The following is a 72089-nucleotide window of genomic DNA, read 5'->3' on the forward strand; positions in this document are numbered from 1 at the left end:
TTGTATGTTGATGACTTGATCATCATTGCTGGAGAAAGACTCATTAAGGGTTGCAAGAGAGATCTTGCTTCAGAGTTTGAGATGAAGGATATCGGCTTGATGCATTATTTTCTGGGATTGGAGGAGGGGCATTTCTTCCTGGGACAAGGGAAGTACATTGTGGATATTCTTAGCAGATTCACATCGAGGACTGCAAACCCATGTCTACACCTATGATCACTAACTGGAAGAGGCTTCATGCTTCTGATTCCGAGTTGGTGGATCCTACTCTATACAGACAGTTGATTGGTTGTTTGATGTATTTGGTCAACACTCGACCATATATATGTTTTGCAGTTAACACTATGAGTCAGTTCATGTGTGAGCTCATGAGAGTGCACTGGGTGGTTGCAAAACACATTCTTCGTTACTAGTAGGGGAATGCAGATTTTGGTCTGGGTTATAGATAGGGTGATGGAGTGAGACTAGCAGGGTACCCAGATTCAGATTGTTCAGGTTGTGCTTCAGATAGGAAGAGTACTTCAGGGTGCTGTTTTGGGTTGGGTTCGATAGTTGTGTCATGGATCAGCTGGAAACAACAGTTAGTTGCATTGAGCTTAGCTGAGACAGAGTATATGGCTGCTAGTTTGGCTAGTTGTGAGGCCATATGGCTTCGCAAGATGTTGTTTGGTCTATTTGGTCAGGCATTGAGACCTTTAGTAATTTACTATGATAATCAGAGTTGCATAGAATCCAGTTTTTCATGACAGGTCAAAGAATATTGAGATCAAGTATCACTTCAGTAGAGACTATGTCCAAAAGGGAGCTGTCACGCTTGAGTACATTTCCACAAATGAGTAGGTAGTGGACATTTTCACCAAAGCATTACCACAGGGCAAGCATGTCTACTTTAGAGACAAGATGGGAGTGGTGAGGAACACTTTCCTCGGTAAGAGAGAGTGTTAAAATTTGTGTACCAGAGGACAAGTGGTTCCCTAAGGCTTTGATCTTTGGCCTAGGGAAAAGTGTCCAAATTTATTTGTACTTTTCTCCTAAAGTGACTTTATAAGTGGTAAAGTCAATTTAATTTAAAAGTGACTTTATAAGTGTTAAAGTTACATTCTAATTTAAAAGTGACTTTATAAGTGGTAAAGTTACATTCTAATTTAAAGGTGACTTTATTAAAGTCAATGAAGAATTGGAAAGTGAAAAAGTGACTATGGAAATAAAATGCTAAGTGGGTCTTTATTTAAGTGGTTGAGTTAAAAAAATAGAAAGTGAGAATTAAATGCACATTTATTCTCATCCCTAGATCTAAATGAATCTCAGCCATTAGATCTTAGGGTAACCCAAGAGGTCATTTAGAGAGTAAAAGGAGAAGAGAAGAGGGAAAATATCATTTATTCTTTCATGAGCATTTGAGAGAAAGAGAAGAGAGAGCAAGGAGAAAATTTTTGAGCAGTGAGGAAGTGAAGGAGAGCAGCAAGAATACATTTCAGCAAATCTGGGCAGCAACATTTATTGGCATGCATCCCAAGGCAAAACTGTACATCAACAGAAAGACACAAATATCGAGGAAGAGGGACAACAATAAGGGGATGAATTTCGAGGTAGTTATACTATTGAAATCCGTATGATCAGTACAACCCGTACAACAAGTTCTGGGAAGGTTTTTCAAGGCAGGCCGTACAACATTTAATGTTGTTTTATTGCTGGAAAATTTTCTATTTTGGCTGTTTGCTGATTGGCATGATTTTCAAGGTGGAGTTCAAGCACGAAAATCGAGATAAGTTGTAATTTGTGGTTGCTGGAATTTTTACTGTATATTTTAGTTTCTCTATAAAAGAATTTTTAGAAATAAAGAAGAGCTCTCAAACTAGTTTTCCCCAAGAGTTGTAGGGGGTTTTTCCAGGGTCACATTGACCAAAACTCATTGTGTTATTTTCTGTGTGTGGCTGTCATAATTTTGCTGTGTTTTACTTCTGCAATTTCAGCAGTCGTGAAATCTCTAAATTTTTGTTTTCAAAAAATATTGTCATTTCTAGATTTTAGAATTTTTATTATGCTTGGATTTAAAACTAAATGCGTGGGGTGATAAGGAAAACTGATAACCAAAGTGGGGATTGAAATTTCTTTAGATTTAGGACCTTGTCTTCTACCAACACTTTTTGGAATTTGATAAAATTTGTTTTCTTCTTTTTGTTTCACTTAACATGAGTTGCAAATGCTTCTACACTTTGATATTCAATGTCTCCTCTAGAATAGAGTCTTGACTCTTCTAGAGTACATGCTGCCCATAACTTATCAGAAGTTGGAGCATTCTCTCTTGCACTAATCCCTGAAGAAAATGAGTCCCAAGATCGAGGGAGACCACCAAAGCAACAACTACCAATTCCTTATCAGACACTTTTTCATCAATGGCTTTGTGCTGGTCTCTAATTTGAGATATTTTGACAAAATATGATGCCAATGCCATTCTTTGTCATCTTGATGTTACGAAGCTGACCACTTAGATTGATGGATTGATTTGCATTATTAATGTTGTATAACCCAATGATGGTATCAGACATAGCCTTAACGGTCTTATGTTCAACAATATAGGGAATCAAATGATCCCTAATAGAATCCAATAGAATGCTTCTTGCCAAAATGTTGTCTTCATGATACTTCTCCTTTCTTGTTTGATTAGATGGTTCAGTGACTTTGCTTGTGACAATTCCTAAGACTTTGTTCCTTTCAAGAATGGTCTCAACCCTAACCTTCCAAGCCTTGTAGTTAGTGGTTCCTTCATTTTTGCTTTCAGTCTTCTTGAATGAAGAATTCATGGTGAAAATGTACGACAAAACCAAAAAAAATTTCAAATGCTCTTCAAGATGTTCTTCAGGGTGATCTTCAAGTGCTTCTGAAGATGATCTCTATGCTCTTTTCCTTCACTAAAGCTTTGTTACCATGTTGAAATTCTAGTGATGCAAAGACTACAATAGTTTTTCACAATTTGATAACTACATCTATAGATATACATAGTTACTTCTTTATCCTTTCATCAAAATTCAACCAATGACTCTTCAACAAGAGTAGTAAATAGAAATCACAGTAGACAATGAACAATAGACAAGAGACACCAGGATTAGGCTCACAGTTAGGGCAAAGCCCATGCAAGGGAAAACCAAAAATTCTTTCATTATGTGAGTGATTTTGTCCATCAATAGTACATAAAAAATGTTTCAACAATTCCAAAATGATTATCAATAAGGTACCTATCTAAGTCTATTCATATAATGAGAGAGATGTAACTTATGTTCAACAAGAAGGTCTAAATAAGAAGGCTGATTTGTAGCCCTGAAGTGACTGTAAAAGAAGGCCAAAGACACCACTATAATTACCAATGAATAGCACAGAGTATATACCCAAATAAAGCTTAGTCAACTTTAGAAATAAGTCAAAACACAGAGCGCATCACCCTACAATTTTTCGGCCGCAAGAGCATCGACAAAACATAGATGGAAACTGATCCCAAGTCACTGTGTCAACAAACCCTTGAAGAAGGTCAAACTACAGTAAAAAAATCCCTTGAAAAACTTCTTCGCACATGTGAGTAAGCTTGTAATAGAAGTTCAAATTCTCTTGTAATTGCAAATCGAATCGTTGAGCTTGATGATGGACGAAATGATGCCAATGATCACTTATTAATAAGCGTCAAATGAGGGCTAATTAGCCCTAGTAGGGCCAACATGATGACCTTTTATGGAGCCAACTTGTAGAGGTGATTGAGCCGACTTGTAGGTGATTTCTTCTCCATGTTTTTTAATGAAAAATGTTGACCATAAGTACGTTATACTTTTAACATAAGGATTCTCCATAATCAATGTATCTTATGTTCCTACCTACTGAGCTTGCCATGCAAGCTATCAGTGAGTAATCTTTCTCAAACTGAGAAGAGAACACATCTACCTTAGCTAATGTAGCCACATGGTCCTTATTGGACCCCTTATTTCGATTAGGACACTTAGTAGCATAGTGCTTGAACTGAGGCATTGGAAGCATTTGATCTTGCTCATATATTTCTTCTTCTTATCACCCTTTTGATTGGAATTGACCTTTCCTTGGCCCTTCTGACCCTTGACTTTGCTACCTTTGCCTTCCAAGGAAAAATTCTCCTCGTTCTCTATCTTTGCTGATCTTCCAGCTCTCGTTCCTCTCTTGGTTTCTTCTTAGACGCAGTCTGACCACAACCTTTCATAGCTGGGAAGATTCTCTTTGCCATTGACTGCATCCTGGAAATTCTACCAAGACTTATGAAGTCTGAGTAGTGCAAGACACACAAGGCCATTGTCTGCCACAATCTCGCCCACTCTAGCTATTAAATTTTCATGAAGCTCTGCAACTACTTAGATGAATGATTGAAAACAAGGCAACTAAATATTGAAACCAAATTTACTTTCACCAAGATACAAAGTTTCTTAACAAGAAGTAGCAGAATAAAACACTAGAGATAAAAACACAATCACACAAATTGACACACTTGTTTACTCAGGAAACTCAACAGGGAAAACTTGCTTCCTTGGTTGTGGTATTTTATTGATTGTTCTTGAGCAATTGGATCTATTACAAAGCAATTTGTCTTTGAGAGAGCATTTTGCTTCTCATAATTCTCAACTGATACAATTGATCTTGGCTTGCCTTGATAACTGCTCCCTATTAACTCTCTAGCACGCAGCTATTCCTCTGCCTCCTCCTTGACTTGCTTTGCAAACCCTACTCTCTTCTCCTTGATCTTTGTGCACTAGAAGCCTCCTAAATCCTTGTGCACTAGGTCCCTATTTCTTAGTGCACATGAGGCCCCTAAATCCTAGCACAAATTTGCTCCTATTTCCTTGCGCATATTTGGCTCCTATCTTGTAGCACAATTCCTCCTTTTATATTGTGCACTTGTGACTTCCTACTCTTTAGGACACAAGCTCTGCACACAATCTCCTAAATACTTGCGCAATTGTGATCTCCTATTCCTTAGGACACAAGCTCTTTGTGCTCTCCACAATCAAGGATAATCTCACAAACCTTGTGAACAAAACCTATGATTTCCAGTGCCTTTGTCCTCCTCTTTATAGACCTAATTCGAGTATGCAAGGGGCCTAGCTCAATTTAGAAACTCAAGTTTTGATTGACGAGTTAATTGAGAGTCTAACCGATTCCCTCTCCAATCCACACTTGGAGTATTAACTCGTTTTTCCTTCAATCAAGATTGAAGACTGACTCGCTCTATTTGAACTTGTAACTGCCACCTTGTTCTGTAGTCAAACTGATGAAGACTCCACTTAATTGAAGCTCCAACTCTATGCATGCCATATTGATGATTATTCCAGTAAACTGGACATCAACTCATTGTAACTAAAGTCTAACTCATGAGCTCGCACTCATACTGAGAGAAAGACAAATCAAGGTGATCACTATTTAAGACACAAGCCAAAAGACCTTTACTCGCTACATTTTCAACACCCCCCCAGCAAGGGAAGGTACTTCTGGAAGAACATCCTCCACTTGGATCCGTCTCCAACACCACCAAGTTATCTGCTACTATAGCTACTCCCTCTGAACTAAAAGACTTTCTGGCTTCTTGCTGAAGACCTGTTCCTTCCAATCATGCTCCTAGGATTTTGATTCTAAGCATCTAATAATGTCATATTAGACTATTTGAGGCTCCTGGAAGCACTTGAAGAATTATTCTGCCTTGCCAGTTGCTCTCTCTCAACAACTGACATTGTTCTTGAATCCAAGGCATTGGTCTTGTACTTCTCCATACTTTCATCAACTCCATGCTTCACCTTGTACACCCTATCTGAGCGTGGTGCTGATTTTCCCTTTGGGTGTGGCACAATCTCCCAGACATCTTTCTTCATGATGGAGGAAGCTTCCTCCACCATGGCATCTTGCCAATATTGTTGAGAGGCTACGTTCTCAAAACAAGAAGACTTTGAGTTTATCAACTCAATCATCAGTGCCATATACCCGATGTACCTTTGTGGCTGCTTACCTTGTCTAAATGTGGTATCGGGAGGTCCAACTCTCTCTTGATCCTCCCTAAGCAACTTGTCTGCCCACCTAGCTTGAACTCTCCTTGTACTGGGAGTCACTGGCTAAGTGGTTGCCTCCACTTGCCCTGATCTCTTCTCCTCATCATCTTGCTGGTCAACCCACTTGTCAACTAGCCGAGACTCAAATTATGATATTGGCTGAGGTTCCTTCCTGGGAGCTCTAACTTTCTCTTGCTCTAAGGACTCCCTTGGAGCTCTGCTCTCGTCAACCCTCATTTCTCTACTATGCGCACTTCTTGCTCTGCTGCTCAAGGCTGCGCATGTCTCAACATGTAGCAGCTACAAATACTTTATCCTCACACCTATGTGCTTCTTACAACCATAAGCTAAATGCTTGAGGTAAGCCTTACCTCTGCTGAAGATTACATCATAACCCTCGTCCTTGAGGGTAGCTAGTGAAACAATGTTTTGCTTCAGGCTTGGAACATAGAGGACATCTACGAGATGGAGAGTACTACCTGACTCCCTCTCAAAACTGACAGTACCAATATCCTTAGTTGGTCACTTGACATCTTCTCCTAGCTCAATATGAAACTAGATGACCTTCTCCTTCAGGTGGTTGAAATACTCCTTATTGTCGTTCATGTGGAAATATGCTCTTGAATAAATATACATACATTGCTCTCTGCCATGCAAGCTATCAATGAAAACTCTTTCTCAAATTAAGAAATCTACCTTAGTTGATGCAACCACATGTTCCTTACATGACTCTTTCTTCCAATTAGGACACTTATGGCATAGTGCCCAAATTCATGGCAATGGAAGCACTTGATCTTACTTATATCTTTCTTCTTCTTCTCGCCCTTCTGATTAGACTCAACCTCTCCTTAGCCCTTCTTGCCCTTGGCTTTGCTACCTTGCTTGTGAGGGCAAAGTTCCTACTCCTGTGTTGGAGTTGATCTCCTAGCTCTCGTCCCTCTCTAGATTTCTTCTTGGACACAATTTGATCACAACCTTTCCTTTATGGGAATATGCTCTTTGCCACTAATTGCATCCTGAAAATTCTCCCAAGACTTATGAAGTTCCATAAGTGCAAAACTCACAAGGTCACTGTCTACTATAGTCACGCCCACTCCACCTAGCTCATCTTGAACTTGAGTGAACTTTGAAAGATATGTGATGATTTACTCTCCTTTGCTCATCAGGATACTTATCTTCTCCTTGAGAGCAAGCTTTATGGCATCATTGGAACATTGATATAGCTCTAAGATGGCCTTAAACATCTCATACGCTGTCATGTCCAAATTTTTATTTTCCTCTATAGTACAACCAAGATTGGTTTCCAGGGTATGTGATGGCCAGGCTGCAGGAGCAAGATTACATCATCAAGGGTCTTTGAGGAGTTTTGAGGAGTTTTTATGGGATCCGATGGCATTCGCTTGGAATATTCCATCCGTTGCACAAATTTCCTTTCATTCTGTTGCATTTCGACAACTTTTAAGAAAATAACATTATTATGGGGCCTAAATTAATTATGCTCAAGGTGGCGTTCTAGGAAGATTATTTGATGGAACACTTCAGTGTCATAGCTCGTTGGAACCAGAACGAGAAGATCTACATTATGGGATGTTGAGAAGTAACTTCCAGTGGCTGAAGAGAGTATGGCGGGTGATTTACCATTTTCCTTAATTAAAAATGACTTTAATTAGTCATTTAATTAAGGAAAAATAATTAATTGGGGGAAAAAACCCAGAAGTAGGTGAAGTGAAATAAAATAAAATTTAAAAGTCACTTAAGATAATGTTAATGGAGGAGCTTCTAGAATTATAATAAAATAAGATGCTTCTAGAGGCTTGGAGATCTATCGATCAGATCTATAAAAGAGGTTGAGGAGGTCATTTGGAAACATCTTAATTTGAGCATTTGTCTTTGGTGTGGAGTGGAGAATCTAGTTTTCTACCTTAGTAGCCCCAGGACGAAATCCCTCAGGTGATTTAGTGAGAGTGGGTGAGAGAACCCATCTCTTCCCTTGGTGGATCCATTCACAATTCACTGGTTGTACTCTTTAGTTGCAGTTATTGTGGGAGGCTGACATCAATTTGTAGCAGAATATTTGGAGGTCTTCTAGGCTATCGTCTCAACTATTGAGTTAACGTATAACTCTGTTATTATATTATGATAAATAAAGCTGAGATTTCCTTCATGTATTTATTGCATATTATGAGATTGCAGTTTATATATTTACAGTTTGCCGTCAATTTTGTGGATTGATTTGTGAAATTTGTTTAAGAAATTTGCAGTGTTAATTTTTGAAGCAATTTTTTGCAAATTTATAATTTGGAACATTACAGTGGTATCATAGCATGATTTTGGCTAGTTGTGGGTTAAAATCAAATTTGCCTTAGTACTATATTATTCCTTAAGAATAAGAGAGCCAAGTCTGTGTATTAAATTTTTTAATCTATTTGTCGGAGGATAATTGTTGTAGGTGTGTCAAAAAAAAATTGTTGGACTAGATTTATTGTAGGGCTAAAAGTATTCTACTAGGCTTAAATTATTTTGCTAGGCCGAATTAATCTTACCGGGCCGAAATTATTTTGTTGGGCCAAAATTTTTTGTTGGGCTGAATTTATCTTTCTAGATTGAGATTATTTGCTGGGCCAAATTTATTTTGTTGGGTCAAAATTATTTTACTGAGCCAAATGTCCCCTGATGGGCCAAAATTATTCTGTCGGGCTGACTATATCTTCTTGTGCCAAATTTCTCTTGTTGGGTCGAATTATTTTGCAGTAGTTGAATTTATTGTGGGTTTGCAAGACTAAAGAGTTGGAGCATTGTGGTACAAATTTATCTTATTTGGAGCAATGTGTAGAGTTGGGTAGATAGGGGAATTTGCACTAATTGGGGCTTTCCAGGTCAGCTAGAATTTGCCCAAGATTTTTCTGGGTTTTGTGAGAGGAGACTGTGGTTAAAATTTCAGAATTTTTTGGGCAGTATTCAGGTTGTAAATCAACATTTCTTCAACAGTTTGTTTTATTGGTAAATTGTGTAATTCACACCACTTGGTGGGCTTGATCTTGGCTTGGAGTTAAGCCAAACCATTTTTGGGTTTTATGGTTATGGTGTGAGGAGCTCCAGGTTAAATTTTTAGAATTTTTTGAGCAGTTTTGAGGGCAAAAACTCCAATTCTTCTTCAGTAGCAACAACAATATTTTCTGGGTAGCACGTGCTACCTGTTTGGGTCATTTCCAACACTTGGTCTACTTCGTTTCACCTTGGTTTTGCATGCATGTAGTGTGGTATCATATTTATTTATGTTACAAGTGTTTCCACTTTATCTGCAAAGTGTTTGACAAAAGTATTGCTTGCTAACTATTTGATGAAATTTCTCAAAGAAAGTTTTTAATATTTGCTGAGTTAGTGAGAGAGTATGGTGAGTCTACATTAGGTGTTCATATTATATTTGGACCTCTATGTAATTGTTGAGTGTGACTTGTGAGGGATGAGTATGTCTTGATGTGAGAGGTCTATGTATTGAGTCAACTTGTCACTATTGTGTACTTCTTGATGTACTTGTCATTATTTAGCTAAAACATGGATCAAACCTTCATAAATTCCCTTAATAAACTAGCAGCAGAAATCAATAGATCCTTTTCCAAGGGGATACTTTCTATGCTATAGCAAGAGCAGCCACATAAAGAACATGAGTTGGGATACAAAATCTATGCACTTGGGACATATTTGAGATTCATGGGGTTTACAGTAAAAACCCTTCTCAAACTAGAAGAACTTGCTTCACTCCTCTCCAAGGTGGATTAGTCAGATGGGAAGAGCTTGATTTGGGCTCTGAAACCAACGATCCTTGCATTAGTACAACACAAGTATTTGGAGCACCCTTGCATAGGAGTCAAACTTCCAGTTGCCTCTTGTCTTAGTGGTATCATGATGTTGACCACACCTATGCCCCCTTTAAGTAATGCCATTATGAGGAGAGTTTTCAAACTGATAGTGGAGACCTTTCAAGATTTGGATAATAGTGAGTGCCCTACCTTTGGGAAGAGGCTAGAGATTCTAGAATTCATGGCCCAAGTTAGATCTCATGACCTCATGTTTGAGCTGGAGTGTGACGATTTGATCCTTCAGATGTTTCAATGCTTCTTCAGCATTAGGAAACATCATCCTGACATGGTCATAGCACACATGTAGTCCATTTTGTCTTCATGCATGGGAGAACGTGATGCCGTTTGCAGAGAGCTACAATCTAGATTGTTGGCCGTTTGGAGGGAGGAATAGTTGGTTTCACCTACTGCTTATGAACTAGCTGAAAGGTTAGTTGATCAAAACATTGGGCTATCGAGGAGACAACTGACCCCGGTGGAGTTGCAGTGGAATTGTGGTGACCAACCATGAAACAAGAATGAACTGAGGAGGAAGGGTCTTTTCTTCATCTGCAAGGAACCTTGGGGACCTGACCACTCATGCTTGAGTGATGTGGAGGAGATGGAAGAGGTAGAGCAGGAGGAGATTCCTTTTGAATTTCAGGATGAGGATTCTTCTTTGTATGAGTCCATGGGGTCATACAAGGATGCCCCTGGGGAGCATCAATAGTCATGTGGAGTTGTTGAAAGCAGGCTAGATTTATATTCTGGTGTGTATAGTGAATAATCAGTGGACCCTATGGGAGACATTCAGGGTGATGAGTCACCAGTAGCAGTTGAATGTGAGCAACATATGGTGGAGTATGAGTCAACTGAGGATGATGATATGCACAGTATGCATGATGAGCCTTTTGTGGAGAGCCAGTTGGAGGTTCATGTTGAGCCCATGACAGAGGAGGATGAGAAACCATCTTTTGAACCAGGCATTAATGAGGAGCAGATAGATGCACAAACATCTAGTAGGGTTGTAGTACTTGCAGACACTTGTTGTCAAGGGGTGTTGGAGTCTAACAAGATAGTTTTGCAGGAGGTTGGTAGACTGGAGGAGCATGGAGATCCCTGTCAGATGAGGGAGATGGTGGTGCATCCATCTTTAGGTCTACCCATTGATGAGGTGCAAACAGATGCAGTGATAGGCAACAAAGCTGCAACATTTTTTAGGCAGCAACCCTCTCCAAGAGTACATAGATAGGGCTTGCAACACAACTTGCCCACTTTGACCCATTATAGGAAGAGGGGTTGGACTTCTTGGACATATTTTGTTGATGGACCAGACAGAGCAACATGGGTTGAGCATGGACCAACGACAACAAAATAGATTTGTTCCCTACATAGGTGTCCATACATTGATTCTTTCCACAAGATATATTGGCGAGAGATGATGAGTTGGTATCCTAGAGTGTCATTCTTAATCAAGAGCATGGTCTAGCAGGAGCCCTTAGAGATAGGGGACATGACATGCCCAAGTTGGCAGCAGGGCATAGGTTGGGTGTCCATCAACATTTCTTCACAACATCGACATAGTGGGGTTGAATTTGGTCTACGCTAAGGGTTGGACTAGAGAGAGGTGGTGAGCTGGTATTCTACTAATGGAGTAGCATCTATGGCTAGAGACAGAGCATAGTTAGGGCCATGGGATTTGGGCGATTATTGGCCATAGCATTGGGATCCAGGTGGATCTACTGGTAGCCGGATAAGTCAAAGATGGACTTGGGATCCAGGTATTAAGGAATCTAGTCATGTTTGGATTGCTTGGAGGTATGATGTGGATCGGTGGTTCATATGGAATCCTAGTATCAGTTTGCAGATGCTTCTATAGTGGACATTTGTGGATTGCTTGAAGGCAACCAATCTTGGGGCAGGAGGATTTTTCATGTCCCCATTTTTATTTTCCTCTATAGTACAACCAAGATGGGTTTCTAGGGTATGTGATGGCTAGGCTGCAGGAGCAGGATTACATCATCAGGGGTCTCGGGGGAATTTTGAGGAGTTTTTATGGGATATGATGGCATTCACTTGGCATATTCCATCATCCGCACAACTTGCATTTCGTTCTGTTGCATTTTGACAACTTTAAAGAATATAACATTATCATGGGGCCTAATTTAATTAATTATGCTCGAGGTGGCGTTCTGGGAAGATTAATTGATGGAACACCTCAGTGTAATAGCTTGTTGGAACCAAAACAAGAATATCTACAAGATTGGATGTTAAGAAGTGACTTCCAGTGTCGAATAGAGTATGGTGGGCTATTTACAATTTTCCTTAATTAAAAATGACTTTAATTAGTCATTTAATTAAGGAAAAATAATTAATTGGAGGAAAAGACCCAAAAGTGACTTACGTGAAATAAAATAAAATTAAAAAGTCACTTGAGATAAAGTCAATCGAGGAGCTTCTAGAATAATAATAAAATAATAAAATAAGATGCTTCTAGAGGCTTGGAGATCTATCCATCAGATCTATAAAAGAGGAGGAGGAGGTCATTTGGAGACATTTTGATTTGAGCATTTGTCATTGGTGTGGAGTGGAGAATCCAGTTCTCTACCTTAGTAGCCCCAGGATGAAATCCCTCAGGTGATTTAGTGAGAGTCGGCGATAACCCATCTCTTCGCTTGGTGGATCCATTCAGGATTCACAGGTTGTACTCTTCAGTTGCAGTTATTGTGGGAGGCTGACATCAGTTTGTAGCAAAATATTTGGAGGTCTAATTGACTCTCTCTCCAATCAACACTTGGAGTATTAACTCATTCTCTCTTCAATCAAGACTAAAGACTAACTCGCTCTAATTAAACTTGTAATTGCCACCTCGTTTTGTAGTCAAATTGATGAAGACTTTACTTAACTAAAGCTCCAACTCTACGCATGCCATATTGATGATTATTCCAATAAACTAGAAATCAAATTATTGTAACTGAAGTCTAACTCATGAGCTCACACTCATCATGAGAGAAAGACAAATTGAGCACTTCACTTGCTAAGGCGCAAGCCAGAAGACCTTTACTCGCTACATTTTCAACACCAACTAGCTCATTGCGAACCTAAATGAGATTAGAAAGGTATGCAATGATGGGATCACCTTTGCTCATTGGGATATTTCTTTGCTTGTTCTTCAATGCAAGCTTCCTAGCATCACTGGAACCTTGTTACAAATCCAAGATGATTTTCTACCTCTCATATGCAGTGTTCTTCCCATGGAGATGAGGGATAATATGGTCTTTAACCCCCTCAAGAATGATCCTCTTGGCCTTGGTGTCATTCTTGTTATGTTGGATCAACTGTTGGGGATCTATGGGTGGAACTATTTGATTCCCCACAAAGTCTAGCACCTCGTTATCTTCCAACACCACTGAGATTTGTCCCCTCTATCAGCAAAAGTTAGAGGCTCCCTCTAAATATTGACCTGCCCTTAGTCCTTGGAATGGCATATGACTTATCCAAAAATAGCTCTTCAAAATTCCAGCACAAGCTTGCTAATTGCACTGTGCCCTTCATTGACCGAACAATTTCAGTGTTGGTCTTTATGTAGAACTCTGCTTTGATTCCATTTTAATTTTCTTGAATCTCTGCAACTACTTAGATGAATTACTAAAACAATGCAATTGAAAATTGAAACCAAATTTACTTTCACCAAGATTTAGAGTCTTTTAATAGTCTATAAGCAACAGAAAAACACTAGAGATAAAAATACATGCACACAAAATTGATACTCTTGTTTGACCCGGGAAACCCAAAAGTGAAAATCTGCTTTCTTTGTTGTGGTATATATTGATTGTTCTTGAGCAAATGGATCTATTACAATTCATGCTGCCGTCAACATTCTGTCTCTGATAAAGCGCTAGTCTTCTCCTCGCTAATCTCAGCTTCTACAATTGATTTCGGCCTACCTTAATCACTGCTTAATCTAAGCCCTATACACAATTGTTACCCTTTTCAATAGCCTTTACCTACGTTGCAAATCCCGATCTCCTTAGCTCCACAATCCTTGTGGGCTAGGCTCCTAAATCCTTGTGCACAAGCTCCTATTTACTAGCGCACTTGGGCTCCTATTTCCTTGTGCACTTAGCCCTATTTCCTTATGCACACTCTTCTATTTCCTAGAGCACAATTGCTCCTCAATTATCCATAGTCCACACACAAAGAATCATCTATGAATGTGTCTTCATCATTCTCTTTACAGATAGAATTCGAACCATGAAAGGAGGCTTTGTTCGATTAGTAGTTTACTTGAGTTTCCTTCATTTGTGATTACGAGTTAACTGAGAATTCAACTTGTTCTCTCTCCATTAAACACTGAAGTCTTAAATTGTTCTCTTTCCAATCAACACTGAAGTCTTAACTCGTTCTAACTGAACTTGTCATTGTCACCTCGTCTTGTAGTCTAACTGAAGAAGACTCCACTTAATTGAAGCTGCAACACTACACATGAAAACATGATGGCCAATCTAGTAAACTGGAAATCAACTCATCGTAACGAAAGTCACACTCATGTTAGAGAAAGACAAATTCATGGTCTTCACTGGCTAAGGCACAAGCGAAAAGACCTTCCATCGCTACATTTTCAACAAGGTTTTGGTCCAATTCACATTTTTGAGCTTTGCTGGCTAAATGAATGGTTTAGTTCTAATCATAATTTCCGCTATGTCAAATTAGGAAGTTTAGATAGCTAGAAATTACAAACCATAAAAAACATAGATGGCAAAAAATCAAATCTGCAATTTACACAACTATTGAATAATTGAGGTCTTCATTAATATGCGTAAGATGAAGTAGTTCTATTACTACATACCATAGACTTATTGCAAGGCTATTGCAATCCACTAGCTCTCTAACACCCTAGCTGGTGAAGATAAAAACCTCTAGCTCAACCAAACAACTCCAACATCCATTAAGCACTCAAACAAGCCCTCCAAGGCGAGACATCTTTTCCTTCTCTTCTTCTTCACTAGATACACCTTTAGGGTCTAATCTCAGAACTCTAATCTCAATACTCCAAGGGTTGAAACCCTAATTGTAGACTTCAAGATGTTGTGAGAAGATCAAGAAACCCTAACAACTCCATGAGAGAGTGAAACTAGATATAAATGAAGATATAAGAGAGAGAATGAGTAGTGTGCTCCTCTTAGTCACATCTCTAACCTAAGTTGTAGGAAACACATCCCCTCATACTAGTAAGGCTTCTTTATTGAAACACTGAAACACGACTAAAGTGTGTTTGAAATAGTTTTCAATCCATATCAAATGCATTTCATGCGTGAAAATGTGTTTCATGTAGATTGAAACATGTTTCTAGAAAAAAATTGTTAGACTTCGCCGCAATTTGATTGTTGGGACCCACTTTTTTGGTTTTAATGCTTCATTAAAGGTTAGTTATGAATTGATGAGACATTTAGAAGCATCTAAGACTAGAAAATCTTCTTTAAAAGATGGTTTCACTCTCAATCTGCACCAAAAATACGGGTAATTAATGGTAATGTGGAGAAAGTAGAATTTCATATCCCATTCAAAATTCAACATACTTAACAATTTTCAGGATTTCAGGATTGGTATAATTGCAACATTTTCATTAGATTCTATCATGTATAAGGGCATGTGATTGACATTTAATTAAGAGCAACAACCACTTTATATACCTTGATGTTGGTGATATTGATCTGTTGGCTTCTCTATTGTGGCTCAAACCAAAATTATCGATTCGGTATGTTAAGCTTTTTATATCATATTTTAAAGGTTGGATTAGGTAGTTTCATCAAAATTGCTTGGTGTTGATTAATATGCCTCAAGGATTAAGGTATGGACATTGCTTGTCATTTAGGTGTTCTTGCTCGTTTATTCATAATGCTTTCTTTTCAAGTTTCAATATAATGTGCTATTTATAAAATCAGATGTTATATATATATATATATATATATATATATATAGATATATATATATACATACATATACATATACATATACATATACATATACACATGGTTAAGAACATGTTTCCTCCTAGGAGGTCACAAGTTCAAATCTAGAGGGGGATAAAACATGCACACCTTATTAGACTTTGCACAATCAAATTGTTGCATGGATGTAGGTCGCTCATGCCACAAATAAAGGTGTCTCATACACCAATTTGGTGTTTGGTTGATTTTTTTCATTCTTTGTGTGTGTGTGTCTATATATATATAGATATATAGATATATATATATATATATCTATATATATATATCTATCTATATATATATATATATATATATATATATATTATGTTTCCTCATTTCCAAATTTTTGTGGGTTCACATTTTCAATGTGTTTCCATTTTGAAAATGTGTTTGTTTCCCAACATTATGCTAGTCTCTAACACAATAGTGAATAAGATTGATTAGTACAATAATGAATGTCAAGGAATCTCTCCATCCTCTATGTATATGGGAGGTAAGGGAGATCAACAATACAATGTAGGCCGATGCCCATATAGGCAACGTACAATAAACACACGTAGGCACACACAATTGGAGCACTCCACTCTAAGTGCACAAATCTCAAGCTCCAAGGTGGTGTCATACAAAATACGGGGTTGAAGATGATGTAGCTACACAAGGTGTGTCCATCATTCCTCCTAAGCCATGTACTCCGCTAGGTCCAGTCCCCTTGCATGAACACCATCACAACCAAGTTTCCCCAAGCCAACTCGAGCCTCCATATAGGAATTCAAGCTACCACATGTTGTTTAGTGCTTGATGCTCTCCTCGAAGATGTAATATGCTCCTTCTCTTAAGGACAACATTCTTCAAGTGAGAAACATCTCCATGTGGCCATCATGAAGGGATGTTAATCAAGCTATTAAGGGAACTTCGAAGCCACAAGAAAGAATGCTAAGAAATCACGCAACTAAGGTCAATCAATCAATCAATTAAACAATATGTAATGTGCAAATCCATCACAAGTTATCTCCCATGTTCAAATCCATCTAGAACCATCCAAGGGCTTAACATACATCTATTAAAGGAACTTTCAACCCAAAAGTGGCTTCCTAAGGAAAAATAATAAAATAAGAGTTATGAATTTTGGAGGCAAAAGAAAACTATTTTTTTAATTGTATTTTTGGATTATCTCCTTATAGGTTTACTCAGATTTCAAGTGTAGACACTTGTTGGATGCGAAATTAAATTCTACATCCAACAAGTGTCTACACTTGAAATTTCAGTAAACTTATAAGGAGATAAGCCAAAAATACAATTAAAAAAGTAGTTTTCTTCTTTTCCCTCCAAAATATTTACATGTACCTCTTTTTAAATTTAAAGGATTTTGATTGGTTTACATATCATGTACATGAAAATTTCGTGGGCACTTTTAGGCTGAAATTTCTTCTAATGATGCATCCCAAATCTCATTGAGCACCCCTAAACATGGTGTAAAGACTTTGGGAGTAACTTGAAAGTTGACATATTTGCATGGTTAATACTTTTCTTAAAATTGATTTAGAGGTCAATAGATTGTAACTTGTGCCTAAATATTTTGAGTATTGTTATAGAAATCTCACTCACAAACAACTTGGCAGGGATTTGAAAAATGAAAATTGGGAAGAGTCAACAAAAAATTGTCGACCAATAAAAGATGCATTAAGTAATATTTTTCAACTAAATAAAAACATGAACTTAAATAATTTGATAATTAAATTGTGACATAAATATTAAAAGAAGGTATTTAATTATCGTATATAGGTTGTCTAATCACATACATCATACATTAACCATCAATAGTTGCCTAGGGTTGAGTTAAAATTGAAGAGTTTAAAAGAAAATTACAAATTAAACTAAAATATGGATGTGTTGATGACCTTTGCCCCTTTTCTAGGGCCTAGTGGTGGAGGGTCTTGGAATTGCATGTTCAATGGAGCTACAACTTGGAGGATCCTATACTTCATTTTGTTGATTGTGCATTGGTTGGCCTTGCTCTAGTTGGTTTTGCACTAGTTGGTCTCGTGCTGGGTCATCTAAGGGGTGTGGTTTGGACAAAGTTATACTTCTTTACCAGGGGTTATAGTCGTACAATTTTGTAGATGGGTAATTGCTCTAGATTAAAGTTTTGGACATAGAGTAAATTTGAACCCTAAGAATTAATAGTTCAACAGGTTCTCTATATGCCTAAGAATTGTCCATGTCTTTTAGAATGCTGGTGGAAAGAAAGCTGAGACCTAGGGAAAAAGAAAGCAAAGGTTTTTGCAAAAACTCAGACATTGAAATTTGAAATACTACTATATCTAGATTTTGTATGTGAAGATTATATTTAACCTGTTGCAAGTGGAAGTTTTTTGGGGCATAGATTGGTGAAAAAATCAATAAAATTAGACTTAGGATTCCGATGTTCTTCTGATAAAATTGTGTAGAACCAATTGGTGCTATTTGGAGAATCCATTTAAATCTCTTTATCCTAAGCAAACATTGTTTCCAATCCCCCCCTTTGTGCTAATTGTTGCGTCCTAGGTCCTCACTTGGTGCAGAAGTTGTGAGACTCCAAGGCCAACTTAATCGAGCTACCTATTTTTGCCTTGGTAACCTTACCTCTCTCTTAGACTAGATGAGCTCTAGCTTGGGAGGGAAGCCTAATGGTTAATTAAACTTGCAATGTTGTATTATGAAGTGGAAGCAAAGGAGTTAAAAAATCAAAAATAGTAATTTAAAATGTGGTCGATGAAAGAGAATACCAGTGCCTAATTTTGTTTGGGCTGTGGGGTTGCGTATGCAACTTCAAAGGGAAATGGTTTAAGAGCTCCAGGGGTTGGTTGGCTATAAACTACAAGCTTCTAGTAGCCCTTGATATGGCAAACAAGCTATCAAAAGTTGATGGAATAGAAGGGACTCTATGGTGAACTCCACTACCAAATTGAACCAAGAGTGGCCTTATCTAAAGATGAAAACTATGCATTCACTCATAAAGGACGTTCTAAGTTTCTTCTCTTTTAGATAAGATGATAAAGATAGTATAGGAATACCTCTTCCAATGTAGCAATACTACTCCTTTGTGGCTCCAAAATCGTCTTTGACAATCCAAACCTGCAATGCAAGCTACTAATATGCACCAGGAATATTTGTCACACACAAACAAAGTTGTACATCCATTTCACGTTAACCTAGACAAAAGATGAAGCAATTTTATTCGAAAGCTTGGGGGATTCTCCATTCATGCCTTACAAATGGAGAGAGTAAACCCTTCTATAGGTTTCAGCTCTATCTATATGGGAGATTTTCCATTCATGCCTTACAAATGGAGAGAGTAAACCCTGCTATAGGTTTCAACTCTATCTATTTTTACAATAAACAAATATTTGCTTTCCTAGATCCTCTAGTCCTCCAAGGAATAATAATGAGCTAACCCTCTCAATCAACTTGCTTATTAAAAGTTGCAATGAGTTGTCGAGATTCACAATTCCCTCCAAGATGTTAAAATAAAATATACACAAAAAACAATGTAACAAGGCTCTCAAGTAACTAACTCCAATAGCAAAATAGTGGACTTAGTTACAACCACCTCCAAGGATAGAGCTAGAGAGAAGGGTACCTCCTTTAGATGAGAGATTGACCATATAACAACCTCCAAAAATAGTAAATGAGTGTCTCTCCACATGTGCACCCTTTAAGAGATGTATCCCACGTGTGAATAAAGTATCAAGAGAGTAGGATGCCCTCAATAAAGTAGCATGGATACATGTACAAACAACCTCATCAAGTGGATGTCCTCATTTTCATGGAAAAAAAGTGTAGAGAGGGCTGAAATGATGGAGTGATCAAAATAAGTGTGCCAAACTCAAGCTCGAAGGTGTAACCACCCTTAAATGATGTGCAATAAAATCCTCAAATGGTATGTATAGATCCAAAGTGTAAAGACCATCCATAAATCAAGTGGATCTCATAGAAGGGGGTTAAGTACCATAGAGTAATGCCATGAACCAAGGCCTAAGTCAACAGTGAATCCAAACTCCACATGCATCGAATGACCCCTCTCCATTAATAAAATAGCCTCGATTCATAAGAAATGCTTCCATATGTGTGTGTAGGGAATGAAGTATATGTCCATTGTAAAGTGTAATCTATATCATCAAAATATAACAAGGAAGCCTTGTTGAGAAATCTAGGGCATTCAAAGTTAACAATTTCTTTGTTTGATAATTGCTTGTGATGTACTTTTACTACTTAACTTATATTCTTCTCTTTGTTAGCTTAATAATGTGTTCAGCTCATCAAGACAATTACAATAAAAGACAAGTGACACAGTATGTAGGCTTCTCAACCAGGGCCAAAACCTCTCACCTCTTGAGAGGAAAACTCGATCAAAATTCTGCTTCTAGATCTTCAATTGATAAATACCAAGACCATGACACAGACCCTTGACTCTAGTATCCTCTCAAGAACCTTGTTACTAACCTTGATGCTTTGCGTCTTTCTTCTTGATCTTGAACTGCTCTCCTTGGCTCCTTCTAGAGAAACTCAGTCTCTATCCTTCTCACTACTCCTTCTCGGCTTCCCCTAGAGAATCTTGGTCTCTAGGTCTTTTCCTTCGATCTTCCTAGAAGAATCCTTTCTTGCTGCTCCAGAAGATATCCTTCTTTGCACTGTCCCAGAAGATACCTTTCTTCACTCTTCCAGAAGAAACTCTACTTCACAGATCCCAAGAGAGAATCCTTCTTCGTATGCTCGGAAGAATTCCTTTTTGTATGCCCAGAATAAACTTCTTTTATTGCCCTCTCTTCGCACCTTTCTTCGCACTTCTGTCTTGTCTAAGGCAAGTCTAGTTGCTTGCTTTGAATGGAGGCCGAGTACATCTATTTATACACCTTTCCACATGATCTTTAGGCTGACTTGACTACTGGAGTTAGGCCGACTTCATCTAGCATGTTCTTCCATCGTTTGTAGGCCAACTTGAAGAGGATAGATGACAAGTTCTTGGAGGATACTTTACATAGACAATATTGACCTTTTACAAAGTGTAACATGACATGATTACATGACAATGACTCTAATATTTTATGACTAGATGACAAATAAATCCTAAAGACTCTCAATGGGAGTCTTGACTCAAAAACAAAATCCCTTTGCTCGTGAAACCCATGAAGCAAGTCAATATAATAATTTTATTTTTCTTATTTACATCTCATTATATAAAATCATAATTACATGTCATTATGAAGACCGGACCTAGTTACACTTTTAAACAAGCCTCACACTCTATCAATAGAGTCTCATTGTACAACATGGAGTTTGCTGACCCTTTCTATCGTAGCATAGAAACTTGAAAAATCATGAAAAGGTGGAGTGATCCATGAAAATCACTATCTCATCAAATGTCGCCATAAGGTTATGATAGAAACCTCAAACGCCCTAGGCTAGGGTGCTCTCATCAAGCAATGCTATGTCATCAATCCTTATCCATAAAAGCTGAAAATCACCTAAACCATGTGCCAAAATGTTGATATCCATCTAAATTGGGACATATCTAATGAATGAGGAGAGATCACAATGTAAGAAATTTGCGACAACTCTCCTACACCACTCTAGGTAGATTCATAGTTCTCAATGCATGTGACAATGCCCAACGCACTTGTTACAACCCCCAAAATATGTTGTTGGAGGATGTAACTAGATTCAGTGTTCATAATTTCCTTTGTATGTTACAACCCCCAAAATATGTTGTTGGAGGATGTAACTAGATTCAGTGTTCATAATTTCCTTTGTACTTATGACTTTGTATATATTTGTAAAAAGAAGAAAAAATTATTATTTTAAGCAGGGGTTTCATGCTCATTGATTTTTCATCTAGGTCAAGCATGTTCTTCATGCTCCTAGGTTTTGTTGAGTCAAGAGAGTCTTTGTCATATGTATAAGACCCAATTGGGCAATTTGGAACAAGAAAGAGAAATTATTTTTGAGTCTAGAAAGCCAAAATGACCTCCAAGACCAAGTTGGTTTGCCAGTGAAAATTTGGCCTAGGAGAGGACTATTTGACTTCTAGAGAAAAAACTCGTTTTTGTGCTCACTCTCTCTCACACGTGAGAAACTAGGGTTTTTACTGTTGCTGGTAGGCTGAAAATTGCAGGTTCAAAAATCAAACTTAAGGTAGAGGGCTGAAAAGTTTGACTGGAGCAAAATTTTGGAGGTTTGACTTTCGTTGAGTTTGACTTGCTTAGGAACTTGGTGGAGGGCTGACTTGGTGCTTGGAGGGAGGTCTTGGTCTTAGAGTTTGGATCTTGGATTTCTCATTTAATCTGATTCTATAAGAAGAGAAGAAATTCTTTCTGGGTTTTCCCCTTGGAGGTTTTTGCCTTGGCTTGGAGCCTACTTCTTGTGCCCATTGTCTTTTATGATCTTCATGGTTTATGGTATTGATAATTGTTTGATAAAGAGAATCTAATAAAGAACAATAAGAAGTTAACTAAAGTTCACAGGAAATTATTAAGGAAGGGATAATTGTTTTAATCAATGTTGCACTAATCGTTATCGGGATAATATTGGCGCAAGGAAAAAATCGGAAAAAAAATCGTAATAATCGGGAAAAAATCGTTTGGTACAAAAATATTCATTTTTTTTCAATTTTTTTAATATCTAAACCATCTACAACATAAAATAAATACATTGAGACATAAATATGATAAAAGAACTAATATAGAAGATGTTTAATATCATTTCTAGTGCTAAAATCACACATAACAGTGAATCATGTCCTCAATAGTAAGTCCTGACTCCTGAGTCCCAACTCAACCTCAAAATATCAACAAAAAATATAATAATGTATCTCATATCATGAGTCATAATGTCATATACAATGAAATGAACCAAATAACTAAAGTCTAATACTACTGATTTCCTTTGCCCCTCTAGATGTAGATGTCGGTGGAGTTGGCAGGTCGCAGTAGACTATGGAGTATTCTGTGCTCTAGAAGCTGAAGAACTAGGAGCTACAGGAGGTAGACCAAGTCCTCTACTTGTGACAGGGGTAGCTCGGGTCACCTCCTCCTCCTTAACAACGAAAAAAAAAAAAAATTCCCCCCACGATTTTTTCCCAAAAAATCGCCTATAAAAAAAAAGTCCGAGTACTACTCGTGATTTTATCTTTTTGCTGAAAAAATCGCGAAAAAACGATAATATCACGATTTTAACAACACTGGTTTTAATAATTGTCCTACTTGATTCTCTAACACAAATGACAAAATGCCCTAGGCTATAGCTTCTCAAAAATTGCAATGTATGTGTCATGAAATCATTAGTGGGAGGAGTGAAGGACTCCCTAATGATCATGATGAAGGTGTGCCAAAATCATGCCAAATCAACCTCAAAACCTTAGGGTGCTCCGTTACAGACATCAAGCAGCATGCATGGCAAAAGGGTGAGTACTCTATAGGAGTAATTGTCTATTGCATCAAACATCATTATAGGAACATAATAAACACTTCAAGGACTAGGGCGATTAATATGTCATCATATTATATTAGTGGCTAGATCTCCATACAAGCGTGCAAGGAACAATACCAATGATGCCAAGATAACTTATGTGAAGCAAGTACCATCATCAGACACATTGATCCATCAAAACAAGGCATGCAATATGAAAAGAAGAGTATGGACCGTCCACAATTATCATAGCATTGAAGGAGTATGTCACAACTACTCATATGAGCATTAAGTATAACTATGAAGAGAGAACTAGGTATCAAGACAAAACCACTAAACCAATGTGCAACATCTCATGCAACACAATGATCATGTAAGAGGATCCACAACCAACAACACACTCAACCAAAAGGAATTGTCACGAAGCAAAAATTGAAGATGTACACTATGCCACAAGGTTTGTAGAATTTGTACTATAAGGTTTGAAATTCGGTGAACATAAAAAATGTTCAAATTCGATTAGGTTTGTTCAAGTTTGCGTATACTAAGTAGCAACACCACACGTTCATAGAGGAGGCACATAATTTTTCAATAGGTAAATTTGTGGACTTACCTAGCTGCTATTAGCTGCTATTTAATAATTAACATTTAGGTTGTGTTTTAGTGGTTGTCAAATAAAATGCCGCAGAACCTGGGAAAGGGGAAGTATGGTCAATGTGGTGCCATATGTTTGCATATAATTTTGTTGAACAATCCACCCATGTCTTTGACCATGATTTGTTTGCATATATCGGGTCATTGAATAATCCACCGATGTCCATGACTACTGTTTTTTTCCATGTATCGAGTCATAGTGTCTAGAGGTGTGCGGTCTACAGCGGTGTTTTAAATTATTAATTTAAAACACTAACTTTTCGCTGCATGACTATTGAAGTGGTTAATTAAATATATATATATATATATATGGTATATAATATAAATATTTATTTTATGATTTATGTATTATATATAAATTTAAATATAATTTTATGAAATAAATATAATGTTCAATATATTTTAATTTTTATATAATTAAAAAATTAATCAACTTATATAAATGGAATAATATCATGACAACATGGAGGGAGCAATAGACTTCGTTGCTTGATAAAGTCGAGTAAGGTGTACACTCTATCCCTTCTTGGTTTGAACCTATGAGCTTTTAAGAGGAAATACATACTCTTAATAAAACATATATATCGACTAAAGTTGAACTTAATATTAAACCTCATTTGAATCTTATTAAAAAATTTGAATTTGAATCGAACTTAATTGTTGTCGAACTCAAGCCATGTGACATAGGATATACACCTCAAGTCTACCAACACCCGAGTATATCACCGTGAAAATTTTGTTATGTGATGAAAATTACAAATTTACCTCTCATGCGATATGAGGGGTAACACTAATGATATCAATGTTCTCTCTTCTTCACAAAAATCAAGAAGCAAAAAATTGAAAAATGAGGGTCATTTTTCTTGTGGAATAATCCTTGTGTGAATGACTTAGAAGTTGAAATCTTCTATGAGTAATCAGTGATTCTAGAAAACTAGTTTCAACCACTTGCACAATAGAAGCTTTTGGTGGCTCCCATTGCTCTATGCATTCATTATGAATAACAAGAATGGGAGAAAGCCACCAATTTTGTGGAATGGTTAGTTAATATGAAAAGCTATCCTTATTTAAAAACAGGGAAAATGTGAAGCTCTTGAAGATTTGACATCAAGTTTTGCATCATTTCCAAATAAGTGAAAAATTTTGGTTACATCTACATGAAAAGGTTCTAAAACAACAATACCACATGATCAAACCCTATTTGATATGGACCTTACACTATTCTACAAGCCACAGGCTTGTGAGTACACAAATTTGCACCACAAGAAAACATTCTCCAAAGACTTGGAGCACAAAAATGATGTGGTAACTAGTAAAACCCTATTTGATATGGAACTTACACTATTCTACAAGTCATAGGTCTGTGAGTACACAAATTTGCACCACAAGAAAACATTGACTCCAAGACTTGGAGGACAAAAATGAAGTGGTAACTAGTAAAACTCTATTTGATATAGACCTTACACTATTCTATAAGCCACAGGATTGTGAGCACACAAATTTGCACCACAAGAAAACATTGACTTGTATCACAAAAATGAAGTGATAACTAGTAGGCAAATCAACCCAAAGGTCACTAGTTGATTGCCTCTTTGTGTGGATTGGTGGTTGCCAATTTCAGGGGGGTATCCCTAGCTTGTCATGCATTGAAAATCATCTAAAACTTTGCAAATTAGCATAGGAAATTGGCACATAATATGGGTCCTTGGCATGCAATGATACACCCAAGGATAAAAATGGTTGGTTAATTAGAAATAAATGTGAGAATTTTAATTAGTAATCAATAAAATGTGAAAGAAAGAAAGAAGAGAATGTGATATAAATGATTGTAGAGGCAAAACTATCTATATCACTGCATAGAACATGAAATATCATCTCCATGAGTTGAGAAGCTAGAAGAATAGCATGGTCAAACTTTGTCTTTTTATTCACCAAAAGACTGGTTACATCATAGAGACAAGATGCAAGATAGATCGTGATTAAAGTGCCTTGCAAAGAGTACATACAGAGAGAAAGGAAGAAAGAAATGTTGGAAAAGAATCTTTGTTGACTACTCAAGAAAACTATGCCAAACAATGGCCATTCGACCTCTTTATAGAACTCTCCTCATCTTAAAGGAGACATCTCTCTCATGCAATATGCCTTGGTTAACTTGTGGTGAAGTGAGTGGAAGTGGAGAAGTTCTCATGTGCCTAACCCATGTGCCTTGTTAGAAGTGATGAAGAGTGGAGTGAACTTAAACAAGTCCAAGTCAAACTCTCCCTTGTGCCTTGAGTGAAGTGGAGTGAAGAGACCTCATGTGTTTTCTTCCATGAAGTGGAGTGAAGAGAGAGAGAGAGAGAGAGAGAGAGAGAGAGAGAGAGAGAGGTCCATGTGTTCTAATTCAATTCCCCATGTGTTTTGAGTGAGGTAGAGTGAAGTGGATATGAGCCATGAACTTTCTCCACTTAACTAAGTATAACTCAACAAGGCAACCTCATGCAAACTCATGTGCATTGTACGAAAGTGAAGTAAAGTGAATTGAACTAGAGTGAGGTTGGGTCAATTCCAGTCCAACAAGGTGCACTGAGATGAGATGGCGCATGTGCAACATCACTACTGTGTGGCTTCCATGTCACTGCCACATAGTGCATCCACCTGTCACCCTACATGGTGACCACTTGCTATAAATAGACATACCAAAAATAACGATCCCCTCGAATATCTGGAATTGCTAAGGGAACCTTCATAAATGTAGCACACCTAAAAATAGGCACTACTTAAAATAGGCACCACTAAAAATATGTTCTTTCATGTCAATGAAATTAGGCATGTTGGATTCGATTTTCTACAAGGAGTTTGAATATGTGCTCAAAATCACCATGTAAGTTGTGTAACCTCAATTGTTAAAAATAGTAGTATTTCGCATGTTACCTAAAAATAGCTCATGAGAGGCTCACAAGAAATTGAAATATGCCATCACCTCTGACATACAAGCCTCTGAAATATAATTGCTAAAAATAGTAGTGTCTTTCAAAACTAATGAAAGTGGATATGAAATGTCTCTTTCTCTTAACTAGGCTAAAATCACAAAATTCTTGTATCTAATCTCTATGGTAACCATCTTTTACCTATGTGGAAGGTGACTCTAATAACAAGCTCCGAACACCGACTTTGAACACTAATCTATTGAGAGCTAGTTCTTAACCCTCCAATTTTTAAGGGGCAAATTTTGAGGTTTATCATTAGTTACTCAAGGGGAGGAGATCCCCTCGAGGGATGTTGAGACCTCCAAATATCTACACTTGTAGCTATAGATGATGATCCTTGTGAAAATCCAATTTGTAGAACTGGGCAACGGAGTTAATATGCATGGTTCCTCGATTGATTGATTGAAAGGACTTACCCATACACACCCATTTGTAATTGCTTCCTATGATCCATCCATCATGTATGCTTCTCCCACTGGAAATTGCATTGATGTCAAACATGGGAGAGAGCCACCTAGTTAGAAAGACTTGCTAGGTGTGAAAGAACCTCCAATGAGGCTAATGGGCCCAAAGGTACAAGTGCAACTTGCATGTGTGAATGATCTATTGAAAATGAACATTGACAATGCTCATTCATCCAAGACCATATGATGATCAACCTTGGCAAATGTAAGATGATCACAAATGAGGCTTATGACCATCATAATTCTTAAGCTTTTGGATCACTTCTTACATAGTGTGCCGAAGTTGATGTGGAATGACCCTCTATGAGGAAGGCAATGATGAAAACCTTTCCTTCAACACAAAACAAAAATCTAGAAATAGAAAAAATGGTGTCATATCCCTAGGACTAGATGAGGAGTTGACTGACTAAGGATAATGACTGAATACAATTTGAAGAGACAAGAAAATAATATGACTCAAGGTTCATCCCATTATCTCTTCAACACCACCCACCTATCAAACACAATTCTCACACAATGGAAATCTGACGTCTTCATTCAACGGTGACCTAGACAAAAGCATGAGGACATATCAGATGAATTGGTGATATGATAATCATACTTCAAATTAAACAATCTAATGATGGACAGTAAACTAATAATGCATGCTTGCCTCTTAAGAGGCTTTTTATTATGCAAGGAAAGAAGAGTATCTTAATGCAAAACAAGAAAAAGGGCTAACACTTTAAATTAGGACACGAATTCAGTTAGAAAAAGGGAAATTTGGAAAATAGAAGACCTTGTTTGTTGTCTTAAAGCACAAAAACAACAGAAAGAAAATTTGAATGCTTAGATCGATGAAAACTACTACTTGTAAACCCAAATTTTCACTGCTCTATCTCTCTCTCTAAATTTCTTAAATCATACTCAAGAAATATTATTTTGGAGGTTTGTCAAAGCTGCCATAATTATACTCACATGATCTATCTAACCATGCAACAAAGTGATTGATGAGATGAGAAACAACAACATAGTCAACCCTCCAATGCAATCAATCACGAAATCTCATAAATCAAAAAGATGTTGTGATTTATTTGCTACTAAGAAAATTTATGAAGGATGTTGTTTGGAACATGGTTCTTCATTAGTATTGAACATGAAAGTATAAGATCCAAAACTCTTAGAATTTTCCTATTGTAACACCTCCATCATCCTCAGCTCAATTGGATCATGATTAACCCTGATATCCAAACAATGATTAGGCAGAGGATCTTCTTGAAAAATAAAATATGAATGCAATATGAGTTGCAGATTGTGAAAGAGATCAACTTTTGTTTGGACTAAATATTGTTCCTACTATAATGGTATTTGATTGGATTGTCCTTGAATCCTAGTGGGGATAGGCACTAACAAGGTCTCTTGTTGATCAAATTTTGGATATGATATGGATTGGATCATTATATTATTTGTCATCCATCTTGATGCTTTAAGAGTGGAAAAATTGGAGGAATCAACTCACACGATTATTTTATCAATGGGTCCTAGTTTGGTGAATTGGGGTTTTTAACCTTTGGGAGGTAGTTCGAGGCATTTAATGAAGTTTTTTGGGGTCCAAAATCTTTCGCTTTTGCCAGACCCCTTGGGGTTGTTCTACACTCATATACCTTTCCACTGGCGCAATAAAGGCCTCAACTTGAGTCCGTATGCAAAAGGTATGCCACTTGAAAGTTGAACTTCTTGTTTTGACCACCATGGTTCAAGAGGATGCCACATCAACCCCATTACTCATGGAAGGGGCTGGTCATGTGATCATGATTGACAAGACTCTAGAAGGGTCAATATTGTGACTCTAGTTAATAGTTGAACGAGTCAAACTTAACCACTAGTTGGCTATTGAGTTGTGTTATAACCAGACCACTAGGAAGAAAAGGGGTTCCATTCTATTCAAGTGCATTTTGTTCCATAGATGAGCAGAGTTGCTGAGGGTGAATAAATTGAGAGCAAACAAAGAGGGTTTGTTTTTAGTAGCTTACTCTCTATCTTGTAGGTAAAATAGTGGTTGGTGTTTTGTGTGGATTACAATTTCCTTTCCTAGCAGATAGTGCTTCTACTTTTTGACAATTTGTATGAGGGCATAGATATACTACAAAATACTACAGAATGGAAGCATACAAGCCTTCCTACATGCGTCAAGATTGCTTCCATAGCATACCCACTCTCATCTCTCTCCACCTTGAAGGCTGTTGCAAGCTTGGTGGTATGATCCATGAAGTGTCTAGTTATAATATGAACGATCAAGTGTCGTGGTATTCCATTAGACATCACAACAAATTTGATAAAATTATACTGAGAATCTGAAATCTATACTATGAGGGTTAATTTTTCCTTACATTACTAGATTTATTAAGTTACTGCTATTTTGCTTATGCATGCTATATATAAAATGTGGAAAATAGAGAAAAGGTAAAAATACAATCACTCATAAACCATAATAACACCAAGATATGATCTGGGAAACCCATACGGGAGAAAAATTAGTTGGAAAGTGAGACTACTTTGCTCTCTCTTTGTCCTCTCAGCTACTTTGCTCATCTATGGAACAAAATGGTATAGTGGCTTGGTTATAATGTAGTTGTGATCTTTGATGTGGGCGGCCTTGAAAGCATGTTAGTCAACTTGTTTGTGTTGCTTTGTTTATACTTGATCACTAAATGAAATTGTTGTGAAAACCCCATCCACTTGTAATATCTGGTTTGTTGAAGTTTACTCAGGGCTTTCAAGTACTGTAGTGGCTGGTGGATTGCTATCTCCTTTTCCATTAGATAATGTTTCCACTTTTTGATAGCATGTACTAGGGCATAGAGCTCCTTGTCATAAGTAGGGTAGTTGAGAACCACCCCATGAAATATTTCATAATGATAGCATACAAGCCTTCCTCCTTGCATCAACACTGCTCCCATAGCATATCCACTCACATTTGTCTCCACTTTGGAGGGCTATTACAAGTTCAATAATTCCATAATTGATACTTGACTAATTTCATGTTGAAATCCTCAAATGTTGTTTGCTAACCCTTTCCCCATTGGAATCTCTTACCACTCAATGTTATGGTGTGGAGTGGTTGCTATTGTTGAAAACAAGGCTATGAATTTCCTCATGTACTATGCTGCTCCAATGAAACTTTTGACCTAAGAAACATTGGTAGGCACCAACCACTTCATGATGGCCTCCATCTTGGTAGGATCTATCTTCAATTCTTCTTCACTAAACACATATATTAAAAACACCAAAAACTATTGTGCAAACACACATTTCTTGATCTTTACTAGTGGCTAGTACTTCTTCAATGTCTCTAGTAGTTACATCAAATGTGAAATGTGCTCCTCCCATGTAGCACAATATACCAATATATCATCCAAATAAACAATAACAAATGAATTTATAAAAGGGCACAATATGTCATTCTTAATCTCATGAACGTAGCTGGTGCATTGCATAGGCCGAATGACATAACTAACACTCATAAAAAGCTTCTTTGGTTTTGATGGTAGCCTTCCAACGATCTTCTTTTTTGACTCGAATGTGGTGATACATGGACTTTAATTCCAACATGGGGAAGTATTTTGCTTCCTACAACTAGTCCCACAAGTCATCTATCCTTTTCTTGAGCGTAGGTTTGTTTAACTCCCTGTATTCAATACACATCCGCCAAGTCCCATCCTTCTTTGGCACAATTATGATGGGTAACCCACATGGTGAGGTACTTGGTCAAATGACACCTTGTTCTAGTAGCTGCTACAACTGCTTCTTCACCTCATTTGCTTCTATAATGGATTGGTTGTACAACCCAATGTTTGGCAACGAAGAGTCTAATAATAGCTGGATCTTGTTCTCCACTTCCCTTTTGGGTGGTAGCCCTTTAGGCTTGTGGGACACACCCTTGTATGCTTGTAGCAACTCTTTCAGTTGTTGTTTTTGTTCCTTAGTGCACCCGTCTAGTGATGACTTGGCTCTCATTGACTCTTCTACAAATTGATTTTCTCTTAGATATAACAAAGCATACTTCTTGCTAGAACAAATCAGTTTCTTAGCCTAGTTGGCACTTACCAATGAGATCTTTGACTTGCCCTTGTGGGTGTTGGTGATGAAGGAATTTTTGTCCTTCATGAGGCGGTATTAGTCGGTTCTTTGCAAGATGATCACATCCTGCGTGTACTTATAGGGACTCCCAAACACAACTCCACATACATTACATGGAAATACATCCAACTTTACTTCATCAATAAAATCAACACTAATAGCAAATTTGATTCTACACTATTTGTTTACCTTTATCTCTGGCTCCTTGTTGACCCATCCTAATGGATATGGGTTAGGATGGTCGTGGAACTCTAGTCCTAGTTTCTTGACTTGATCCGTTGCTATGAAATTCACTTGTCATCTTGATTTGTGCATAGCATCAATTTTTGTCTTCTTGACTTGTATCTTTATATGGAAGAGTCTAGTCATTTCCTTCTCTTCTTGTTATTGAAGGCTACTAAGATTCACCCCCTTTTGCACTAATGTACAAAGAATCTTCTTATCCACGTCTGATTTGCTTTCCACTTGGTTGCTCAAATTAGTGGCCATGAAATTTTTCTTCTTAGCATCTTTCTTTTGGTTTTTCGAGTTGAGCTCTAGATGTAATTTCCAACATTTCTCCTTTGTGTGACCATCAATGTTACAATGGTTGCAATGGTTGCTAGAATTGTTGCATTGGTGTGTTGTGGCTGCTAACTTTTTGTCCTTCCCTCTTTTCCACTTCTTCCATTATTTGGAAGCTTCCTGGTGTTACTTCTGCTACCCATTTGATTGCCCTTTATGCCACTTGGGGTTTTCCCTTCCTGTTTTGACCACCATGATTTAAGTGGATGCCATGTTAGTGCCATTACTCATGGAAAAGGGGCTAGCCACGTGATCATAATGAAGAAGACTTTAGAAGGGTCAATATTGTAATTCTAGTTAAGATTTGAAGGAGTCAAACTTAAGCACTTGTTGGCTATCGAGTTATCTTATAATCATGCCACTAGGAGGAGAAGAGGTTCCATTCTATTCGAGTGCATTTTGTTCCATAGATGAGTAGAGTAGCTGAGAGTGGATAGAGAGAGAGCACATAAAGAGGATTTATGTTCTTTGTAGTCCACAAGCCACTAGTCTCACTCCTTTGTACATGCATCCATTTCCATTAAGAGAATGAGAGAGCATAGTGGCCTCACCTTTCAACTCGGTTTTCTCCAATAAGGATTTCTCATTTCATATCTTTGTGTTATTATGATTTGTGACTGATTGTATTTTTACCCTCATAGTATAAATTTTGGGTTTCAGTATAAGTTTATCATATATATTTTGACAAACTTTCAAGTGGAATATCCATGGCAATTTATGGATCAACATGGATGATTTGTTGTTCTTTTTGTTGTTTTTTATCATCTTTAATGGAAAAATCCAAGGAAATCACTACTAAACTTGGCTTTTCAACTTCATCTTCTTGGAACTCTACATATGGCTCGAGTTTTGCAACCATTAGTTAATGATTATCCAAGCATGAGTCAGTTTCATTCTCTTTATCATTGCAAGTTTGATAAGATGCAAGGTTTTCGTCATCATATTCTTCTACAACAACAATGTTAAAATTGGAAACTAGGGCCAAACTCCATATGGGTCACCTTATTTATGATAGCTGATATTTTTCTTGGATTCCTCTCTCTGAGAGGTGTAGGATTGATCTAAAGATCATCCAATTCCAACATGTATATATGGAGATATGAATTTATTTGTATTATTGACAATTTGTTAAGGTCGACCAGCAAGAAAAATAGGTATTTTTACCCCCATCTTATCCTCAATGTTGCATATACAAGGAGGAGACCTAAACTCATTTGGACATCATCTCATCTTCACTCATCTGTCTCTCCTCACTTGTTGGGTACGTAGATCTGGGAAACATCTCTCACATGTGCGAAGGAAGGAGGACATTTCTGTTTAGGGTTGCGTTGACCAGTTTGACCGAGCTGTAGAAAGACTTATTTACTGCATTGACCACTTGCGTTAACTTGATTTGACTGTAGATTGGGTGAGGAAGCTTCTCCTTGGTAAGCTGCAGTTATGGACACAAATTTCAAGGCTACTTTGACCTTGCATTGATCAGCGTTGACTGTCCTAGGGCTGGCCACAGGTTTGACTGTAGTTGACCAACATTTGATTGGGATTTTTGGATTGTTTCATCTTGCCGTTGGAGGCCGAGTTGACTGGGTTTTGACCGAGTTGATTTGGAGGTCAAATCTGGCCTGTTTGACTAGCGTTGACTTTGCTGGTTAGGGTTTGTTGTTGCTGTCATAAAATATCAGATTTGTATATTTGTACTATCTCTCTCTCTCTACTGAACTATTGAAGAATATAAGAAGAATTGATCAAGGGTTTCCCCACATTGGGGTTTGTCCTTGGCTGGTGCCACATCTTGTGTCTTCTTGTCTTTCTATTGTTTATACTTATGTCCTATCTACATTTTACTATCATGCTGATGTGATTGCTAAACTGGATATTGATATTGGGATAATAAGAAAATCGAAGTAAATTGCTCTTAAGCATAGAACATACCAAAAATTAACAAACAAGAAGTTGTTGCAATTGTTTGGCTGCCTCCAAGAATTCTTGTACTCTTTAGGTGACCAAGAAAGATTGCCCTAAATTTGTTGGGTTTTGACTCCAAAAGAGGGTGCAATACATTGAATCACAAGCAAAAGTATAATCCACCATAATGATTTTTTGGTCAGAATGTAAGGGGTTCTTATCATATCTATTGATGAATCTGACATGATACTCAATTTCACTTTTTCTCTTCTTAATGTGAGAAAACTCCAAACTTTATCCCACACGAATTGTATGTATTCAACATCCATGATCAATCATGATCTTTTTGCAATGGAGTTGCCAATGGATGTTGTTAGGTGGTGATCCATCTTGTGTTCTAGAATAGATTTCCTCTTGTTAGCCAATATGATCTGATGCTACATCAGATGGAGTTGCATAGCAATTAAAAAAATCATCAATGTCATTAGAATGACTTAAGATTGACGTTGGTTCCTCATGAGAATTTCCTCTTGTTAGCCAATATGATCCGATTCTACATTAGATGGAGTCGCTAGATGAGTAAAAATAAAATATAGCAATTAAAAAAAATCACCAATGTCATTAGAATGACTGAAGATTGACGTTGGTTCCTTGCAACAATGCCAAATTGTTAGCACACAAATTTGCACCACATTAAAATGCTGACTCCAATATTTGTAGCACAAAAGTGAAGTGATAACTAATAGGCAAATCATCCCAAAGGTCACTAGTTGATTGCCTTTCCATTTGGATTGGTTCTTGCCAATCTTGGGGGGTGTCCCTTGCTTGTCATGCATTGAAAATCATCTAAAAATCTGCAAAGTAGCATAAGAAATCAACACATAATATGGATCCTTGGCATGCAATCAAACAACTAAGGATAAAAAAGGTTGGTTAATTAGAAATAAATGTGACAATTTTAATTAGTAAACAACAAAATATGAAAGAAAGGAAAAAGAAAATGCACTCTAAATGACTAATAAAATGAAAGTAGAGGAAATACTTTATATCACCGTATAACAATGTTGCACATATTGTGATAACATCATAATTATCGCGATGTTATCGCCTATTACAAAAAAAACGTGAATATAAGTTCTATTTTGGTTTTTTCAAAGGTCATTTTCGTTTTTTCTTCTGCTAAGATTGAGTTTTGAGGGTTGTGTGCGTCTTGTGACCATTTTTCATCAAGCAAACAAGGGAAATCCATAGTTTTCTTTGCTATCAAAAGAGTATTTTTCATCGTTCCACTAAGTTTCGGGGACGAGGAGGCAAGGGAGCGGGGATACGCAGGAGCAGCCTATGCAAAAGCTCCCCAATATTTTTTAGGAAACATGGGGGGACATCGAGATCTTAAAAACTTATAAATATAAAATATAAATCGATGAATCATATAACTGAAACAAATTTAAAACAAAAAGCATGATCATTCATATCATTATCATATAAATTATAATCATACATCATACATCATACATGTAATTTTGTAACTGTACAGTGTAACTACTAGTCTACTAACTTACTAACATTGCACAATGAAAATAAATTATACAATTATAAATGTTTAAACTTTAAACCATATTGATGTTCCACTTCCAACTATGAACATTTAATATTGAATAATATAAAAGTCAAGTTTGATACATCAACAATAGCATTTCGTTCAACGAAGGAGTAGATAGAAGGTTGCTTGGCGATGGCGACAATGTTCAGTTCAATGAAGGAGCAAACTGAAAATGAAATGTGAAATGAACATAATGTAAACCCTTCCCCGTCGACCAACAAATATTAAAAATTATGATTTTTTTGTTTCATAAAAAAAATTTGCGAATTTTTCCTAGGGAAACGACCCCTCAAGACCCCTTAAGGCCCCTTTCGCCTAGGAAAGGACCCCAATTGGAGGAAACGACCCCAAAAATGGAGGAAACAACCCCTTTCAAGTTTCCTCCTGTACCCTGTTTTTTGGGAGCGTGGGGAAACATCCCCCTCTCGTCCCCAAGTCCCTGGAGCGCGAGGGAGCTAGGAAACTCGACCTCCAGGTGGGGGGACGCAACCCCATGGAACACTGGTATTTTTGGAGTGGAGATTTACTCCAATATACCATATCCATTTATGTAAAAAAAATAGCCTTCCTTTTCTTTCTTTTCCAAGATTAGTATATGCTATAAATTTAGAGTTTGCCTCTTCTTACCCTCTTTTGAATTTCCACATTTGTTTTGTGTGGTAGGTCCAAAACTTGAAAATTTAATCAAAGCTCTACAAAATGGGAAAACCATTGGACCAAATGTGGGAGTATGGTGAGCCATGTGAGGATGACAATAGAACAAAGATGAGGTGTAAGCTTTGTGGAATGGAAATGTTTGGTGGAATCACTCGCTTGAAATACCACCTTGCCAAAATCCCAGGGCATGATGTGGATATTTTCCCTATAGCTACCCCAAACATTGTCCTTATTGCAAAGAACTCAATTCTTGATACTACTAGAAAGAGAGATTAGAGGGAAGAATTAAGGAATTTCATGGGAACCACAAGCATCTCAAGGGCTAGGGAAACCTAATCCTTGGCCACACCTTCTCAGTGTAGTATTATTATCAGATTATTGTTATAGTATCTAGAATCTAGATGCTTCATGATGGTCATCTCATGAGATACGTTTATTTTTGTTTTAATGTGATTTTGTATTAAGTTTTAACTATTATCTTGTCAGAACTTATGACTGAGGAGTCAAGACAAAATGACAAATATTGTATTTCAGACTTCAATATCTACATCTTATACATTTTATATTGTAGTTTTATTTTCATATTTGTGTGACAATGTGTTTGTTTGATGTTGATGTTTGCTTTAAAAGAATAAAAATTTGAAAAAATGTTAGGATTTAGAACAAATATCATATTTTAGTGTCTACTATCAATGATTGATGTACCACTTGACATCTTATACTTGTTATATTGTAGTTTTATTTTCATATTTGAGTGACTGTGTTTGTTTGATGTCGATGTTGCTTTAAAAGAATAAAAAATTGAAAAAAATAAATTATTTTTTGTAAAATTTTCAAGTTTCTTGATAATTTCTGATATTTTCCCCTGTATTGTTGATAATATAAATTTTGGACCTCTCACAATAAATTGCCAATAATGACAAGTGTAACATTGTTGTATAGAAAATGAAATATTGTGTCCATGAGCCAAAAAGCTAGAAGAAAAATATGGTCAAACTTTGTCTTTGTATTTGTCAAAAGATTGTTTACTCATCGAGACAAGGTACAAGATACATAACGACAAAGATGTACCTTGTTAGAAGTGACAAGGAGTGGAGTGAACTCAAACAAGCCCAGGTTCAACTCTCCCATGTGCCTTGAGTGAAGTGGAGTGAAGAGATGTGACCTCATGCATTTTCTTCTACGAAGTTGAATTAAGAGAGAGGTCCAAATGTTCTAGTTCAACTCCCCATGTGCTTTGAGTGGAATGAGCCATGCACTTTTTCCACTTTATTAAGGATAACTCAACAAGGTAGCCTCATGCACACTCGTGCACATTGAACTGAACTAAAGTGAAGTGAACTAAAATTGAGTGAGGTTGAGTCAACTCCATTCATTAAGAGGAGGCAGAATGAAGATCCGATTTCTCATTGTTGAAGGGTCTTTGAACATTCTCCTGCAAGGATTCGAATCCTTGGGAACCCATCATCGACTTAGCGTGTACATGTCTAGGAAACTTCCAAATGAAATTTTCTTGAGAACTTCTGGAGACTTTGCCTTGCAAAAGTTGTCAAGGCCTACTGCACCACCAGTATAGCTCGAAACACACCCTCAAATTTCATGCGTTCCACATATGTTTTGATGGTCTTCACTCCCACTTTGGCCTCTACTAGAAAGAAGACAAATATCTGTTCAGAAGGATTGTTGTGCTTGGCTTTATTAATAACAAGATCTTCCTTCTTTGGGTCTTTTCCGAACTTATTGAGGAACTACTCTTGGTCGTGTTGGTCTCGAAATCGCTCATGAGATAATCTCTATCATTGAGCATATGAAGAATGGTTCGTTGGATTCTAAAGAGCTTGTTTGTCTGCTCATCCAATACCATGGTGAGTTGCTCTGCCTCTCTGCTTAATTCCTTCACGAGTTACTTTCAAAGCGTAGGAGTTGTTTGTCTTGAAACCATAAACCCTTTTTCCTATGCTATGTTATATATGTTACTAGAGATGGAGAACCTCTTCCACTCAAAAAATAACATAGACTTATAAAAATTTGCAAAATAAATAAATCTAAATTTCAACCTTCGGATGGGGTGCTTCGCATAACAATGTCTTTCCCATTGACTACATATTTACAACACTTCTTGACTTGTGCTCCCCTTATCTGTATTCTCTCCTTCATTTCAGTGACTATAACCTTCTTGAGCTTCCCTTGGGACCTTGCTTCGATTTTTTTTCTTCTTCTTTGGTTGTCATGCTAGGGTCATCAACATTATCAACGTCACTTATCTTGAAATCCATTTTATCTCCCTGTAGTTTTAGGCGACAAAAGTAAAATAAACCACACATTCGTTTTACGTTGTTTTGAATAGGTGTGCTTCTAACAATAATAGGCACTAGGAATCTCTTGAAGGTTTGTGGCACATTGAGTATTGGGATTTTTGATGATGTGCCTTTCATCCAAGATCATGTAACAATATCTTCACTTGTATATCCATCTCTTCCATGATAATCCCCTCTAATTACTTTCCAATTATTTTGAACAACATCATCTTCTTCCTCAGCAATAACTATTTCTTTAATTATAGATTCCATTCCTTCTGCTATGTCATTAACTGCCCTTTTTGTCAATAGTCCAAGATGGTCACATAACTTTTTCAATATTGTTAGAGCAGCTAGAGTTGAACCATCAACTAACAAATGAGCCATTTCACTCTTAAGAAATGTTGAGTACAATTGTTGTTGTCATGTTATTGATTTAAGCTATATAATTATATCATTCTTTTTGCTAGTTTCTGATGAGCAGAATCCCTAGATCGTGGGAAGACTTCACTTTTGAGATGGCACAGGAAGCTTCAACATAGGATCCAAACAAATTTGAGCCCATGCCAGTTATGTCTCCATATTAAGATAATCATTTTCTTTATAGGAATGACATCCATTTGGAATTCTTTCACCATGACAGTGTTACATGGTAGTGACAAGCTTCCTTAATTTAGACTTGGATCATGAGCATGCAAAGCCAACTCATGGTTTTCTGTCTTTGGCTCCACTTATTTTCTTCTCCAAAATTTGGTGGAATTTTTAGATAATGTTTGTTCTTTGATTTGCTTAGGATCCCACTTCATGCCACTTCTACAGTCCCGTGCTATATGACCAAAATTGAGACACGGATAACATTCTATATTGAGCTTGAAAAATGTAGTTGAGTTTTAATTTCTACTATCATAACCATTAGCAACTCTATCTTGTATGACTACAAACTTACTTTTAGTATTTTAATGATAAACTTTATAATCATTGCCATAGTGCGCTCTACAATTTCTTGCCTTATGACCGAAATTAGTGCATGAATAACAATAACCAGAAAATATCCTTAGGTACCTGGATGAGTAGCATTCTCTTGACGATCTCTTGAAGTTGTTCTGCCTTGGAGGAGGCTTAGACTTTTGTAGATCCTTACTACTGCTTGCCTTGAGAGCATTTGCATAGCTTCTTGGTGGAGTGGTTCTTTCAAATTCATCTTGATTTCTTTTCCCACTTTCACTGTGACTGGAGCTTTGAAGGATATAACTTTCAGGTTTTACCTTGATTTTGCTTTTAGGTGACTTGGGGCTTTCATCATCTTTGCATGAAGTCTCACCTATATAGCCAAGACCTGATTTGTCAAATGGTGACCTTTGGCAACTGAGGTTGTTATCTAACACTTGTGTGCTCTTCAGATTCTTGCATAGCTTGTCAACTTCATTTCTCAACATGATAATTTCTTCTTCAAGCCTCTCTCAATCTTCTTCTTTCTTCATCAGCTGGATCTTCATCACTTCTTCTGCTCTCTTTGTTTCTTCTAGCTGAATTTTCAAGGGGATGACTTCTTCTCCATGTCTCCTTTCTTGTTGATCAAATTTTGCTTCAAGCTTGTTCAAATCCTCAGATCTTTTCTTAAGATGGTTTGTCAAAATTTCTTCTTTCTTTTTTGCTTCCTCTAATTGGAGTCTTAGGAGGATAACTTCTTCCTTTGTATTATCAAGGTCATGATTCTTTTCTTCAACATCTTGCATTTTCTCCTAAAGTTCTTTATTATATTTTCTCAATCTACTTATTTCTTCTAGAGCAGCCACAAGCTCTACTTTAGCCTTTGCTTTAAAGTCTTCTTCATCTTCATAGTCTCTTATGCTTTTGGTGTTTTCATCTATCTCCTTTGATTCCTAATCATTTTTTTTGTTCTTGTTCCACATACTTTGGTTTTGGCTCAACAGTCATGAAGACAAATTCTCCATAAAGCTTATGTAGTTTTTCCCAGAGGTTTTTGGCCGAAGAACATTGACCCACATAGAACTACATTCTTTTGCTCCATGACACATAGTTTGCTCCATCGAACAAGGGAGCTTTGCCAACCTAATTGACTTTTGATTTCATTACTGGGGAGGATATATATTCAAAGGGTTTGGAGGTTTTCCTTCTTGACTTTGCCATTTGTGTTTCTAGGATCTACCTTCCAACTATTAAGCTATGCTTGAAGGAATCGACTCTTGAGAGGGGTGGGTGAATCAATATTTTTTTCAATTGTTTATTAGCTAGTTAAGATTTTCCTTATTTAGAAGCATAATTTATGCCAAAATAAAAAGTAATTTTATTATTGAAAACAATAGTGTAGATTCCAATCGTCTTTTACAAAATCAGGCTCCAACCTTTTCAAATAATTTAATTTTACAAGGAACCAACCTTGTATAAGTACACCAATCCTTTCAAGCAAATCTTAACCCTCTAGTTTGCATGGAGAAAATCTGAGGGTTAATAAGGCCCAAAGGATTTTTGTGTTGATCTCCAAGCATGGAGATGAAAAATGCAGCAACATTGTTTGTCATTTGGTGACTAGTGAAAACCACTTCTGGGTCCCAATTTGGAGCTTGGGGTACTTATTTGCAATTGCAAGAACTGTTTTTTTTCTGTTCTGGCTCCTTGCTGTGGATAGCATGGACACCATTTTCTTTCTGTTTCCATCCCTTTTTTGTCGTGTAGGCTTCATCTTCTTGCTGTGGACAGTGATTGTATGCAGTGGGTATCTGCATTTTGGTATGTGGGCACCATTTTGCTGCCATGGGCTTCAATTTTTAGTTTTGGGTAGTTTTCTGTTGTAGGTACCATATTCTCGCAACCTACAATGATTTTATGTAACACACACCATTGTCTTGTTGTTGGCATTCATTTCAAGCTTCATTATATATATCTATATATATATCTATATATATATATATATCTATATATATATAATGTAACACCCACCATTGTCTTGTTGTTGGAATTCATTTCAAGCTTCATTATATATATATATATATATATATATATAACCGAAGAAATAAGCTCACAGAATTTCACCCACTTCCCCAGAGTCCTAGATGGAGGTTGGTATTAACCAGCAGCTCGAATGAGCAGATGGTAACCTCAGAGGACTTGGATGGGAATGGATCCTGTGATCTCATATCAGACTGCATCTTTGGCAGATGTTGTCAAACCAACCAAGCTAACATGTGTGTGTGCACACACAAAAACACCCACTCTTGGCATGCTCTATTTTTCAGGGTTTGTACTCGGTAGTTCCTGTACTAAAGATGCCCTCCATACCTGAGATTCATTGCAAGTTTGATGTGTTTGTGTGTGTGTTTTGATGCACCCATGAGCTTGGTCAACTGAGATTCATTGCACCCTTAAGTGTAAAATATTGATGTACATACCTGCACTTGGCATAGCCTATTTTGGAGGTTTGTACCGGGTACCCCATCTCTAGAAATGTCTAGTACCTGGGTACTAGAAATGTTCCCATACAAGAGACTCCATGCAACTTTGATGTGCATGTGTGTGTTTTGATGCACCCATGAACCTGGGGTACTAGACATTTCTAGTACCCTGGGTACTAGAATGTCCCCATACAAGAGACTCCATGCAACTTTGATGTGCATGTTTGTGTTTTGATGCACCCATGAACCTGGGCAACTCAATGTAATGCATAAGTACCAAGTGTACAATATTGATGTGTTTTATTTGTAGCACATGCAGACATGTGCATGAAAGTTACCAGACTTGGAGTCAGGAAGAACTCGGTGAGGCAGAAGAGTCAAGAGTTTAACTCAGATCTGGAAAAACTCTGCAAAAGCTCGGGAGAAACTTAACAAGGACACAAATAGTAAGGAACACACATACACAACTATAAAGAAGTACACAAGCACAAAATACTGGATTGGAAAAAACTCGGGAAAGCAATTGGGGAGGATAGTTTGACTCGTGAGTCTAACTCTTTTCCAGCCCAATCCAAGTTGAACTCACGAGTCGGTGAGTTTGACTCGTGATTCCTGTGAAAATGATGTGCACACTTAGAGAGCAAGTCAAGTCATGTATTTGGTACGATCAACTCTTAGAACAATTAAACAGTTTCTGAAAGATTGAACTCAGGTGAAAAAAAGTTTGTGGAAGTTCACAGTCTCTCCTTCAAATGCAGAGCTATGAGTGACGTGTATAAATCCCAAGAACAGCAACCTGTTCAGGAGTTCTGGTCTTTGACAAGGTCATATTAAATCTTGATTCATGTGAAGCCTATTGGGCGTAACATTCTAAAATTTATGAATTGGAAAACTGAAAGTTAATAGTAATAGCTAACTGTACTTTGGAGTTTAATTGAAAAAAGTGTGGTATTTAATGACATAAAACAACTGGTTGTTATGGTTGTGCTTAAAGATATTGCTCAACTTGCTATGTTAAGTTGTAATGTGGCTTGTCCACGTCAATTCATTTATTTGGTATGGTGACCTATCAGAACAATAAGCAGTTCCTGAAAAAATTGAACTTGGGAGAAAAAAGTTTGTGGAAGTGCACAAGCACTTTCTCCTTCTTGTTATGGTTGTGCTTAAAGATATTGCTCAACTTGCTATGTTAAGTTGTAATGTGGCTTGTCCACATCAATTCATTTATTTGGTATGGTGAGCTATCAGAACAATAAGCAGTTCCTGAAAAATTGAACTTGGGAGAAAAAAGTTTGTGGAAGTGCACAAGCACTTTCTCCTTCAAATTCAGCGCTATAAGTGACTTGTATATATTGCAAGAATGGCAAGCCATCCAAGCAGAACTCTTGTTCAATTTCTAAGGATTTGGTAATGAAGTCTAACATTTGATCAATGGTAATGCTCTCCAATCCAAGTAGAATTTCTTCCAAAATTTTCTGTAATTTGATGTTTTCTTTTCCCATGATGTGCATCATGGTTATATCCCCAAGATGTAGAATAGTCGGTGATGGTGTTTTATTAAGGCACTCCTTGTGTTAAGGTCACGGGTTTGAAACCCCGTGGGTACAAATAATCCAGCCATTCAAGGGTTGGTCTGGCCCAGGCTGGGTGCAATCCCCAGGGGATTTTGATGGCTTGGATACCCTTGGGTCGTGGTTTCTCAGTCAAAGGCTAGTCCTGCAAGTCACAGACAAATTAGCAAACCAAAAAATATCATGGTTATAATCTCTCTCTCTCTCTCTCTCGATATATATATATATATATATATATATATATATATATATATATATATATATATATGTGTGTGTGTGTGTGTGTAGATATCTTTGTATAAATGTATAAAAATATATCGAACATACACCATGCCATAAAGAAAAAGGCATCCATACACATGCACTTCTACTTCTGTTGAACTGCAGTTAAATATATTGACCATATGGTTATATATTAACCATGTTGACTTTAACTATAGCTGAAAGTTGATCGTGATTGATTGAAACTGATTGCTGTTAAAAGTTGTATATAATCTTTGATAGAAAAAAGATCATGATGAACTGCAGTTAAATTTCACACATAAATTAAATCTAACACATTATTTTGGCATCCAGGTTGATAAATCGACTATCTTATGCCATGGTAATTACTTTCCAGACTTAGCAAGATCTGTGTCTGAAGTCTGAACTCTCTAGAATGCATTCGTAAGAATTTTACCTAGAAAATATATTACAGGAAGAAGATGACCTTTGTTATCTTAGTGGGAATGCTCATGCTGACAAGGGTTGGCCTTCTTTTCCTCAGGTTTTTAAATGTTTCTCATGAGGAACATGCATGCACTTTTGGGCATGAATTTCTGCCTTCCTCTCTTCTTGAACTTGCAAATCTTCCTTGATGGCATCAACCTCACCTAATCCCTGTCAAAATTGTTAGAGGCCTGCTGAAAAAGAGTGGAACATAACTAACTCTTTAAGTTCCTGAAAAGATACTGCATGAACGTTATAACAAAATGCATAAGAACTTTAACGTGAATACATCAATATACATAACTTAGGGAGGTTCAGAACAGGGAACTATTCAGAGTTCAATTGTTTTCCTCTTCAGAATATAAATGATCTTACTCTTGATCATAGGAATGTAGATAACTTTTTCATATAAATGATGCGAACTAATAAACGGGTTTTGGAAGATGGAAAACCCTAGGGCAATGCTATTTCTTCTTAAAGGATAAGCAGCTCATATCAGACCTTGATAGAAGCAAGGCTTTGTAAGTTTTAACTATCTAAATTTTGTTCATAATAATAATAGTAATAGTTAAGTTATTTAGTTTAAATGAATAAGCGGGATCTTAAAGACACTTTGACAACTAAGGGTTTATTTGTGTGGATTCCTAAATGTATAACCCAACTTATTCTAGCAAGTTGTGACGTTGCTTGTGCAACATCAAACTATTCAGTTTGTATGGTACAACTCTTAGAACAACAAAAAGATCCTGAAAGATAGAATTCAGGTGAGTAGAAATTTAGGAATCTGCACAAGAATAAGTCATTTCTCATTGAACACCAGAGCTATAAGTAGAATGAACCCAAGAATAATACGTCCAAGCAGAATTCTTGACCAATTTCTGGAGATTGGCTACTTATTCAAGTCCTTCCTGTTTGAAAATGCAGTCTAAAATTTGAGAATATTCTGCGATCTAAGCAGAACAGTTTCAATTTTTTTTTGGTAATTTGGTGGTTTCCTTTTTTGAGTATTATGTGTTGGTATAGGCACATATTCCTATATGTATGCCTGTGTGCATGTTAAAATATATAAAGAGAATAGATATATACACCTTGTTACAAAGAATTTTGAAAATGGTATGGGTATATGTACTTGTATATATCCCTGCTCTTGATCACAGTTAATTTCAGTTAAAAATTGACCATACATTACTGTGGTTAGAAATAGACTGCAAGTGAACATAGTTAAGTTCCATTCTTATCTATTTTAAATTCAAACTATGATTGTGGTGTCCCAGCGGATAATTCATAGGAGTGAGAAAGGATTGAATGGAAGCAAGCAGTAAATGGTAAATCTGGAGTAAAGAGAAAGAAAACTATCACTGGCTAGAGAGAAAAATAACCCAAGAGCAGCATGAGATAAAGATAAATAACCCAATCACAAGAGGGGGCAACATTTTATGGTGCCCATTGGCCAAATCACTTTTATAAGGAATGGTCACAAGATTTGTGAAATCACAAATGAGAGCTATGTATATATACACAAGAGTATGGTGTTTTACCCAAGAGGGATTATGAACCAACTAAGTCAGCCTTAACCAAACCTAGAAATAAATCATGAATATTGACTAGGTTGGTCTTAGCCATGTTGAAATATTGGTAGTTCGAAAGGTATTTCTGGTTGTAAAAGCCCTCAAGGAAATTCTGGTTTGCTTAATGGGCTTTGCACCCAAGTTGGGGGTTTTGGACCCAAAGTGAGTGGGCTTTGAACCCGAGGAAAACATTTATAACCCTAATTTAATTATTGTCAGCTTGAGGTGTTAGGTTGGCTCAAGTTAGCTAGTAAGGCCAAGAGACACTACTTGGAAAAGTATAAATACAAAGGCAATGGGGCTGAAGGAGCATTCTTCTTATAAGGATTAAGGCTACAAGTGGCTTAGCCAAGGCAACAAAAGGAGCCACAACTGAAGAAGGATAGATTTGTGGACAAGGCCCACTTTGCTTAAGGTTATGTTGGTTGGGAATGGCTAGACAAAAGTTTTGTGTAGACCGCTGGCAACTTGAAGTGAGGCCGCAACCAAGGGATAGGTTGCAGGTCTAAACAAACCAACGATAGCACACAAGGAGGAGGGTCGTTGTAGCAACTTGTTGGGCTTAGGGAGGCATCCACTGGTTTGTGTAAGGTAAAAATAGGAGGCTAAGGTAGAAAATGAGCTAATTAAGGCTGTTGTAGCAGGGAGTAGGGTTAGTTGAAGGTTAAGGAGTAGGCAATATGCTAGTAAAGGGGCCGAAGGCCTAATGGAGTTGGCATAGGGCCCAAGAAAGCTACAACAAGAGGACCATGGGCTAAAGGATCATGCCCAGGTAAGTTGATTTGTGTTTGAGTAATCTAATGTGGGTTGGTAAAAGCCCTAGTTTGCTACAACTAAGTATTTAGAGTGTTGTAGGTGTCTTTATGAGGGAAGGAAAGGCTTAGAGGACAAAGTCTTAGCCCTAGGGTATTGGTCAAAAGGACTTGACATCATATTTGGCATTGTATTGTGATATAAAGGGCCATTATCTTTGGTAGAAGAGCCCCATGAGTTTTCTTGTCAATGGAATTGTAAGAAACAAGTTTTGCGCATAAAATAGTGTACTATCATTGATCTAATTGCTAGTATATTTTGCTATGCAAAATTGTTTAAAGTTAGGAACTGCTAGTGTGTTTATGTTTCCTAGCTAAGGCATAAACCATACCTAGGGTGCGTGGATATCTAACATGGTGTCAGAGCTACTTCGAAGAGCAGTTGGATCTGAGATGCACACATGTGTCAACTCTAAGAGGGAGTTGTGAAGATATTACAGGAAGCAACTTTGTTGCCAAGAGAGTTGGCTAGGTATGCCTTATAAGACATGGAGAAAAATGTTCAGAGAAGGAGTTGTGGATTATTGTAGCTTGGGGTGGCGAAATGGGAATTCCGGTGGAGAACTCAGTGCACAACATTATGTTGAGTGGTGGGATGCCGATATTGTTGATGGACTTCCGTTGACTTGTCAAAGTAAGTTGCGACAACCCAGGTGCCTTGGTAGGGAGTGCTTTGGCATGGACGAGGTAGCTTCATATGGATTGCAGTTTGATGAGTTCTGTGAGATAGTATCTTCATTGGTTTGTAGAGTTGCAGATTTGATAGTGGAGCCATGTGCATATGAAGTGTTTGACCCAAGAGGATGAGAAAACTTGCAAAGTCGAGGTGTGGTGGGCTAGACTAGACTAGGCCAAGAGTTTAACCGCAACACGAGATTGACCTTGAAAAGGCACAAGTTTAGTTGCAACACATGCATAAGTTTTCATGATGTTGCTTTCTTGGAGGGAAAAGTATAGTGGTTTAAGGGATGGTTGTGTAGGCTCAGAGGGAGTTTGGCTTTAGGATACTACATGATTTAGAGGGAGAGTCAGCAACCTAGTGGAAGTTTAACCTTCAGATTCAAGCGAGAGAGTAGAGTGTTCCAGGCCATGTCATGAACCATGCAAGGAAAGTCATGGTGTGTGCAAGGAAAATTGTAGATAATACAAGGAATTTATGGTGCACATAAGGAAATGTCATGGTACATTCATGGAAGTCATGGACCATGTTAGGAAAGTCATGATCATGCAAGAAAAGTCATGGCCATGCAAGGAAAATTCATTGTACATGCAAGGAAGCCATGGCCATGCAAGGAAAGTCATGGAGTTGGAGATTTCTAGGAACAAGTCATGGAGCTGGAGATTTCTAACAACAAGGAAAGTCATGGTTTGGATGGCCATGCAGGATGCTCTAAAGCGGGAGGCTTCTAGGAGCACGATGTCTTCAAAGATCCAGGTCTTCCAAAAGGATGTGGTTTCAGATCAAATTTAGAGGCAGGTTGAAATAACTTCCTCATTAAGAGGGAGTGTTGAAATATTGGTAGTTCAGAAGGTATAAGGCTTTTTGGTTTGGTTAATGGGCCTTGCACCCAACTTTGGAGTTTTGGACACAAAGTGAGTGGGCTTAAATTGTCAAGTCGGCTCAGGTTGGCTAGCAAAGGCCAAGAGAGACAACCCTTGGAAAAGTATAAATACAAAGGTAAGGATATAAAAGGAGCATTCTTCTTGTGAAGATCAAGGCTGAAAGTGACTTAGCCAAGGCAACAAAAGGAGTTGCAACTAAATAAGGAAAGATATGTGGACAAGGCTAAGTTTTCTTAAGGTTTTGCTAGTTGGGAAGGGTTTGACAAAAGTGTTTGTGTAGACCACTAGCAGCTTGAAGTGAGATTTTAGCGAAGTATTAGGTCGCAGGCCTAAAAAAACCAACCATAACAAGTGGGGAGGGCCGCAAGAGGGCTTCAAGGTTGTTATAACAACTTGCTAGGCTTAGGGAGGCATCTACTTGCCTATGTAATGTAAAAACAGAGAGGCTAAGGCAAAAAAAGAGCTAATTAATGCTATTGTAGTAGCAGCAAGGATGGTTGAAGGGAAAGGAGCAGGTGAGAGGCTAGTAAAGGGGTCAAAGGCCTAAAGGCGTTGGAAGAGGGCCCAAGAAAGCTACAACAAGAGGACTATGGGCTAAAGGACCATGCCTAGGTAAGCTGATTTGTGTTTGAGTAATCTAATGTGTGTTGGTAAAAGCCCTAGTTTGCTACAAATTACTATTTTGCTTGTTGTAGGTATTTTTATAAGGGTAGGAAAGGCTTAGAGGACAAAGTGTCAACCCTAAGGTATTGGTCAAAAGGACTTAACATTGTATTTGGCATCATACTAGGATATAAAGGGCTATTCTCCTTGGTACAAGAACCCCGTGAGTTTTCTTATTAATGGAATTGTAAGAAACAAGTTTTGGGCATATAATATTGTGTACTATCATTGATCTAATTGTTGGTATATTCCACTATGCATAATTGTATAAAGTTAGGCACTGCTAGTGTGTTTATGTTTCCTAGCTAGGGCATAGACTAGACCTACGGTTCGTGGATTTCTAACAAGCCAATCATAATACATAAAATAATTATTAAAATCCTATGTCAACCTTGGTTGAGTGAAACTATACCATTTTCAACAGTCCCCCATTAAATTGATGAGTGGGTTGTAGAGAAAAATGATGAAATAAAAATGAAAGTGGATTTATGGAAACTCAAATCGATATAGGGTTGAGCATGGATGAATAGAAACAAGAGTGGGTTTATGGATACTTGATATGAAATAGTGTTGGTCAGGGCTTAAATACAAATGAGAGTGGGATATGGATAGCCAATTCAATATATAAATGAGAGTGGGTTGATGGATACCTAACTCAACACAAGTGAGAGTGGGTTTATGGATACCTAGTTCAATGAAAATGATAGTGGGTTTATGAATCCCTAGCTAAATATAAGGTTAGCCTTAGATGAAAATGACAATGGGTTTAGAAGTATCTAGCTCAATATAGGTCAGTTTTAGTTGAAAATGAAGGTTACACCATTAGGGTAATTTGAGGAAAAAAATGGGCATCAACAAAAACCGTACAATCAAAATTGACTTTAAAAGAACCTCTAGGATTGAAGAAGATGATGTCAACCATAAGGGTAAATATTTTTGGAGGGAAAGGAAGAAAACTACTTTTTTTAATCATATTTTTGGTTTATCTCCTTATACTTTTACTCAAATTTCATGTTTAAGTGCTTGTTGGATGCGAAATTTAGTAAGTGACTACGTTTGGAATTTGCAAAAAGCAATTTTGTTTCGTTCCCTTTGATAATTCCTAACTCTTATTTTATTATTTTTATTAGGAGGCCCATTTTAGACCTCAAATTTTAGCTATGGAGAGAAGAAATTCACATGATACATCTCTTATTAAAATTGAATACAAGCCAAATAGAGAAGCCATTATATATAGCCCCCCTTGAATGCCATGTCTCCCAAATTAGTATGATTCCATAAGTTGGCAAAGGTGGCCTCTAGTAGAGGTTTTGTGAAGAGATGTTAGCAAGTTGGTTTGTCAATGGCTAAAAAGATTTGCACTAGCTCTCCTTGAGAGTGAAGTTATTCATTGTAGTTGTGTAGGGCCAAATAAATTTCTATAGGATGGGATTGAAATGATTCATTAGCATTGCACTACCCAACAACTATAGGAGTAACATCATAATATGGAAAAGAAATATCTAATGAAACATGTTAGTTTAGGGAAGGTTCATAGACTATCACACACTTTCGTTAAGAATGGGGCCACATAATGTAGTGCATCCATATTAGACCAACATCATATAGAGAAAGTTCCATTGGATAATGTTGAAAACCATTTTTGGGCAAACATCTATAGGAAGTAGTGGAAAATACCTTGGTGGACTGTGAATAGGAAGTTAGGAACTTCATTAAAGAGATCATTTTGAACATCAACCCTCTTGTGACAAGAAGGATCATATAAACTATGGTAGAACATGGACCCATTTACTTGATCCAAAAATGTAGAAATGCAAAATTGGTGGGAGTCATAACTTGGACATCAAGAGGAAGAGGTTACTACATGTGCATTCATAAACTCTTGCTCCAAATAATGGTAGTTATTTGATCTACCCAAATATCATAATAAGCTCATTATAATGAGTGAAACATCCATTACAAGTCAGTAGGCTTGATAAAAAAGCTTCCCTCCATGTGCATCTATAAAATCTTGGTCCAAAGGTATTTGATATGCCCAAATATCATAATTATCTCCTTAGGATGAATGAAACATCCTTGCATGACAATAGGTTCAACAAAGAAGCCTTCATAAAGTCTTCAAAAGTTTCGCCTTTATAAACCCAAGAGAAAGAAAGGTATCAACTTCCTTTAAAAAATATGCAATGTGCCTCGAGGAAGGGTTTATACCCTAGGAAATTCTAGAAAAAAATGCACTAGCCTTGAAGATGTTGATTTTTTGTAGCATTGGGAGGTATTCTCGTATGCGAAAAGGCCTTCCAAGTTGGCCAAAGAAAATTATACAAAATGAAAATGAAAATTATTATTTTGGGCTTCATGTAGACCCCAAAATTCAAGTCGACCCCACAAGTGAAGGGATACGACTTTTGGTCAAAAGTCATCCCATCTAACTAATATCCTCCACTTTGACCAATTTACACACAACATTTCTTTTATTCTTTCGCTCATGTGCGAAGTCAAGGAGGGCGAATTTGAATTTTTGACCAAGTATAGAAGTTGTTGTTTGACCGAATCTGTTCTACTTTATCTGACCAAGAATCAGGCTACTTTTTGGCCAAGATTGACTAAGATTGACCGCTGAAAGGAGGTTTTTTGACTTTAGAAAATTCAGACTTTGACTGTAGTTGACTGCAACCCCTTTGATGTTCAAACTTGACCTTGGCCGAATTTGAGATTGTTGACCAACATTGACTCTTGGTATTTTTGGAGGTTTGACCATCTTGGACTAACTAGTATTTGACGAAGTTTGATTGATATCTTTGACCTGGATTTTGGCACAAATTCCTAGAATATTTTGAATTGTAAATATTGTTGAAGAATAAATTTCTCTTAAGAAGAAAAGTTTGCTTGGTTTTTCCCAAGGTTGGGTTTCCCAGGAAAAAAATGTTCTCTTTGTTGCTTGGCTATCTCTTTATGATCCTACTATTATCATTATATTACTGTTGAGATTTTTTATATACAATTGCTTAATGATACATGTGACATAAGTTAACCTAATCAAATAATCATTGGAAAATAATTATCATATAAGAAGATTAGTTTCTCTTACAAAATGTCAACATGGTATTAGAGCCTTGGTGAAAGAGAAACCATCAAAGTAACTTGAGGAAGCCAAGTTTGGGAAGGTCTGTTCTCAAGCACTATAATGGAAGAGAAACCGCAGAAGAAAGGTTGAACTTTAATGAATGTCTAAGCCTGATTATGGAGATTAGTTTGTGATGTATTCTAAAGGACATTTGAAGGGCTGATTAAGGCACCTCCAAGAGTAGAATTCAAGAGCCATGAAGGCATTATAAGATGGTAAAAAGCATGACAAGCATTTGAGGTGTGAGTGCTTTTTAAGGACAACTTGCTACTTGAAATGGTCTAATTCAAGTTTGGGGAATTATTTGAAATTTGGATCAAAGGGAAGTTATTATTTTGATTCAAGGAAGTTACTCTTGAGCCAGAGGGAGCAGAGGAAAAAGGCTCCTTCAACCTTATTTTAAAGCAAGAGTTCGAGCTAGATGTTACCCCATTCTTCTAACAAGGGTATATGGAGTTAACTGATATTGCAAAGTATGGACATTATTGCAAAAGAGGAAGTGACAAGAATGGGGATATGGCATAAGATCCATTTTCAAAGCTAAGATACAAACTATTAATGAATTATGCTATGATCATAACCCGGATCAGGTGTTGAAAGAATGTTGGAATTTGGGCAATGGAGGAAAGAATAATATTGTGATTGTTGTCCTTTGAAGACTGTTCCTAGCTAAGGAATTGTGCCAAAGCATTTGTATGAGGGGTTTGTTTTAAGGGTCATTTCTTAGGGTTTCAAATATTTGATTTAGGTAATTAAACCCCATTCTTTCTAAACTCTAATCAAAGTGCTAACATCCATCTATCTCAATATAATAATTTGAAAGATTTGTATAGAAGATATTAGAGGATATCATATAACATATATTTACCCATATTGATTATTGATAATATTTAATAAGAATAGAAAGCGTGAAGGAAGATCCTTCAACACTTCAACTACAATACAAATTGCGATTATACAAAAGGCAACAATATCAATATGCAAAGGGATTAATATAAACAGATTGTCTATTTAGTCAGCCGAGTGATGAATATAACTTTGCTAGTTGATTTAAGGGAGGATGATTTTCAACCTATCCTTTCCTATAGATCTACATAACTTCACAATGCATGAAAACAATATAATGTAAAATTGGAAAGTATTCACACATGAAACAATATTTCCATAAGCTGAAATTAATACTCTTTGATTAAAATTTGAAATATTGAGGTTTTTATGAAAATACTAGTGTATTTTGGCCCAAAAGCGAATCCTTATTACATCAAAAGTTACAATATTTATAAAATATTAGAATACTTGAGCTCTACGAGCTTTTAGGAAAGAAACTTGATCAAAATAAACAACTTATGTACTGATTGTAAGAAATTTGGAAATGCTTGAAGATTCTTTGCCTTGTAATTTTGAGTTGATTTGTTGACTACTCACTTTGTGCCTCAAAATCTAGGTCTAACTTGCTTTTCCGCTTCTACATAGTTTGCCCTTTGGAATGTTGTTTTGTAGTTAAGAAACTCATGGAAGAACTCCAACAAGTTTATCTCAATCTGTACCAGCTGGATTTGTAAAAGAGATCAACTTTCTGTAAGCCTCATCTAACTCTATACACTTACAAAAAGTAGGTATTACTACAAAAGAATTTAATTTCACAATTTAAGGAAAAGTCATAAGATAACTTATTAAGAATTCTTTCGCCACTTAGAGGTTCTTTCAAACTAGCTAATTTTGACTCGTCATTTCCATAATTGTTCAATATTCTGAAGTCCAGAATGATGGTAATCCTTTTAGTTGTAGAATATTGAATCTTTTATTGAATTTACCAATTTCAATTTGCACTATCCCGCACTTGTCTCTCACTTGCCTTGCAAAGTTTTTCTTGGTTAAAACCTTCTAAGCCTCCATGATTACAACTATTTTGTCATTGATTCCCATCTCTGAGTTGTAACTTGTTCTTGAATTAAGGAATTTAATGATTATGTTAGTTAATGTTGGTTTGTTCCCCAATTGATTTTCAATCCGATCTACTGTTGTATTGACAAGTTTTTTTTATATCCATTTCTTCTGTAACGATATCAATTGATTCCCAAATTTGAGAGTTGAAATCCATGATTTCTATCCATAAGCTTCTTCTGCATTGAATCAAAGGCCAAGTGTTGATTATCTATTTATTTTACTAGCCAATTTTCTTTTGTAAAGTAGTACTCTTCTGAAGTTCATTAACTATAAAATTATCCTTTTTGGATTCTTCCTAACTCTGATTTATCATTTTCTTGATCCTTCAATGTCAATGATGACAATTTTTTTTGCCAACTTTTATGAAGAATCCTCTTCCAGATTGCTGGCTTGAGATATAGGGATAACTATACTTGTTTTCTTTGTCTTCTCCTTTAATAATTGTTCAACCTGTAGCGCTAAGTTCCCCATCTTCTTATTTTTCTCAATCATTATTGATAGAAGCAATTCCTTCTCCTTTTGTATATCCTCCAAATCTTGAGTTTTAGGATGTTTAGTTGTTGGCAATTTAAGCTTCTTTCTGAGTGATTGAATATCTGAATTTGTTGTCTTCATTATTTCTTGCATTGCATTTACATCATCTGGATTAGTTCCCAACTTGATAACTAATCCTTCAAGAAATTTAACTTTGTTATCTTTAGCAGTAGAAGATATTCTTTCTCTCTTGAACACAACGGTTAGTTTTTGTATTGTTTTTTACAGATTTGTCACATTGATAGTGGAATTGGTTAGGGTACTGTATAACATTTCCCCTATTTTTTTGTGAAGATTAATTTGATTAATAGGACGAACTTGCTTTAAATCAAAATAAAATGTGGGAGTTTGTAATCTTCCACAACTTTAGCTTTTTGGACCTTTGGTTCGAAGATTTCCAATTGGAGCTTTCCTTATTAAGGATCTAAGGTTGATAACAGTCTATTCTTTGTAAAATATCCATGTTTTCTGGAATTCACTATAAGTAATGGCTTTAATACCAACATTCTTCTTTTTGATTTTCATAAATTGAGCAAAGATATCTTGACTAGAACCTATAGATGATGTTGAGTGTTCCTTCTCTGATGATAGATGTTCCAAAATGAAGACAGGTTCACTTGATGTGACCATTTCTTTGGTTGAAACAACTTCTGAAAGTGCATTTGAAATTGAAACTTCAAATTCCTCTACTCTTGATCTTTTAGCAATTCAGAACTCTGTTTCCTATGACTCTGAACATGATTGCTGAACGTTCATGATTGGTATTTTTAGTGCCTTCTCCTTTTGTTATGGAGTGGCCAGTACATTAGCTTTGATACGCTGTTGTATCTCTTCTTTGATGTATTCACTAATGTGCCTTGTTCCATGTTTTCATGATTTGCATACTTTTCTACTAAAGGTTTTGGGAAATGAATATAAGCCGATGACCCTTGTTCCACTCTTAAAGTTGAAATCTTGCCTAGAGGGTCATATGCCATTTTTCTCCTCTGTTAGAGTCAGTCTTGTCAGTCCTCCGTCAGAGATCAAAACTCTTTATGCATTTCATTTTTAGGAGTCCCGCTCCATTCACTCAATTGCATTCCGCTAGGGGCATGCCATAATCTGACGGAAAAGGTCATTGCTAGTCATTTCCCCCCATGTCTGGCTCCTGCTGGCTTAGGTATTTTGTCAATGATCACCAAAGTCCATGAAAGTCAAGGTCTGGTCCTTTAAAGGACAAAGTCATTTTCAATAGTTAGGTCTATGGATTAATCAATTTGGTCTCCAATCATGTCCAGTAAAGCCATGCAGGCCAGAGTGAGGCCCTTACACAGTTATGATTTAGAGAGTTTCATCGTCATGTGGATAGACTTCGACTCTTCTTCAAAACTCTGTTTTGAAGAAAAGTCAAACAATGTCATTTGTGATAAAATTTTCAAAAAAAATCGTCAGTTGATTTCTTCAGGTGCAGGCATGGTTTCCGTGGCCAAATGTCCTGTCATGCAATCCCTGCAAAGAGTGCCGAAAATTTCATCATTTGAGCTAAAATTTCAAAGGGAAAGTGAAAATCAGTGTTGCTTTAAGTCAGTGAAAAAGTGTCAAAACATAACATTAGAAAAATGGGTTTTTGGAGAAGCAAAAATTTAACCCATGACTTCCAAGTCTTTATATACAAGTTTTCACCAAAATCAGAGGCATTGTGCAAATCAAGTGCATAGGGAGAAATTGCAAAGTGTTTGAGAGGCAAAGTGCGTGTTTGGAGAGAGTTGGAGGCAGTTTCCAGGAGCGCGGCGCATATACACAGGGGCGCGGCGCACACAGAGGGCGCGGCACACATAGAGCCACCCCTCAGTTCAAGTTTTCAATGGGCGCAGTGCACACCCAGGGCGTGGCGCACTGGGTTTGGCGTGCGGCACACACCCACAAAGGGCCAAAACCGTGCCAAATCACCTCAAATTTCTTGTGAAGCCCATCAAATTGAAAGGTAGGCTCTATGACATGACTTGTTCATCAAAGTTTATAAATGATATGGTGGTTTATGGCTATGTTTGAATGCAACAAAACTCATAAAATCAACCACAAGAAAACACCAAAGGCCATTGTTGCTAGGGTTGCATAATTGTGGTATTGAGGCCAAGGTTCCATTTTCACCCACCATTTTTCCCTCACCTACCATTTTTCCCTATCCTCCCTTTCTCATTTTTCCTATTATCCCTACCCTAAAACACTACCAAACCCTATTCTCTTTCCCCTCCTCTTATTTGTCAACATAACACCCCAAAAATCTACCCTATCAAATACCCAAACCCCCTACATATCCCTAAACAAACTTCTCCCCATAACCCCTATTCCCATCACATTACTCCCCTCCTAATACTCTCTTTTGTTTCATTGTTCCCCTTGGTGGCAGATATCACAAAAGCACCTAGCTTCACACCATCATCAAAGGGCAGCCTAAATACAGTACACACAACAGTCATGGCATCACAGCATTCATCAGAGTATGAGATGGAGACACAAAGTGACTCATCCTCGGAAGAGCAGGCTCCCAGGAGACATCACAAGAGTGGCAAACATGTTAGGGATGAGCCCACTACCCTCACTGAATTACAAGCATGCCCTCTTGCCATGTCATGTTTCCAGCACCTAGCATGTTTTGAATTTTGTCAAAGGGTGGCTAATGTTAGAGTTCATCATGAGTTGGCCCGTCTTTTTGTGCTTCACCTACATGGAGGTCAGTCTATCTTGGTCAGGGTCACCTTCACATTGACACCCGAAACTATCTCAGTGGCAACAGGCATACCAAATGTTGGAGAACAGTGGCATAAGAAGAAGAAGGTGGATAGGAAACACTATGAGCCTTACATTAAGGCCAGATTCTTGAGTCAGCTCACAAGAGTCTTCCCATTCAGATATTTGAAAGATGAGTATGCTCCACTCATGAAATTGATCATGAAGTACTTCAGTTGTGAGGGGAGGTTCTCTCGACTATATGCCTATCACATCAGGTTGCTCATGCACTTTACCAGGGTGCGGATGATGAACCTCCCATTTTTCATTTGCAGGAACATAGAGAGGATGAACACCTTCATGCAGCATAAGACCCCTCAGCAGCAGCGTAATAGTGTTTATCAATTTGCTCTTATTCAGATTTTGGTGGATCATCAGTTGGGATTGCAGGGCATTTCTTGGGAGGACTTCATCTCCCATGACTTCTTCAGCACTTCACAGGTACTAGCAGAGGCAGTGCATGAGATAGGTGGTCCTTCTCATCAATATGAGCGCCATGAGACCACTGCTATGCCAATGTCCATCACCTATCAGAGAGGCAGTAGGCACTTGTTTGCAGCAGCAAAGCGAGTGTTATCTCCACCCGGGGTGGAAGAGGCCTCGCTTCCTACATCAACAACACAGGTACAGGACAAGGACAAGAAGCCCATGCATGATGAGGGGCCATCAGGTGAACAGGAGGCCGATTTCATCCTCATTCAGGATGATGATGCAGATGTGGAGAGCGCCCGACTTAGGATGACTATTTAGGAGCAGAACACGAAGATCTAAGACTTGTCACTCAATGTGGAGAGGGCCAAATGGATCATCAAGTATTTGGAGTAGAGAAACAAGTAGCTTGAGGACCAGCATGAGATCATGGAGCTGCAAAACATCCGTGAGAATCGACAAGCTGCCCAACAAAGGAGGATCGAGCTCACTACCTTGGAGCAAGAGATCAACAATGACCGTGAGTCCTGGCTAGAGCGGATCAACATCCACCTGGAGAGACTGCTGGAGAAGGCCGACAGAGACAAAACCATACTGAGGAGGATGGTTTATCATTACAGGGCACGAAATATGAGTGCAAAGGCCCGGATAAGGAGCTTGAAGGCAAAATTGAGCAAAGCAACAAAAGAGGCAAAAGAGGCAAAAGAGCAAGATCGGCTTCGAATCTTGGCTGAAGCTTTTGTGGCCCAGCATAGTGCCTCTTAGAGAACCTCCAGCCCAAATTTCAAGAAATTTGGGGCAATTTTGGTCACATGGTAATTTTTTGGTCAAAACACAGGTTTTTTCTCCCTGTGCACCGCGCCACTGGCACAACGCTTAGGATTGGGAGCTCCAAATCACAAATGGCTTGCATTTTTGGATTCAGCATGCAAAATCACTACTAGTGCTTGGACAAGAAATTTGGGCATGATTTGAGTCTCCAGGAGGTCAAAAACACTCAAAAAATGACCTGTCTGCCCCTATTTTGACACACAAGAAGCAGTCTTGGGAGAATGAAGATTAGGAGGGGAAAATGAGCACCAAATTCAAAAATTCCACTTTGGTTGGAAAGTAGACTGGCTAGGATTTCCAACAAGCACACTCGGGCACAATTTGGACTCCTTTAGGTGCCTCAAAACAGCCTCCAAAGTGGCGCGATGCATATAGAATTGTGCGCGGCGCATATAGAGAAAAGGGCCAAATTCACCTCCGTTTCGTGAAATTTCGATTCACGACTTTCTCCAAGTGGGCCCGCTCATCTACACTTCACTTTTTTCGGCAACTAAGGCAAAGTTTAAAGAGTTTGGCTTCTATCCAAGTGGCAAAGGAAGGCAAATGGTCACCCAAGCCATTTGTCATCTTTGTAACGCTGCACCTGTAGCTAATGGTTGGCTTTCCATCTCCATTTTGTAATGATTTGAGAAACTCCCCAACTCTTGGTCATTCTATTTCCTCATGGCATAGTCTATTTATTGTATGCAAACCATTTGCAAATGGTTGGTTGGCTTGTAATTTCTGGGAGACTGTGGGAAAGAAACTCAGTTCTTCATTGTATATTTTGACAGAGGATTAATGAAAGGCAGCGGCTCTGTTTCATGAGATTCATGTGGTTGTGAGTGTAGCAAATGTGTCTCTTATGTTTCATATGTATTTCGTAATGTTTCATAGTTCATTTCATATTCATTTCCAGTGAAATTTTTCAAGTTAGATAAGGTAGAATTCATTTTTATTGCTCTGCCTGTGGGAAAATTTCATGTTCAATGTTCTTCTTCTGTTGAAAAGGATTCATGTACTTATGCCCTTTTCACCCTCCTAAGCAATTCCTCCATTCCACGTTATTTCAAACTAAATTGCTAGACTTTCCGCCTGTCTTGCCTCACGAAGTAATTTGTGCCTTTGTATTAAATTCTCTGCTCATTGCTGTCCGTTGGTCCCATACCATCCCAGAAACTCAGTCATTCATAAAAAATTGCTTCTTGTATCCATATTTACTTACTAGCCTAAGATCAATATTTCACTGTTAGTCATCTCAGACCATTCCATTTACTTATTCGCTGAGCGCGACTCAGAGAGATCCCTCTCCTGTTCTGGTAGGGCTAGCTACCAGATTGAGCGTGGTTTGTGGTTACCCTGAAATTTGCCTTCCTTCAGCCTAAGGCAGATTTAGGTGCTAACATAGTGGTGACTCCGTTGGGGAGAAAAATGGTTTGCTTGAAGATTGTTTTGCCCCAATACATATATCAAGCTCAGATCTGATGGTTGATGGTGAACAACGATCAAACATAAGAAGACGGCTGAAATCATTCACCTGGTGACTCCTTTCACTGAAGAATCCAACAACTGGTGTTTCATGGTGACTCCACGGCAGAGGGATCAATAGCTTTGAAATTTCTTAAGATGGAGCGGATTGCAAGAAGATACGCTCCCATGAGCCGAGATCATATTCCAGGCTTTCCAAATAAGATTCCGAAAGTAGATTGGTCAAGGAATTTGCCTACGTTTAAAGATGATGGTAAGAAGGACGCTGCTTTACATCTAGCTCGATTTCACATGCATATTCGTAAGCTGAAGGTTGATTTTCCTAAATATTTCTTAATGAAGATATTCCTGGCCACTCTAGAAGGTGAAGCCCAATCTTGGTGTTATCACTCAGGTTGTCCCTTGGCTCCTTAAGGGATACGGCCGAGGTAACCACAAACCAATCTTTGGACTGCAGGTCCTAGCCTACCTGCAATCAGAGAGGGCTCTCTCTTTATAGATTTAACTTTGTTTATGATGATTTTAGGCTAGTTATTGGGTTCAAGGGGTTTTGTTTGTGTTTTGGTGGGAAGGAGGATGCTTTCAAGTAGAGAGGCAATGCATAGTGTGGTAAGTTTCAAACCATTGGGCATGGAGTCATGGAGTAGGACTGCTGGTGCATTTTCTTGGTCACAAGAGAGAAATATAGAGTAGGCTAGCTACACATGAAACAATGATTCAAAGCTAAAAGGATGGAATGAGGGCTAAGGAATGAGAGGCAACAAAGAATCTCTCATTGAGCTTAACAGCGGGAAGGTGAAAGAGCTCTATCTAGGAGCAGTCAAGAATCCCTAGATAATTGTCAAACATGGGTGAATTAGAGGAAATATGAGCCAAAAGGAATTCATATTCATTACTAATTCAGATGAAAACATAAAGAAACAACAGACATTGAGCATAGAGTGCAGCCAAGCAAGTTCTAAGCTAATCTTTCTTTCTGCTATTTAGATGGTGATACATGTATAATATGAGCATATATCAATGAAAACAGAGGTAAGAGGCACTTATTGATTCATGCTGCAGCACAAGAATTCTATAATTCACCCTTCAAACATTAAAAACACAGCACACAGTCCATTCTCCAAGCTTTCAGCAGTCTTTGATTAAGGAAAACATATCAGATACAGAGCGAGTCTCTCTTGGAGTGCATTAACCAACCAACCCTCTAAACAATGAATTAGGGTTGTTTATATAGAGCAAATATCCAAAAATATCTATTACAGCCGACCTAAACAGGTCTGAGGGAAAATGAGTTCTTTTAACCTAATCTTATCCTGAAATTAATGCAAGAAAATATCTTTTTGAGCTGCGCTGGAGGCAGCTGTATCAAAATGAGTTAATATGGTGTCCTTGGTGGCTCGGTGCAGTGTTTCTGCAATAACTGTGCTTTGGGCTTTGATCCACCGATCTCATGTGGCTTTAAATGCTTTAACTGTGATTTGAGAGCCTTAAATGGCTTAGAGCTGCTTTGTTGATTTTGCTGGGGGGCTCTTTAATGTTTTCCTGCTTCGGGCCGCTGATGTATCTTCACTGATACACTTTGCCGCATCCTGATACTCTTTGACATGAAACTGAGCTTTATCTCTCCTCTGATACTCTTTTCCGCTTCAATCGGGCTACCTTCTCTCCCCTGATATGTTTGAAATTGTCAAATCGCCCCTTTCTGTCCTTGCAAGGCAAAAATCGAAATCCTATCAAGTAATGGCAGAGGAATGCAACCCGCTAATTGTGCTGGATTGAAGCTTGGCTTTTATTTGTGTTTTTGAACCTTGCAGGTAGCCGAGCCATGAGAAGGCCTAATCACGCTAGGCGCTCATCGCGCATCGAAAACTGCCTCAGTTTTTCATTCTGGGCATCCTTTGCTGCGATTTTCGCCCTTCGTGCCTTTTTCGGTGATGACGTCAGCATGACGTCAGCAGTGGGTCCCAGTACGGCAGGGTGACGTGGCAGGGTGATGTGGCAGTATGGCAGGGTGACGTGGCAGGTGACTGGTTTGACGACGTGGCACAGACACGGTGGCAGGAGGTGGGCACAAAGCGGTGAAGTGGCGGCAACGTGGCAGAGCAGTGAAGGCGAGGAGGGGACGTCATGGGGGAGACGTGGTGCCGACGTCACATAGGGGAGGGCGGTATCCGGTTTCATGTCGCACCGCTTTTGTGCATAGGTGGTTTCGGCGGAGGAGGACCTGACACAGCCGGGAGAGCGACACGTGGCGAGAGTACGACGGGAAAACCACCCATCTCCCGGACGTTAACCCTCGGCATATTGGGATATGAAAACACCCACCCACCATTGATCTGTGGCGTGGTCAATCCAACGGCTGACGGGACAGACAAGGCGGCGGAGCGTTAGGGACGGGGCCCGCGCGTATATAGAATAATATTATGCCGCGGGGGGAGTGAAAAACTTTGGAGATATGGGTTTTATGGGTTTGTAAGTGGGCGCAGGTGGTTATTAGTGTAAAGCTTGTGTGCGAGGGGGGAAACTGTGGTTATTAATTTAACCAAATGTCAAATTAACCCCAGGCTTAGACGTGGAAGGGCTAATTCCAAGCCCCAAATGAACTCAGCATTTCCCCAAACTGATGATATAGGGCTATAGTGCCAGGGGATGGGGATATGTATTATTTTGGGATTTTATATAGCTTTTTGTACAATAGGGGATAAGGAAATGATATAGGGAGCTAGATAATAGAATTAGGAGTTAATATGAATTTGTGAGGTGAAGTGTAGGGGAGAGGCTAAGTTTGTGAACTAAAACTTAGACATAGGAAGTGAATGGACTACGGAGAAATGATTTTTACACAAGAAATGTGGCTTCTCTTGACTGAAGAAAGTCAAAGCTTGACTTAGTATTTTACAAAAAATGAAGTGATAACAGGACTGGTTGGGCAGATCCCAAGGTCCTCAAGGGGATGTTAGTGAGTGATTTGGGGAATAAAAAGAAGGGGGAGTTAGACATGCCTCGCTTGAGCTCCTCCAAATGAAAAAGTGCCTCATAATTGTGATCTGAATAGATATAACACATGAAAAAATGAAATGGATCACATAGCTTGATTCTGCAACCACAAAACTACTTACCCAGCCTACTTACCTAGCATTTTTTCTTCCTTTTGGTTTGGGTGAACTTGAACTAGCAAACCCAGCTTTTCAACTTTTCTTTTTACTGTCCTCCTATCTACATCTACACTTATTTCATTCGGGGGCTCAAATTAAGCTGTTGAGCACCCTTGTTTCTCTACCCATCTACAAATCTGCCAAGATTAAGCTATTTGGACAGATAATGATTCTCTATATTCTACAACAGGAAATTGAAACCTAGGGATACCAAGATTAAGCTGTTTGGCCTTCCCTTTACTGAAAATTCTCAAAAAATGGATTAACACATCAAAAATGGAAACAGTAGTGGCATTTAGACTAGCACACTTTCATGGCCTCTTCTTTGGCCTCTTTTGGAAATATGGAGCGTTGTAGCATGCAAAGTATGACATATTTGGCATGTAAAAATGTCAATCATGAAATATGAACACCTGTTGCAACAGGAGGCTAACAATGGCTCCACTTGGGGATGGCTTTTCCTTGTGAAAAGCTAAGAACAGCAGGTCAGATGGCCTTGTATTTAATCGCTGCTTTGGACTAGAAACACTTCTTTGTGCTGACTGTTAGATAATTGAAACTTTGGAATAAGAACAGCACTTTCCCTCAACTGAATTGTTGTGAACTATGAAGCACTGCCTGCTTTCTTCTGCGTGCTTGATATTATATATAATGTTGCTTGAGCACTGCCCTTTGAAATAGTCTCAAAACATGGATCAAAACTGATGTGTTTCCCTTATTTTTGCTTTGACCAAGGGTGCTGATATGAAACTAAAAACGCTCCTCTGTTTTGATACTTTTGACTGAAGACTGCAAGCTGCACCCTTTTGCTGAGATTAATGCAATGACAGAGATCTGAAATGGAGGACTTGCTTTGTCTGTGTCTTCAAAATTTTGCTATTGCTCCTCTAATCAATCGGACTGTTGTACAAAAATAAAACAAAGCGCTGATTTATACAAATATCAATGTACAAAGAGATATATACAAAGCTGTGTTGTGTTCAGTAAAAGGGATCATGATAATGCTTTAACATTCAGCCATTTATAGGGCCTTCTTCAGCTGTGCTACCATCTACAGATTTGAGGAAATATGTGTTATTGCCCTACACAACGCTGATAAAAAATGGGCCTTTCCAAAGAAAGTCAAACTTGGCATGCTTTCCCTTGTCTTCTCTTCGTGAGTCCCACCTTAGAACTTTGTTGCCAACACAGAAATCCTCAGCCTTAGCTCTCTTATTCTTGCAAAATTTGAGCTCTGTCATAGACCCGCTCTCTTGTTTGCTGAAGATGAATGGTCTGGTTGATTCTTCATTGAATGTCATTTGGTTCAGCCTGAATCTCTTGTAACAATTTTATAGTAGGAATGCCCAAGGATGAAGGAAATCTGGCCTCCATGCCATATACTAGCTCATAAGGGCTCATCCCAATGGATCTCTTGGTTGAAATTTTGTTTGCCCATAGGGCATTTACCAGCTTTTTGTGCCAGTGCTTCTTGTTTTCTTCTAGGATCTTCTTGATAATACTGATCAGGCTCTTGTTAGATGATTCGTCCAAGCCATTACCTTGAGGGTAATAGGCTATGGAGTGTCCCAAGGTAATGTGAAATTTATGGCAAAAATTGATCATCTTTTTGGATTTGAAAGTAGCGGCGTTGTCAGTGATGATCTTCTCAGGGAAGCCAAATCTAGAAAGGATATTGCACTCAAGGAATTGGATAATGATGGTGTCATTGGCTTGCCTACATGGGATGGCTTCAATCCACTTGGTGAAATAGTCGGTGGCTGTTAAAATCCACTTGTGCTGGCCTGAGGAAGAGGGATGGATTTCTCCAATGAAGTCAAGACCCCATTGTTGAAAAGGCTTCTCGATTGAGATGGGCTTAAGGGGCAAGGGCAGCAGCTTTCTTTTGCCTTCAAAGATTTGGCATTTGTGGCATGAAATGGCAAACTTCTTTACATCTGCAAACAAAGAGGGCCAATAGAAACCAACCCTTAAAATTTTATCAGCAGTGGACTTCCAATATAGATGTCCTCCACAGTCCCCTGCATGGAATTCTTTCATGACATTGTTAGTTTCATGCATAGTTAAACAATTAAGCAATATGCCTTCATGATTTTTCCAAAATAATGCACCGTCTAAAACACAAAATTTTAAAGCCTTCATTTTCAAAAATCTTTTCTTGGTTCTGGACAATCCTGGGGGAGCACACAGGTTTAACAATACAAAGCAAATATTAGCATACCATGGGGATTGCAAAAAGGTTTCACTGATCTGTGGAGTCGCCAGCTCCTGTTCATTGTCCAGTTGGTTGATGTCTAAGGCTTGAAAATTTGTTTCGGACATCAGTTTGGCTAAACCTTGTCCCTTTATCAGTTTGGTTGGTTTTATTTCTATGTCATATTCAAGGATGTTGGCAATCCACTTGCCTCTTTTGCCTTCTAACCCCTCTTGAGTTAATATGTCTTTTACAACAACATTTGGCACATAAGCAATCACATGTGAATATAAAATATAAATTCTGAAGTCTTTAATGGCCTTAACAAGAGCATAGGCCTGCTTCTCCATGATTTGGTACTTCAAGGGTGCATCTCTTAAGGCTCGGCTGAAAAATGCAATTGGCTTTTCATTTCCTTGATCATCCTTTTGCAAAAGGACAGCAGCTATGGTATTATCAGATGCAAATGAAAATATGATAAAGTCCCTATCAAATTTAGGACTTGTGAGGACAAGGGCATGGGTTAAGGCAGCTTTGATACTCTCAAAGGCTTGCTTGGCTTCAAGAGACCATTTTACCTTGGCATCCTTTTTTAACATGTTGCTTAACAGTGTTATCAGCTTGTCTAGATTTGGGATAAATCTCCTTAGGAAATTGATCTTTCCAAGGAATGCTTGCAACTCTTTTATGTTTCTTGGATAGGGTATTTTAAGAATGGCTTGGATCCTTTCCGGATCAATTCTGATCCCATCTTTTGAGATGATATGGCCTAGCAATTTGCCTTCTTCTAGGTCGAAGAGGGACTTCTTGGGATTCAAGGAAATGCCATATTTCCTGCATGTTATGAATATTTGCCTAAGGTGCTTGAGGTGCTCTTGATCAGATTTTGAAAAAGGAGTAAGGTCATCAAGGTAGACAACCAAGAAATCATGTATTTCCTTGGCAAATGCAATATCCATTGCCCTTTGAAAGGTGGCACCAACGTTCTTTAGTCTGAAAGGAATTTTAACATACTTAAATGTTCCCCACGGTGTGGTAAAGGCTGTCTTGTCTTGGTCATCCGGGTGAACAAGTATTTGATTGAAACCTGAAAAGCCATCTAGCAAAGAGATTCTAGATGACCCCACTACTCTTTGTAGGATGTGATCCATCTTGGGCAATGGGTAGTGGTCTTTTAGGGAGACTTGGTTTAAATTTCTTAGGTCTACACATAGTCTAATCTCTCCTGTTTTCTTTCTTGTGGGAAGAAGATTCGATACCCATTCATAAAATCTAATGGGTGCTATGATACCTGCTTCAAACATCTTCTTTACTTCCTTCTCAATCAGGGGAAGAAGCATAGGGTTAATTCTTCTAAGTTTTTGTTTGAAGGGCTTTTGGTTTGGTTTCAAGGGAATGGTGTGTTGGATCACTGAGGTGTCATAGGACTTCAAGTCCTCATAACTCCATGCAAATACATCTTGAAACTCTTTGAACAAATCAACATACTTTGGTTTTTGATCAGGTGGCAGATTTTTGGACAATTTAATCATTTTGGGCTTCTCTGCTGTCCCAATGTTGTGTTCTTCTATAGCAGCATTTAAGGGCTGCATTTTTGTCTTTTTAGGAACATCGTTTGCATCAAACATGTCTTCTAATGGAGTGAGGCCATTGGGAAGAAAGTTATCCTTCAGATCAATGATCTCGGCCTCTGTTTTGGCTACTTCCTCCAAATGCATCTGTTTCAGCTCTTCTATGTTTGTGTTGTCGAAAATAGTTGGGTGTAGGATTTGTTTTGCTGTTATTGCTGTTACAGCCTGCTGATTTTCATTTGTTTGCCATTGGGAATCATTCATGGCATCCATGTCAATGTTAATATTTGAAAACTCATGCTCAAGAGTGAGGAAATTGTTAATCTGGGCATCATTTTCGAACACTTGCCAATCTTTAACATTATTTGGGATAGCAGGCTTATGTTTTATCTCAGCAGTGAAATGGTGATTTGGCTCAAAGGGAAGCTTGCATGTACTAGCAAAAGTGGCTAGGCTGTGTGCATGAATGTTATGATTTCTTGAAATCTTGGCAAGCTTAGATTCAGTGAATGCATTGAGTATATTAGTGGCAGCAGTCCTATAGGCCCTCATTCTATTGTCATTAGTAACAAAGTTACCTTTCATTTGTTGTATGATTAAATCGGAGTCACCCAGAATGGACACTTTTGTAGCTCCTAAAGCTTTGAGCAGTTTAAGGCCTAAAAGGAGAGCCTCATACTCTGCCATGTTGTTGGTGCATTTGAAATTTAGTCTGTAGGCATGGCCTTCTGCATGATTGTTATGTGTATTGTGAATCCATACCCCTGCCCCTGCTCGTAACTTATTAACTGAACCATGAAACCCCAAATACCATGTGATTTCTTGCTTGTGGTTAGTATTAAGAGTTTCAGTCATTTTAGGATTGGGCAGATGTGAGTTTTCTGTTTTATTGAGTTCCTCTTATATGCAGGTTGCATTGACTGTTTTGTCAGTTTCTTGGGTTTGGGCAACCGATTCCTCATTTATGCATGTTTCTTGTTCTAAAGCCAAAGGCTTATCATCAGTTGGAGGACTTGTTTCATCATTAAACAAAATAAAAGAATCCATATCAGAATGGATTGAGTAAATTGGAAAGTTTTGGGGCGTTTCCTCACTACTTACCACATACTGCATCAGTGTTTCTCTATACAGTCTCTTTGGTTGCCCAAAGATTGAAATAGTGGCATAAGAGAGGTCTAATTGGAGAGATCATTGGAGTTTTTCTCCCCATGATCTTGATAGGAGCATGCCATACTTCGGTGGAATGTCAGCAACCACTACGTCCATTAGGATTGTCTTATTGGGAAATTGGACTAAAGACACACAAAGGTCTTTGATTAAGCCTAAACACTTGACCTGGCTTGAGTCAAAGGAGAATAGATCTTTGTAGGGTCTTGTTACATCGAGGTTTAGCTTTTCCATTACAACTTTGGGCATAAGGTTGTGTGAGGCACCTGAATCGAACATAGCATTGTGCAAAAATTTATCATGTATGTGCAAGCTGACATAAAAGGGTAGAACAGATCCATATGTTGATTTTCCATTAACTTCTGGACCGAACAGCAGCTTAGGGGTATCATCTAAAACATTTACATCATCCTTGACCTCTGGCATCTGAAGTGATCTTTGAATTTGCTGCCTATAAACGTCATGCTTGGCAAGTTCTGAGAAGGGGATGGATATCTTAAGTTTTCCAATCTCTGCTTCTAAGTTAAATGGTTTTTCTGATTGGGTTTTAGTATTGGCAGTAGCAGATTCTCCTTTTCAAGTGTATTTTCTGCGTTTTCCTTTTGATTATCAGCGTTATGGTGAATGATACCTTGCGGTATTTCTGTTTTGGGAAGGTTTTTAGGAGTGTTGTTCAAATCTTCTTTTGAGGAAGAAGGTGGCAGAGGCTGATCAATAGAAGGCTGCATGTCTGTTATGTCCTCTACAGTCACTTGATGCGGGTTTGGGACAGTTTTGTCAGCAGGTTCTGTTATAATAGCCTTGCCTTTAATCTTGTTGGGCTGTTTGCCCTCCTTTGGTTTGCTAGGTTCAGGAATATCAATGGTTCTAGTTCTCAGCTTATATTGTTTGTGGACCTCATACACAGCTGAATCATAACCTTGTTTAAAATCAAAAGACTCACCAGACTTAGTCTGAAATTGATTTATCTCATGGTCATCTTGGTCTTCTTGGGTTAGAAAAATTTGTTGCTCACCCTTCAAATCTATTAAGTTCATGTGAGTCTCCTCTGTTGGCTCACTGGATGTAGATGCTTCTATGTAGTTTTCTTGGAAAGGAGGCCTAATATCATGGTCGGGACTAGCCCTTCCAACATTTGGGTTTTGATTCTTTCTGAAATTTGGGTTCCTTATGGTATTTGGCTGTTGTCCTTCCCATGATGATTTCCTCTCAACACTCTCTACTCTGTCTCCCAGCCTATGCATGCCATTGATAATAGCATCTAGCTTTTGATCTAAGGCTGAGGGTTCTTCCTTGAAGGTGGTTCTTCTCTCCATTCTAGCTCTGTTTCTTTTGGCAATTAAATTTGCCTCCACAGTGACAGCCACATTTTGCATTTCAGCAAGGCTGTTAGGGGCTCTTTCCTTTAACTGGTAGGCCATATCTGGGTCGAATCCATCGGGGAATTTATACAAGGCAAGGTTAGGTGGAGGCCTTAAGTTTTGTGGTATTGCATTATAGACATTATTGAATCTTGCACAATAGTCCAAAACAGTCTCTTGAGGGCCTCTTTTAATTGTATCGTATTCAGCTAGTATGTGCAAGGGGTCTTTCTTTTTCTCCCATCCGTTGATAAATGACTGGTATAAGGCTTCTGGGTTTGCTATGGAATTGGCTGGGAGAGCTCTAAACCAAGTCCTGACATCGCCTGTCAAACTTTGGACAAAAATTTTCATTCTCACACTATCATCATCAATCTCATAGCTTTCAAAGTAATCCTGCATTTTCTTTGTATGCTGAAGGGCTGTGCAGGCACTTGTGCCATCAAATAAGTTATTTTAGTCTGGTAATCTTGAGGCATAGCCCCAGGATTAGCAGGCAGATGTAAAGGTGCATATCTATTAGCCATATTTACAGGGATAAGTCGAACAACAGGGATAAACAGAACAACTGGAACAACTGGGATAATAGGAGTAGTAGTGGTAGTATGTGCAGTGAACGAAGGTGTGGAAGAGGTGCTTGGAGAGGTGGATGAAGAACAAGGAGAAGTAGGGGTTGAATGAAACAAAACTTTAACAGGGGTTAGAACACAACTTGGCTGAACTATTTCAGGACTAGAATCAGCAAAATCCTCTTTTGGCTCTAATTTCCTGAGGTACCTTGGGATTAAATTCGGATTTTCAAAAGCAGCTGGGGGATTTGGGTCTGGATTTGACCTTGTATAACGTGAATTCTTTTTGGGAGCCAGCTTCTAGCTTGTTTTTGGGGATTTTTCTAGGAATAATTGTGGTTTAGAAAGAGACTAATCAAATTTGGAAACAACTGTTTAGGGCTTAAGACTGGAATAAAGATTGACTGAAGTAGCTTTTATATACTCCTGCAAATGCAAAGCAAAAGCAGTTTCCAAGGCTTCCTGGCTGTCATTCAGACTTTATCTGCAGCATTAAGGAGTAAACAATAGTTGGAAAATTCATTCTTCCCCAATGGAGCTTTCCAACTTGATTTGTGAAATTATCTGAGGATTTTCCCCAGTGGAGTCGCCATTATGTTATCACTCAGGTTGTCCCTTGGCTCCTTAAGGGATACGGCCGAGGTAACCACAAACCAATCTTTGGACTTCAGGTCCTAGCCTACCTGTAATCAGAGAGGGCTCTCTCTTTATAGATTTAACTTTGTTTATGATGATTTTAGGCTAGTTATTGGGTTCAAGGGGTTTTGTTTGTGTTTCGGTGGGAAGGAGGATGCTTTCAAGTAGAGAGGCAATGCATAGTGTGGTAAGTTTCAAACCATTGGGCATGGAGTCATGGAGTAGGACTGCTGGTGCGTTTTCTTGGTCACAAGATAGAAATATAGAGCAGGCTAGCTACACATGAAACAATGATTCAAAGCTAAAAGGATGGAATGAGGGCTAAGGAATGAGAGGCAACAAAGAATCTCTCATTGAGCTTAACAGCGGGAAGGTGAAAGAGCTCTATCTAGGAGCAATCGAGAATCCCTAGATAATTGTCAAACATGGGTGAATTAGAGGAAATATGAGCCAAAAGGAATTCATATTCATTACTAATTCAGATGAAAACATAAAGAAATAGCAGACATTGAGCATAGAGTGCAGCCAAGCAAGTTCTAAGCTAATGTTTCTTTCTGCTATTTAGATGGTGATACATGTATAATATGAGCATATATCAATGAAAACAGAGGTAAGAGGCACTTATTGATTCATGTTACAGCACAAGAATTCTATAATTCACCCTTCAAACATTAAAAACACAGCACACAGTCCATTCTCCAAGCTTTCAGCAGTCTTTGATTAAGGAAAACATATCAAATACAGAGCGAGTCTCTCTTGGAGTGCATTAACCAACCAATCCCCTAAACAATGAATTAGGGTTGTTTATATAGAGCAAATATCCAAAAATATCTATTACAGCCAACCTAAACAGGTCTGAGGGAAAATGAGTTCTTTTAACCTAATCTTATCCTGAAATTAATGCAAGAAAATATCTTTTTGAGCTGCGCTGGAGGCAGCTGAATCAAAATGAGTTAATATGGTGTCCTTGGTGGCTCGGTGCAGTGTTTATGCAATAACTTGTGCTTTGGGCTTTGATCCACCGATCTCATGTGGCTTTAAATGCTTTAACTGTGATTTGAGAGCCTTAAATGGCTTAGAGCTGCTTTGTTGACTTTGCTGGCACAAACACGGTGGCAGGAGGTGGGCACAAAGCGGTGAAGCGGTGGCAACGTGGCAGAGCAGCAGAGGCGAGGAGGGGATGTCATGGGGGAGACGTGGCGCCGACATCACATAGGGGAGGGAGATATCCGGTTTCATGTCGCACCACTTTTGTGCACAGGCGGTTTCGGCGGAGGAGGACCCGACACAGCTGGGAGAGCGGCACGTGGCGGGAGTACGACGGGAAAACCACCCATCTCCCAGATGTTAACCCTCGGCATATTAGGATATAAAAACACCCGCCCACCGTTGATCTGTGGCGTGGTCAATCCAACGGCTGACGGGACAGACAAGGTGGCGGAGGGTTAGGGAAGGGGCCCGTGCATATATAAAATAATATTAT

Source organism: Pinus tabuliformis, chromosome X (assembly GCF_031772625.1).
Source record: "Pinus tabuliformis cultivar Carrire ecotype Pingquan chromosome X, CPIR1, whole genome shotgun sequence".
NCBI lineage: Eukaryota > Viridiplantae > Streptophyta > Pinopsida > Pinales > Pinaceae > Pinus > Pinus tabuliformis.